General features: G+C 46.1%; 2 protein-coding genes and 1 pseudogene across 4 annotated transcripts; 1 reads left to right on the top strand and 2 right to left on the bottom strand.

The window, feature by feature from the left end:
• Positions 1–13,651: 13,651 nt before the first annotated feature.
• LOC126536442 (phosphatidylinositol 4-phosphate 3-kinase C2 domain-containing subunit alpha-like) lies at positions 13,652–40,399 on the bottom strand. Of its 3 annotated transcripts, none has more exons than XM_050183400.2 (3): positions 40,172–40,399; positions 39,520–39,671; positions 13,652–20,099 (listed from the first exon to the last, which is right to left on the bottom strand). In XM_050183400.2, exons 2-3 carry the CDS (start codon positions 39,620–39,622, stop codon positions 15,310–15,312), a joined length of 4,893 nt encoding a protein of 1,630 aa, XP_050039357.1. In that variant the 5' UTR covers positions 39,623–39,671; positions 40,172–40,399; the 3' UTR covers positions 13,652–15,309. The 3 variants fall into 3 exon arrangements, with proteins under 3 accessions (XP_050039357.1, XP_050039358.1, XP_054929988.1); XM_050183401.2 differs by having other exon boundaries at positions 40,179–40,399; XM_055074013.1 differs by lacking the exon at positions 40,172–40,399 and adding an exon at positions 33,541–33,670 and having other exon boundaries at positions 39,520–39,609.
• Positions 29,179–33,530, top strand: LOC129386266 (uncharacterized; annotated as a pseudogene).
• Positions 40,400–47,882: 7,483 nt separating the features above from the next.
• Positions 47,883–60,508, bottom strand: LOC129386320 (uncharacterized). Its single transcript, XM_055074172.1, has 4 exons — positions 60,315–60,508; positions 49,402–49,901; positions 48,052–48,437; positions 47,883–47,955 (listed from the first exon to the last, which is right to left on the bottom strand). Exons 2-4 carry the CDS (start codon positions 49,894–49,896, stop codon positions 47,883–47,885), a joined length of 954 nt encoding a protein of 317 aa, XP_054930147.1. The 5' UTR covers positions 49,897–49,901; positions 60,315–60,508.
• Between the last annotated feature and the right edge of the window lie 11,581 nt (positions 60,509–72,089).

Raw genomic sequence — 72,089 nt, 5'->3', positions numbered from 1 at the left:
GCCACTTCCTTGGCTTTGACGGACCTGCCTTCTGATCTACTGGGATTGTAAAATGGCAATAATAATAATAATAATAATAATAATAATAATAATAATAATAATAATAATAATAATAATAATAATAATAATAACAACAACAACAACAATAATATTATGCGCCGGATATATTTAACAAATGGCCAGATGAATTTTTTAATGCGACATCGAAAAGTACACTGAAAGAAATATTAAAGCAGAGATGGTGAAATTAACCTCCCGAACGTTTTAGCATCCTAATATTTACTTCAACTTCCTTCGTTTTAAGTAGTGTAAAGAAATGTTGTCTTGTTCTTCTCCATTTTTTTCATTAATTTTTGTTTTACATGTTTCGTCAATTCATGCATTTTTTTAGCCATGTGTATCATATTCATAGGCACGGTCCTACCAGCCAACTGAGGCTTAGACCGGCCTGTTTATGTTCCTTTGTGTTTTTGATGGCAATAAACATTATTATTATTATTATTATTATTATTATTATTATTATTATTATTATTATTATTATTATTATTATTATTATATTATTATTATTATTATTATTATTATTATTATTGTTATTATTAGACGCCGAGCATTGCGTCTGTGTATTAGTGAAGAACTTATCGCCAAATGCATTCGCAGCGCAAAACCATCGCTTTCATGTGACCCTGATGGGATTCCTGTGGCTATAATAAAATCATTTAGCGATGTACTTAGTATAATACTAACGTGCATATACAACGTTTGCCTCAAAACACGAACATTTATTTCCTATACCATAGGAAATGTCTCGCTTCATTCACATCCACAAACCTGGCTCGAAAACAGACGTGCCAAACTACAGAACGATACCCCTTCCCTGCTTTGCCTCGAAATATCTTTGAGTCTGCCCTGCGGACACCCACACAGAATGAAATAAACAAGACCAGGGAGCAGTGGGAGACCGCGTTGCTCAGCTGTGCACCGGAAGACCAATTCAAGGCAATCTAGCAGGCCGAAGATGCCGCCAGGGCACAAGGGCTCGAGGCCGTCATCTAGGTAGAGAGGCCTACGTCTCAATCCTGCTGTCCACAAATAAAGTTTATTCCTCCTCTGTCCTGCATGCACCAATCACACGAAGCGTGTGGAACATCCTAATATCTTATAAACATGAGTGTTATGGGAACACCGTCATGATGAACGCCATTGGAGCCAGCTGTGCGGAAGACGGCGACAACGGACGCGGGAGCGGTGGCACAAGACGCGGCGAGACGCTCTTGGGCGCGGCTGGCCAGGACTTGGGCCTGCTGGAGTCGACTGCAGGACCGCGCCGTTGTTACAGTTTATACCGTGTCGTTCAACAAGAAACCTCTTACGACCCGCGTCGGAAACGATTGAGAACAAGAGTCAAGTGGACGCCATTTACTGTGACATAAGCAAGGCGTTTGGTGGTCAGTCGTGTATACCCTATGTGGCTCCCAAAACTCTACGAAAGTGGCGCTTTCGCATCTGCAGTGCCTTGGCTGCAAGACTACCTGTCATGCAGACAATGCTGTCACCTGGAACGGACAGTCCTCAAGCACGTGGTCCACGTGCACCAATGGTGTGCCACGAGGCTTTGAACCACTTCTCATTCTGTCTGTTTGTAAATGATGCATCCAAAGTCATAAAGAAATCATCGTTCTTGCTTCATGCACTCGACATAAATATATTCAAAGAAATTCACAACCTTCGAGGCTGCATTCTACTTCGACAAAACATATCAGCCTTTGCCGATTGTTGCGGGCAAAACGCACTGGTGTCAGACGGCCCAAAGACGAAAGTGGTGTTATATACACTCAAGACAGATGAGCTCCGTTTCCCTTACCACCTGGGCGAAGCTGCACTCCCTCCCCAGTGCGAAGTTCCTGACATTGGAATAATCTTTAATTTCAAGCTAACCTTCTCGCCTCAGTTAACACGGCCTGCACACCCTGGACACAGCTAGTCAATTATAGAGGGAGTTTAGAAACCCAGGTGTATTTCTTAAGCTCTACACGTCCCTTTGCCGGCGTCTGCTGGAATATGCCGCTGTCGTTTGTAACAGCACTCACCCGTCTAACAAAGACACAGCAGACAGAATTCGTGGAAAATTTGTCTCTATACAGCGATATAGAAGCTCCAGGCACGTCGGCCTTGAACAACAGTCTCGTTCTCAGTCCTCGCTCAGTCTAGAAGACCTGGACTGCAGACGCACCAAAGCTGACTTATACTGTTTAGTCAATCTTGTAAATGGTATAGGTATAAAAATAACTATAGGATGTCTCGACCTCTTCGTGCCTACTTCTGGCGCCTCAAAGAATCCCTTGGCCCGGATTCTGCAGGCCTGCAACGAACTCGCACGAAATTGACCTATTTCACAAACATTTGCGCACTTTCCGAGCCGCACTCAAATCAATTTCATAACCTATTTCCAGAATTGTAAATGTTTGTTTTCGATGTTACATACGAGGACGCATCAGCAAGTATCTGCCCCCCCTTTTTATTAGCCAGAACAAGGTACATACAGGTAAATACAAATATACATACTATTCTACGTACCTTACACTTTTTACACATAATCCCCACACCGGTTCAGACTGTTGTCCCATCGCAGCACTAAATTAGAGATGCCCCTATAGTAGAATTCGTTCTAACGCGGCCTCTCCGAACGCTCATTGTCATGCATGTCTTCAAGGCCTTTTGCGAACTCAAAACACCACCACCTCACACTTCTCAAAGCGAAACACCTTTTCCTATACGTGGGCTGCATTTCCTTGTGAATTTCAATGGGCGTTAGTCCTTTGCTCCATAGAAAACGAATCACACTTCGTTGCTCGTACGCCGTGAACGTGTGAAGTACAACCACCATATTCAATAACGGACAGCAGCGCCGTGCCACGGAGGTACCGTCAGATAAGGCCGGGTTTGTCCAAGAAAGGTCCACCGCTGGGAATGGATATGTTGGCTTCACATTTACAGCCGTAATTTTGCTAAAAAGAAATAGGGGCAAATACTTTCCGATTGGCCTTAGATATACGAATTAGATATAAATGAGATATACGAATCACTAAACCGCCAACGCTACAGGATTCTGTGGATATGAATATACTAACGTTACGTTTACGTTACACGAACTCGCCATGCAGTAGGCAAGCTGAAATTCGTAAACTCTCGCCTGCCAAGAGATTACTTCACCGTTTCAGGAAGTTCTGACACAAAAGCCATTAAATAAGGCATTGCATATCTATTATACCACACATATTCATACAGTGAACAGGCAATATCTGCTTGTTATAACACTTCACCGACCAACAGCACGGCTCAAAAGGTACATCGGCTAGATACGCCTTGGAGAAGAGGCTGAAGCAACCGTTACCTTATAACGCGTGTACTCTTTCTTTCTGTTAGTTGATGTATATACCATATTTACGACGTAACTTGTGCCAAATTTCAAAATATACAGGTGCCATGTACGTAGCTGGACAGAACTAAGGTAATGTTGCTTGCCGTCGCTTGATGCAAGTCAGACTTCTTTTTGTATTTAGACTAATTACATGTTTTTTAATTGTTAATTAATCAACATCTCAAATATTAGTATATTGAGAGCGAAAGTGTCAATCAGAAAATCGTAGATCATCCTGAAATGTTATCGATCGAGCTTCCTGTTGCTCAATACGTGCCACACAAACGTTTTTCCGAGCCTGGAAGAAAACTCGCAAAACACGAGAAAGTAGTTGCGCGGCACGTATTTTGTAGAGATTAAGCTAATTTTTTAGGATGGCGATTAAGAAGATGTAAATTTGTATGTCACGGAACCCTCAGTCTATGTTGCAAGTTTGTACAACATACATTATTCCTAAAGCACATACAACATGTAAGAACGTGTAGATAAATAACGCAACATCAAAACTGTTGTTTGTGATGAAAACATGTTATTCTTGATTTAGTAATGACTAGTAAGAGGAGAACGGAAGAAAGCTGAGAACTCTGTCCATGCCAGAGTTCTTCTCTGGAAAATACACGAACTGCTGCAATTGCAGTAAATATTCGTAACGCTGAGTCGACCCTCCAACGAGTCGGCTATAAACTTTGATATAGAAAGTACATTCGTGGAAAGCGAAGCGAAGGCACGGAGTGTTACAGCGTATATTTGGACCCAGAAGCACGAAAAAATAAATAAAAAGCGATTGCTATATCTTCATAAAGAAGTCGGATTCGCGAAAAGAATTCAGATGTTTCACTTAAGAACGAAGTTTTTCGACGAAGGTTCATCCGGTTGAAAACAACGAAAGAAAAAATAAGTTAATAGCGCATATTAAAAGAGAATGAGAAAGAAATGAAGGTGCGGTCAGTGGCAGGATGAAAAATGGTGTTTCGGTCCTGAAACGTAATTTTTCTTCCCTGACTTGGTAAGTCACCTTTCTTTTACAGTTACGCCTCTGCCTCCTATACCCCGTGCAGTCCTGAGGGTGATTTAAGTGACAGCGCGCACACCTTCCTTCTGTGCCATATGTGAAGCTGAAGGGAAGTGGCCGGGGAAAATGATGAGTAAATATGTGTTGCAGAAGCGGCAAGGTGTGTTGCTAGCTTATATTTCCTTGTTTGTTTGTCATTCCACTTCTTCTTACTTCCGCGCGAGCCCGATGAATCAGCTACACGACTATAGGTGCAAGTGATACGACCTCCGGCACAGCTTGATTGCTGAACTTACCTCAACTACTGAAATACCCGGTTCCCCGACGTCCCATTCCATAACATCAGCCGGTGTGAAAAATTGAGGCACCAATGCCAACGAATTACAGTCGCTCAAGTGTATAACGAGACCCTGTGAGATGTTTCTTTCCTTTATTTATTATTATTATTATTATTATTATTATTATTATTATTATTATTACTATTATTATTATTATTATCCTCTCCGTCTGGCCTGTTTTCCGTGCGGCTGTTCGAATGCTTACACAGCTCGGTATCCCTGCTCGCCTCAACTAAAGCGCAGACACTTTCTGGATTTCGGATACTGTTGTTCAACCGTCATATGCAGCGGCATAAACCGTCGCACGAAATCTGAAAACAAGTGGTAGCAGTGCATCAACAGGCAGCAATCCCAAATCTTTTCTGGACGTCTTTGAATCTCGATGCGGCTTGAACGGTGCTTGACGATGTATACAACTGTCGGCAGTGACCATTTGCCAAATTTTCAGTTGCGGCTTCTCGCAAGAAATGAGATATAAGAATCACTAAACTGCCAACGCTACAGGATTCTGTGGATATGAATATACTAACGTTACGATTACGTTACACGAACTCGCCATGAAGTAGGCAAGCTGAAATTCGTGATGTCTCGCCTGCCAAGAGATTACTTCAACGTTTCAGGAAGTTCTGACACAAAAGCCATTAAATCAGGCATTGCATATCTATATACCACACATATTCATATAGTGAACAGGCAATGTCTGCTTGTCATAACACTTCACCGACCAACAGCACGGCTCAAAAGCTACATCGCCTAGATACGCCTTGGAGAACAGGTTGAAGAAAATTAGGGCACGCATCCACTGGACGTACAGACGCGGCCACTGCTAGCGGGAACACGAGAGCTCGTAGCAGCCCTTCGCGGATTGCCGCCAACTGCGCCTCTCGAAGTCTTGACAGACGACTCGCCATAGTAACTGACAACTCGCCGGGCTTTTCGCTTTGATTGCGCATGCACCTCAACTCTTCGTGTGGTGGGGCTCTCCGCAGAGCGATGCCACGGCTACCGTGTTCCCGCTAGCAGTGGCCGCTACTGTACATGGTCAGTCACCGTGGAGTAAAGGGTGGTACGTTGAGTGTCAGCTAGACTGGCACGGGAGAAAGTTCCAGAAACACTAAGTCGCTTAGATTGACGTACACCACTGCATCCTATTATATATACGACCATCTTGAGAATGTGGCAGGGGCGCGCATGAGACACCGTCTAGAACTCGCCGAAACACACACCGAAATCCACAACGATTCCAACGATGCTCTCCCGGGCAAGCAGCCGTTCGCCTCGGCCGTCTGCTCACGGGGGCTGTCACTACACCGACCTGGTATTATAGGGTTGGCATACGATCCCAGAGAACGGTAGCGAATATTCTCAAAGCAGAAAACGTCTGAGCTGGCCTAAGTTCACTGCTCTGGACCTGTCCTGGGCTGCAACAGAACCGGCACAGAGTCCTGAGTAGCCTTGCCAGCGAGACAAACCCACGGACATTCTCTCATGTCTACCTTCCATCTGGCTCTGACATCCAGGAAAAGTTGTATGCTCATGAGCGATCTTGTTCACGAACCCCCAACCTCCTTATTGCACCCCACCCCTTTCCTCTTTCATCCACGGATATAGCGCGAAAACCGAGGAATGATGGTACAAAGGTAAGAAATAATTATGTTAAGCTTGCGAGCAAGCAATCTTCCATAGTGCTGCACGGTATTCGCGGCGTAAGTTACGAACGATTATTTACCTCTGTGATGCCCAGACTTCGTGGATACCCTTGCGGGGGCGAACGGCGCCATCGTAGTACCAATCCGCCTGCGCGCCAGGGTAAGCCATTATCCTCTGAGAACACAAGAAGCAAACCAAGATTTCTCGGTTCCCGCTGCTGTCGTCCGGCTGACCGTTCTACATCGGTGACCGAGAAGACGGCGCCCAAGCAAAGGCCGCTCGATGAAACGTGTCACGTTTCCGAGGTCGCGCCGAAGGCGTGGCTGAGTGCGCGATTGCGGCCGATCAATATAAAAAGACCGTATAAACATTTACTGCGCATACTGGTTTGAAACGCAGCCCATGCCTTCATTGATCTGACCCTGCAGGCGGCCGCCGGAAGAAAAAGGCTAGTGCAGCTTTATGGATTTCCCGCCTTCTCTGCCTTCTCTGGTACCTTGTGGTTTCTGCTCTAGTCTCATTTCCTTGAAGTTCATCGCGTGTTGCGAGCGAACGCGCACCGAATCAAGCCCCATTAACGCAACTGTTATACCTCCCACTGCCGGCGTTGTGTATACCGCGCCCGGCGCGAAAAGTGCACTGTGTTCGATGCACTGCGCGCTTGTCTCCGTGCGGCGGCGGAAGTTGTTTCTGGCATAGGCAACGAAGTGAGCGATGGCGACAAAGATGTTTAAAACAATAGCTCATATTGACGTGAATTCGCGGCAATGTCAAATAGCTAAACTGTGCGCAACGCAGCGAACGCTACGGCTTCCGTGAGCCATGGCATGTTACGAACGAGAACGAGCAGCGCGACCAAGGGCTCGCCCACTGTTCAGCGCTAATTGTTCCACGGTACTTTGATTCATTCAAGTGGCGTCGCGCAAGGGAGGAGTGCCGGAAGATAGTCGGCGAGGCGAGAGATAAACACTTTACGGTCAAATGCTTTTACGACTAACGATCTGCTTGGGACCAAAAAATGCTCCGTTATACAAGACCATGTAAAGCCAACAAGCATTGAAGCCAATGAAAGCATAGCCTATGCTTTCCTGATGGGGTAATTAGCTGTGGTTTAAATTGAAATGTAGAAAATGATGAAGGGAAAAAGAAAAATGAAAGCAGATTAATTAAATTATGGGGTTTTGCATGCCAAGACCACGATCTGATTATGAGGCACGCCATAAAAAGCGACTCCGGAATAATTTGAAGCACCAGGGGTTACTTAACGTGCATTTAAATCTAAGCACGCGGGTGTTTTCGCATTTCGCCCCCATCGAAATGCGGCTGCCGTGGCGGGCATTTGACCCCGCGACCTCATGCATAGCAGCCGAACACCATAGCCACTAAGCAACCATGGCGGTTAATGAAAGTGGATGAAAAGACAGCTTGTCCTTTCTGACCTGCAGCGACGACTTCAGTGCTGTATATATTCTGGTACCGCCGTGTTGAGGCCGTTGACTGACCACACTGCGTTCTTCCCATTAACCAATGTTCAGGGCAGAAATAATGCTTTGTTTGATCACTTTGCCTCCACAGTCATACATTTCCGAGACACAAAATGGCACGCCAAGTGCAAAGTGCGCCTTCTTATAGAAGAAAAGCAGCCTGGCAGTCCCATGCGCCAACTTTCCAAATGGTGTCCTAAGCCGCCGAAACACCTGCAGTTGCCGAGCCGAGCACCAGGCAGGAAGCGCGCTTGCACTTATTTTGCCGGTAGGGAACTCGGCGGCACCACCGTGTGCCTCCCAAAGCAGCGGCATATATGCTCGACTATTGCACCAAAACTGTGGTGGGGGAGAGGAGGAAAACAGGCGCCCAGAGAGAGACACTCGCAAATATCTATAGGCCCCCTTTCGAGATGAGAGCCCACATAAATAACCGAGCGCCAGGCCATGGTACATCTCTACCCATTAGAAGAAACGAGCGGGTTTCCAGTGGCACAGGGATTCGAACCTACTCCCGCGTATTTCCAACTGCTCGTAGGTACAACGGGGCGTGGAACTTGCGGAGACGACGGACGTTTGCGCGCATGCGCGAGTGAGAGCGGGTGCGAGAGAGGAAATGTGGGGAGTTTTGATTCTTGAAAATACGACTCTGCCTAGGTACTACGGAGGAGTCCCTTGGGGCGCGGTGTATGCGCTTGTCCCTAGGCGCGCCGTGCCGGCAGAAGTCGCGGGGCGCGGTTGTGCTGAACTTAGCATCGCAAGTTGGCGGCTCGACGCAATCATATTTAATCGATCATGTTTTGACTAATGAAAACAACGTGTCATTATTTCGCATTATTGGCGGCGCCTCCAGGACACCAAAGCGGCAACGGGGATATCAAAGCTAGAAGCCGGACTGGTCCGTGGGTTGGGGCTCGCAGAGGCCTGCGCGTGCCAGGGGAGTATAAGATCGGCTGTCCGCTATCGCGGACAGCCAATGTTTTATGCGAACACCCCCAGGCACGCTTCGGCCTCTGCGGCCCCAACCCACGGGCCGCCCGGCTTCCAGCTTTGATCCCCCCGCTACCGCTTGGGTGCCCCGGAGATCCTGCGCCGCCTGCTTTAATATAACCTCAGGTGCTCTCCTGAGGCCTCCGTTTGCCGGTTACATGTGCCCTCCTGGAGCAGTGCTTGTAAAAAATCCGATCTATCGTCGCGACGAAAAATTCGACCCGTGACTTATAAAACACCAGTCAGAACATTGTCCCTTCAGACACAGCGATCACCAAGCGGCGTCCGCGCCCACTGCCTCACCGCGCGGGCAGCCAGCGGCGGAGCGTATAAACCAACTCGACCGAACTCCGCAATGCCGGCATGTCAGGGGACAAACGAATACAACGCAATCTAAGAAACCTCCTCCGTAGTGCCTAGGCTGAGTCATATTCAAGGAGCAAAAGCCCCCAGATTTTCTCTCTCGCGCCCGCTCTTACTCGCGCCTGCGCAGAAACGTCGAGCTCCGTCAAAAGTGGCACGCCCCGTTGTAGCTGCTAGCGGATGAAAATACGCCTCCCGGAAGAGTACGAGGCAGACGCTCTACCATTTCACCACTGCTGCGGTACATTACCCTTATGCTTTCCTTGACTTCATTGCCTATTGGCTCTATATGGTCGTGATTAACAAAAAGCGAGCACCTTTATTTCTCTTTTATTCATATAGAGGGTCCCGAATGTGGCAGCATTGATGCCATTAAGTAGCATACGAATGTTTATTAGTCACGTGCCTGCTCTCCTAGGTTAACGTTTTACGTGATGCCATCGGGCAAAAAAGAACGCCCGCCATGGCCCTGAGTGGCACTGGCTCACTCCTAGGTAGAATAGGTGAACATAAGGCAAAATAAGAAGGGCTTGGCGGCGCAACCCACAGAACCGTTTCAAAGGGGACGCTCATAGCATCCACCCACCCATCCAAGGCTAAATCTCGGACACATAAATATCCAAGGTAGTGGACGGTTCGACAGGCGCCGCCGCGCAGCACAACTGGCAAGTGCAACGCACGCGTAATGCAAGATTGCGGGTTCCTCTCCCACCGGCGACAAGTTATCTTTTCGTACACTTTCATTTTCCTTTCTTGTCATTATTTTCTACATTTCAATTTCAGCCATAGCTAATTACCTCTATGCTTTGCTTGGCTTCATTGCATGTTGGCTTTGTATGGTCGTGATTTACAAAATATCACCACCCAAACGCTCCGTACAGATGGTTAACCAGCGAACTGAAACGTGCGGTCCCAGTGTATCGCTGGGTTAATACCGACTGTTCATTAAACGACGGCTTGGTAGGCTGCCGGATCCTCGGTACGCAGTTGCTGCTTGCGCTCGGCTGCAGGAGCCTGTTCTTGTGCCCGAGCTGCAGCATCGGCCCAGCGTAGACGTGCTCGTTCCCGGTTTTGCTCGCGGCGATGCTGATCGAAAGCTGCCTGCTCCTCAGGAGTACGTATGACGCGTGACCTACCCATTTCAGAGCCGGAGAGAAACTGCTGCGCGTGCGCTCGGCTGCAACAGAGAGCAACGACGTCACTAGTGGCGCAGCCGATCGCGCGCCTTCTTTTTTTTTTTCGCGCATGCGCATTTGGTTACGCCGGAGGAGTTTTCGGCGTACAGGCGACAGATGGAAGGACGGACGAATCGACTAGTCATAGACAGCTTCGCTCTAAAACAGTGCAGCCGTTCACATCCCGCACACCGCGTTAGGCGCCTGCCGTAGTTCACTTCGTAATTCGTGTTTATAACACTGGACTTTTCGGCGCTTCCGGGAAGTGGCCGGCAGGCGCGCGGCCATTCCCGGTTGTCGTCGCTGCCGGCAACGACGGCCGGAGCGGCTGTATTTAGTGTATTAGAATACGGTTGATCGGGCCGAGCGGCGCGGTGCTCCCTAGCTGAGATGCAAAACAACGAAAAGTAGGCCGAGGGCGCTGCGAACGAGCTAGATATTATTGGGGGGGGGGGGGGGGGGGCTGCAGCGGGTTCAACGGGCAGGGGTCTCTGCAGTGGCGTAGCAACGGGGGGGGGGGGGGGGCGCCGTGGGACCCGAGTGCACGGGGCCAGTAGGGGGGGGGGGGTGTAATATACGTCTGAAGACACCCGAAAATTGTCGATAGCCTCGCCTTCCTCGACTAAACCCGGGGGGGGGGGGGGGGGTGACAGAAGAGCTAAGGGTCCCGGGTGCCAGACGACCTAGCTACGCCATTGGGTCTCTGTCCCCAAGGCCTGTATAATGCAAAACTCTTCCAATCTGCTTTAACGCGATAGCATTGAGGGTCCCGCGTCTCAGAAAATCCGGCGCCGGCGTTCCACGTCGACCGTCGTTTCTGCAAAAATAATTTCGAACCACGCATACCAAACCACGCAGGCCCTCCATATAGCGGAAGGAAATTACTGAATTGAATTTCTCAAGGTAAAATACGCCAGAAAAATCGTTAAGTACGACTTACACACAACCTACAGACATGATAGCGTCGGACTGTAATTTGAATATACGAGAAAACATAATTCTGTTACGCGGAAACTGAAAACACAAACCCCTTTTCCAGCGTTTTCTCAAAGGCTATAAATCGGCGCGCCGGGTTCCTTGTAACAAACACCTCCATAAAGCTCGCCCTCGTGCATAGCGTTCGCCGCCACCGTTTCCCGGCAAAATTTCGGTTACATAAGCTGCAGTTGCCGGCAAGCGTGAGGAGCAGTCGAGGATCTTTGAATGCTATCGCGTGCCACTCTTAAAGGCGAAGCTTAAGCGCCCTCCAAAATTTTTTATGCCCGCATTGGGCGAGGCCCGAGTCATTTTGACCTACCACGAAGGGATAATGGCAGATTTGGAATAAAAACAGATTGGAAAAGTTTTACATTATACCAGAAAGTTAAGCATTAGGTGCTTTGGATTCGCCCTGGCCTGTTATGTAAAAATGGCTTTCAAGAAAAGTCGCAGTTTCGTCTGAAAAGCGAAGCATCGATTGCGATAGCAATTTAGCGCACAGCTATACGAGTATAGTAGTCTTATCGGTCGTATGAACTTGTAATCACTCGCTTACTAACTAAATTAACAAGCATGGTGTCACGCGCGCACAACCAAACGAACACTTATCCCTCGTCACCCCGCGCACTCGCTTAAAAACGCTGAAATGAGAAAGCGCGGCAGCAGCAGCGGGAGAATCGATTTTCGCGCTGCCTCTCGCTTCAACGCGAACTAAGCGGCGAAAACACAGCGCACACGAAGCTATCAGCACTCGGCGCAGGCACTCTGTCCCCATCGCAGATCGCTTTCAATATAGGGGCCGCGCCATTCGCAGTAGCCGCCAAAGTAAAACGCACCCCCCCCCCCCCTCCACCTCGTTGCCTTGCGCGCAACGGAACACCGCGCGAGCGAGGTTGAGCCACCATCGTCGGCTCACCCTAGCACGCTTTCACTCGCACATGCAGTACATATACGGCGCGCGACGACGAAGTTATCACCCTTCGACTTCATACAGATCACGGCGACGCCGGCATAAATGCACCTGGAGGGCCCATATAATTGTTATCGCAATACTTAGCTACAGTATTTCAGAACTCTGACTTCTTCATACGGTCTGTTGGTGAAGCGCATTTCACCCACACTGTCGAGACATTGTCGAGACAGTTGCACCGTTGCAAGCACTGTATACGCTGCTCGTGCTGTTTGGACAAAGCGTATTGAGCTCCGAAAGTGCTTACATGTCCTTTGAAGTTGTGTGTCGTCCGCTTCGTGTGTCGTCCGTCCAATCACCATCTACGATATCTGCCAAAACAGAGGTTTGCAGAGCCGCACCGGCATCATGTACACCCATTGTAAACACAGAGGCAGCCGAGGCAAGCAATGGACGCGTCTCCACGTGATCAAAGATGGCAGCGCCCACGGGATCGCTGTGAAAAGGGTCAATAGGATATGTGCAATGTCTAAAACATTGTCCTATGGACATCTATGGAACATAAATGGTTATCTGGGTATTAGCTTCATGCATTGTCATCCTTTCAGGAGATCATACATATACGCATATAACGTTTTCGCACGCTGAAACCAACGCTACTGCGCCGATGGGTGGGATAGCGGTGGACGGGCAATCGGCTGCTGTCACGAGGCTTACGCTGCAAAACTTGCACACTTTCGCGTGCGCGTGCCGCGACATGGTCACCGACTTTCACTGCATTGCGCAACACCTATGGCGGTGAGCAGACGACACGGCACGGTTGAACACATCTCGAGGGGCATTTGGTCTTCCTGCTGGCGAAGGAGTCCTGCAGCTTTCAGTGCTACAGACGACTTGAGAGATGAGTTTAGGCACAGAATGCAACCACAAACACACATCAACTTGGCCACCAGGGTGACGCAGTTACAAAAACGGCTGTGGGTCCGTTACTTTAGCACCTGCATTTATTACACGCCGCACGCTGAATGACTCAGTACTTCGCCTCATTTTGAATGGTTACCTGTAACTATTGTAAAAGATGAGTTACAGGCAGAAGTCTCTTACATATGTTAACACACAATATGCATCCACTAAGTTGTCACTATATCATGATAATTTAAGATTCCCTTCTTCGTCAGTAACTCTGGTTTGATGTGTTTTTGACCGGCATAACATAATAAGGAATGACGACAAATTTGCTGCTTCATTTGCTGAAGAAATCAACAGTGCCAGAAATTCAGAAACAAGCTCGTGCAACAAAGGCACAAGTAGGTATACTGTTACACAAGCAGTGCCTGCGGCAAAAAAAGCTTTATTCACATAATTTGCCTAGGAAACACATAGGAACACAGATTCAAGTGCGTAACACAATGCTGAGTAACACAGGTTCACGACTTTATTGTTATATTTTTGGCTCCACACAGCAGATGAAGGCACTTTGTATGTATACATCAGGAAAAAAATACCGAATTGTTGAGCACGCACAATTTTGACTCTTCCGAGCAGCACAACACAGGCAGATCCCAAATTTTCTTATCTAAGAAAGAAACTGTGATGGCCAAGCTTTAAATTTAAGTGACATACTTAACATGAAAGTTGACGGCCTTGTAAGCAAATGCATAAAGCCCAAACAAAATGTCCAGCAATTTTAGCTGCAGGAAAAACATGCACCGCAATGCAGATATGCTACACCTAGCACACAAATGTGACAAGGTTGAATCCACTTGCTCTCGTACAAAACACTCACACCACAAATGCAATGAGTGTACACGTCCAGTTCAGAGAAATAACAGTGAAAAATCTGTCATAGGTACACACTGAACATGCACCAGCTAGTGCTGTAACACCTGCATTCACAGCTCTTCACTAATGTGCAAGACAGAGTATGAAACTTTGCATACATTAATACACAACCTCACTTAATATCATATTTTGCAGCGTTACAAAATGCTATTTTTCACTCAACCTCCAATGGGCATTATTTATGCAATCAAGTACGATGTTACAGAAACATGAATCCAAGAAAGTATGATGCACCATGGACAGGTAGAAGAAAAAGAAAATCTAGTAAGTGGTTGCATAGAAAGAAATATATAGCGTGCCTACACAGTTTTTGTACCCATATGTGAAAATAGACAGTATTAGCTGCCAAAAACAGCTTATTTGGGATTCAGCTTTAATACTAGGACATGATAAAGGGAGAAAGGAAATGTCCAAAAGAGTTGCCTCGGTGCCATAGCACTAAAAGGTTGTAGAACAGAAATGAGGTTACAACAATAGATGTTATAGATCAGAAAAATGCAAGGAGGTTGTCAGCAGAGCAGAAAGCAAACAAAGAAATGGAAGGGACACTTTCAGTGAAACAAGTTGCTTGTATATTAATAGCACATGTAAAGCTGCTTTCAGAAGACTAAACGTGTAAATGTCATATATATGACTCATAGAAAAATATACTATATAGTACATACACCCCCTGAATATTAGCAGTACAGCACTGCACGCACAGCATGCACAATGATAATGTAATCAAATAAGCAGCAGAGAGATGAGCAACAGTGTGAGCTTATGACACCAATGACTTGTGAGATAAGTAAATCTCTGCAACAGTAATGTAGGAAAAGGTACTGTACAGAAAGGAGTTTGCTGTAAAGTTTCTCCGAAAGGAGCTATTCAGAGACAATATAACAACAAATACAATACGAAAAAGAATTTGCTGTATATCATTACTTATATTAAGTCTCACTACCTATGCTGTACACGGAACCGTACATCTGTGTGCCTGACCCCCACAGAAGCAAGCGACATGTATGTAGTCCAGTGATGCTTCTCACTGCATTAAAAACACACGTGCTTATGCACACGTAACCATACCACTTCTTTGCATTTTTTGATCCCACATTTACACAAACACAAACACGTCAGAAATCTAACACCAGGCAACATGCTGATGAGTCAATGCCACTTGTATCGCACAGCGTTCAGGTGGTACCAGTGTGTGCTTTCCCTTGTCAAATCCATACATGACAAGTCTATGATGGCAGCTCCCAGAAACTCATTTTCCTGGACTCTGTCATGGTCCCATGCAGACACCTCTAACACTCGTTCAGCTATGAACGCATGTGGGTAGTTGTACTCAAGCAGCTCCATAAAGGTAGGGTGGTTGTTCTTGAACACCACTTTGGTCTTCCTTTTTGTTACCTTCTCTGGGTCCGGGTGCAGGTATGTCTTAATGTAGCAGTCTGGCAAAGACTTCCGTACACAAGCTAGGTTCTCTGCATGCATTACCATGATGGAGAGGGTGCTCGCCTTGTAAACAATGGAGAGCTTTATTCGGCCAACAATGCCCTTGGATAGGTTGACTCTCTGGCTAATTTGACGCAGGTTGTCACACTCATTCTCATCCTCTGCCATACCTTCTTGATCACGCAGAAGAGGGTGGAAAAAGGTGTACACCAGGCTGCAATGGGACACCTCCTCAGCCATTTTGATCAGGGACATAAGGAATGCATTCAGCTCCTGCATTCTTCTCTGTGCCACTTCTCGTGTGTTGCTGCGGCCCACCAGTGAGCCCTTGGGCAGAGGATAGAACTTGGCCAATGGGAACACTCGGACTAGCTTTTGGTAGAGCTCCAGGAATTCGGGGTAGGTTCGAACGACCTGCATAGGCTCTGCCTGGCATTCGCGGCCAACACGCACAACATAGGTGTAATGCTTTTCCGGCTCGTAGCACTTTCGGTAGCAAACCACATTTAGGGACACAATCCTGCCATCCGAATCCTTTGTGAAAGTCCGAGGGACAAAGGAGAGCAGCAGTCCATCATTGTGGTCCCCAGTGAATCGAAGTTGGGCTATGTTGTGAATAAAGAAGTTCAGCTGTGTAAACCGTGAACGCAGGCTCTCTTCAATAAGCCTGGTGAAATGTGCAGTTGCTTCGCCTTCCGAGCTGCCAAGCAATAATGATTTCTGGACAAAGTTCACAGCATCTGCAGTGACTCCAGGGACTCCAGATGTGACCATTAGCTCGAAGAGTGTGATGAAAATGTTGCTGTTACGGCGAACAATATTAAACGCTTCACAGCACAAGTCAATGAAAATCTGGAACTTCTTGGAAGGTTTCTCGCCGCCGTTGATGACATACACCATGTCAGAAGTAAGGACAAATGGTGCCCTATCACGTTTGAAGTTGCCAAACATCTGTGAGTCACCAAGAAACTTTCCAAAATCAATGTGAAACATGTGTCCAGATGTTTTCAGCATGATATTGTCATTGTGGCGATCACAGATGCCAAGGATGTATGTGGCTACACAATAGCCGGCACACGACAGCGTAAAGTTTTCGACAGCTTGCTGGTACTCTAGTTCAGATGTGTTGTGCCGTTGCAACCACTCAGCAATAGGCCTGTCCTTGAATGAACCTGTGAGCCCATGCTCTGTTTGGATTCTCCTCAGTGTTTCGGCTTCGGTAACCATTTCCACCATGCCCTTACGCTTGCCAGTAGCGACACAGTTGAAAGTTATAATTTTCAAGTCCAGGCCTTCCTTCAACCAGAATTTATCCATTATTCGTATCATCTGAAGTGTCAACATGTCCTGCCTGAGATCATCTCCTACCTTGTAGATTACATCAATAGGCTTTGCCCCTTGCTCTGAACTTTTATACACTATCCTGAGCGGAAGTGTATTGGATGTGAAGTAGGAGCAAGATTTGACATCCACACCACACACTTCCATTGCTGGGTTGAGTGGAAGGCAAGACGGGCTGTCCTCAATCATACTGTGTATCTGTGCCAAGTCTTGCAAAAGCTTGTCCAGACGAAGCGACTCACGCGTGTCTTTTATGCCTTCTGCGATGATGCAAAGCTGGTTTAGATGCTCTTCTTGCTTCTCTATAATGTCTCTGAAAGACCTGCCAACAATGACTAGCAATGTCTGAATCACAAGCTTCATTCGCTTAAGTGTGAGCGGATTGTCAAGGTTTTGTCTCAGCAACCAGAACATCTGGTGGGCAACACGCACACTAGTCAGAGAGCGTTCCAAGAGGAACCATGTGATGGGTGCATCTTCCCATGTCTCAAAGCGCAATGCTTGGATTAATTGTGGAAGGTGATCACAGAGCTCATCACTGCCAATGTTCTTGATCCACTTGACTGCCGTCTTACGCACTTCGTAGTCAGGAAACAGTGGCAGCAACAATGTTAGTGCATTAATGGGGGAAGCAGGACGCCATTCTGTCAGGAGAAAGTACAGGTCAGGCAGAAAAGGCCAACTCCAGCTGTGCGCAGACAGAAGCACTTTCGGAAGGAGGTGCGGAACTTCAAGGATGTAATGACGATGCTCCCAGAAAAACTTTTTCTCCTCGGGGTTAGGCACAGTGAGAGGGTCCTTTTCAAGTACATCTGTGAGCTCTTGGATCACCACACTATCAAGAGCATATGTTGTTGCCTTACAAGTAGTGATGCTATCCCTTGGTACTTCCGGAAACAATACAGTGCAGTCAAATTCAGGGAATTGCAGACGAAGAACCGGACAGGTAACTGCATCATTGCTCTGGGGTGGACCACTGTTCTCGTCCACTTCTGGTGACCAAAAACCAAGAAAGAGACTCCCCTGAAGCAGCTCACGCTGACTGTTAAACAGTGGTTGCCCAGTCCATGCTAAGAGTACTCGTTCAGGTGCTGGTGTCTCTGGTGGCCTGTTTTCAGTTGATGGTTTCACACCAAACAGCGCAAAGTATATGGCAGTCTCCCGTGGAAGGTTCCTCATGAATATGCTCATCTCAATCCACTCATCAAAAACGACGAGTTCAAAGAAGTTTCGACTTGCTTTTACACTCCGACTTTCTCCTTGGCACAAGATGTGTAAGCCATAACGAAGCTCACAAGATATAATGAACTGTTCATAGTCTGAAACCCAGTGTGGCCTCAGTTGATGAACGCTGCCAATGTTTACAAGAAAGGTGTCATGAAAAGTAGTGACTGGCCGTATTGCACTTTGTGGTCGGCTTTCATTAGCAGGAGTCAAAACAAAGTCGACACAAAAGCTGCGGCAATAGATTTTTACAAGTGTACGCAGTGCAGTTTGCAACTGTAGTAAGGAGTAGAACACGACTTCTGCCACACGGTCACAATTCATAGGTACTGGGCTTGGCGTGTCTTCTGCCTTGAGATAGTTGTCATGAAACCCGTTCACCTCAGGCATCTGACTGCAAATGTGCTTCAACCCTTCAACAGCATGCAGAATTTCCAGTATTTCAATCCTTGAAAGTGTGGAACAAATAGCTTTCACAGCCTGAATAGCTCCATTTGGTTGCAAGCAACCAGCAGATGCTCCTAACTGTACCTTCTTAGCTTCCTTGTGGAAAGTTTCAAGTAATATGGACACTGAATCAAAAGAAACTTGGCCAGATGGCTGAGGAAGCAGGCTTGATGCCTTGACTTCAAAAAACTCACTGTCATCCCTTAATGTTCGTGCCCACGGTTTACCAAGGTCTCGGACATCCATCAAGGTCAAGCAAACTGGCTTCATAAACTTGCAGCACTGGTGAACATATTCATACTCTTTCAATGTAGAGTCAGGGGTAAAATATTCTGCAAGCCCTTTGACTTTCAGTACATAACTTTCTAATACAGTGTCAGATAAATCGTCCTTTAGGGAGCAAACAGTGTTGCTAATTACGTGCTCTACACTGGTTCCTACATCACATGTGAAGCAGAATGGCCTCTCCGAAAAGCTCGTTGTGATTTCCACCTTTATGCTAAGGCTTTTCCCCCACTTGTTTTCCAATGTAGGACTGACAACAAGACCAGCATTGGTATGGTGATCATCAAACGTGAACTCTGACCTTAGCTGCTTGGCCTTAGCCCAGAATGCTTCAATCTCCTCCCCTTGAGAAACTTCATGACGAACCACTTTCAAAGTGCCAAGGTCCATGCTTGGCCCTTGGCACTGAGCATTCTCTACAGGAACAGGCTTTTCAATTGCAGAACTTCTACTTGCAGGCAAAGATGGTGGCTGTGTTTGTGCAAGTCCTCCATGTTTTGGAGGGATCTGGGGTGGTGTCTCCATTACTTCAGTCTTTCCCTCTGGAGGATCTCTAGGTGGGGACTCTTCAGGAGAAAAGATTTCTTCAGGCTCATTCTCTCGTAGTGGATCAAACAGATCGAGTAGGTCATCTAGCGAGTCCCCAGCCTTTCTGAGGGTTTCACGCTTTCTTGCCAGCTCTGCGTCTCCACTCAGGTCAATTAGGTTGTTGTCCTGCTTCTTTCGAAGCATGCTGAACATACTCTTCTCAATCTCTGTTCGCGAAAGCACCGATGAGCTTTGACTAGCTGTGTGGATAGGCGAGGGGCTACAGCTGGAAGACAGATGGTTGAAGTTGGGTGCAGAGTTGCTGTGTGTCATCTCCGTGCCAACAAGTGAGCCAATGCGGCCTGGCAGCTGACCAGCAGCTACGAACGGGAATGGCTGAGAGAGAACTTGAGTGGACACAACCGAACTTGTTGTGAGCGAATGATGCCGGAGTGTGGTGCTCCTAGAGCTCACATCCTCAAGAAAAAGGGCTTCTATTGACTTTATGCTAGTTTTTGTGTCTCCTTCTCCGCCTCGTTGGTGCATAAGCCTAAGAAAATCTGAGCTTGTCCAAGTTGATGTGGAAGATGGAGCTGGAGGAACAGACGACAGGTCACCAGGGCCGTTGCATTTGTCAAAGAAGACACTTCGGCGTGGTGGCAATGGAGGTGGTTCTGGAATAAAAAGAATAAGGAGTTTTCATTGAAAAAATGTCGTTGTGAAACTCACTGCATGTCACTGATGGCATCAGGCATAAGAGCAGATTGCAACATTAAAATTTATGCCCATATTCATGCATTTATATAACCAGAACTCAACCTGCAGAACTGCCCTTGTGGGCCAATGCAAAGATGACATATGTGGGCCACTAATACAGTGTTCTTGTGAATATCTCGGAAAGCAAATGTGTATTAAATATAATCTGGTTAAAAAATTATGCAACTTTCTACTTCAGCTATAAACAGCAGGTCAAAGTCACCAATGACAAATACATATGCTAGCTACAAAATACAATGCCGGTGTGAAGACAATGAATACCCCAGCCATGTTCAGCAATATTTATGTTGATTACTGCTTCACCCCTGCATAATACAATGCCATGCAGGAAATTGTGGCAATTATAGCAAAATTTTCAGCTGCGCCTAGTTTTGCAATTGCTCTGAATATCACCCCGACAACATGAGCTCATTAATGAGATGATAAAGACCAGGGCTGGAGAAAACAGGCACGACATAAACTATACACGCACACAAAAAGGCAAGCTGTTTTCTCTCACACACAGACGTATTGCTTTCCCACCTATTCAAAAAGCCAGCAACCTTCAGGAGAACTTTACTGTCATGTTCAGAGCTATCACATCGTTCTGGCAATTACGGTTTAGAAGCTTTCTAGATTCCCATCTCTTACTGCCTTTTTATGCCGATGACGTGTTTCAATATTACACGGACAAGTATGATGGTAAATGACAATCAACAAAGGGCAAGTAAATAATGAGCAATGTGCAAGTAAAAATTACTTTTTGACAGCATTAGCTTACTGCTAAAATAAGCTTCTGAGATGAGTGAGCACAGTGCAGCAGCGTGCCAAAGAAATTTCTTTTTCACCACTGGCTACGGCTAAAGTTGGATTGTTATACTTCCTGGCTTCTGTGCTTTACCATACATGTGCAAGGACTTTGAACTATATAGTGTTATTCAGGCAATCCTCTCCTTTTTTTTATGATATGAAGTGATTAGCACTTGAAAAAGCGTACTGCATCATTTAAATGCACAGCACACCAACCTGACCAGCGTTAACCCCTACTACTTCATTTATCAGACCTTTTCCCAGCCTATAAACGCTTACAAAATATTTACCTAATTTCCTATTGCTCAACTGAAAATTGTCACCAGCCACCAATTACCAAAGCAATTCAGCTGTAAAAGTTTTAAAGCTGGTAATTTTCTTGCTCCTGCCAGAAGAACAGTTTGTGTCATTTGTTCTTTGAACCTCAATATTGCTTCGAGACTTTGCATTATAAACACTGTTAAGGAGCACTTTAACAGAACTTTCAATGTTCCATTGCAGCGGTTCTCTTGAGCACTGGGGAAAACACCAGGTGGTGTTATCTGATAAGGAAAGCTAATACATGCCACAGTGTATGTATTGATGTGCAGTTGTGTTTGTAATGTTGAATGTCTTCTTGCCGTTGCTGAGGATGCATCAGTCAAGAATCCATGGCTGCGCTGGTAGCAGCATTAGGTGGTTACAAAATAAAATTAAGCAGATCCAACCAGTATGTCTGACTGCAAAGCAATACTTTTGTGAAGTAGTTAAATGCTTAAAACTAAATGCAATGCACGCTTTAATTGTATGCAAATTGTAATTTCATGCAACATTTATGCCCCACACTGGTCACAGCCTGCTGTGGTTATCTGGTTGACCAACATTCTTCCTATTTACTGTCCTGCACCAACTAGCCCAATATGCATTTCTTTTACAACTTTAATGCCATTCAAAATTTTCAAAATTTTAGGCTCATGCACTGCGCTGTTAAATTTCGCCGAATTCCAAACAGTAGATGCACGTTGCAAGATGTGGGCACGCAAAGTCACGAGGATGAAAGCAATGTGTGGTAATTGTTGTGGGAAGAGTGACGATCAGAGCTGTATGCAGAAAGAAGTACGATACATTTAGGGCATTGGGTACAGACAATGTGTCACATACCTAGTGGCCTAAAAACAGTGTAAGCCAAATACAGTTGACTTTCGTTAATTAGACCTTGGCGGGCAAGACAAAATTGATCAAATTAAACAAGATGCACAAGAAATGTCACAACACACCGCTGATTCATTGGCAGTACTTTTACGAATCTAACACGCCCTAGAACCAAACGCATGCCGACTTTCTAAGTGTCCGAATAGAAAAATTACGTAGAAATTACATTAAAGCTTTTAAGCAAAGTAGAAACATAACGTGCAGCCGATTTTTTATCAAGAAAAATGGTCTAAATACGTGTAGCACGACGGCGGCTGGTTTCCTAAAGTTGACTTTCCCGCAATACAGGTGTCGTGAGGTGAAGCACACAAACACCGTGAAGGCAATTTTGGTACTGTGTCTGATTGCACATGGCAGGCAATTCCATGCAGAATTTATTTTGAAAAAAGAAAATGCGCGTGTTAGAATCAGCTAAATACCGTAATCATACACTGTGAGGTACGCTTATTGCTTGAAAATCTTCCCAGGAGAGGCCGAAAATAGAGGTTTTCAATGGCAGATGATGTGTGTTCTACGCATTCACTGACCCCTAAGCTCTGGCGAGAGACGCTGCCACTTAAGGGGTCGCTATTGGGGTCTCCACAGGAGTCAGGCGCACGAGTACGGACTGGTCAAGTTCGAAATATTCGGCGAAGGTCAATTCTAGGATCGAAATAACAAAAGTTAGGGCCCATAGAAATGCATACGCATTGGCCACAACCTTCGGTAGGGATCGAATTAACCGGAACTTCGAATTAACAGGAGTCGAATTAAAGGAAGTCAACTGCACAAGAAGTTTAAAACCCCTGAAAATCATGCGGCATGTTATCAAAAAGTTCTATGCACCTTAGAGATACCCATGAGCTGAAATTATACATACAGGTTTTGTTTAGTAATTTATTCTTTGGGTACACCAATCAGAGATGCACACACTGGCACTCCAGTAAAACCTCAGTAATTTGAACTTAGTTGTTTGTGAATCGCGCATAACATTTAGAACTATTATGGTCTCTCATTTTTTCATGTAAATTCAACTGGATAATTCGAGCTGTGAACATGCAGATTCCCAATTCCCAAACTTGGCTGCAACTTCTGAGCAGTGAAACCGGTCTTCTAATGATGGAGGCTCTGCCTCCAACTGACTTCACAAGTGCCACGTGGCACTACTTGCTATCCTGCTTCAGTTACAAATACGAAAAATGACTGTGTACTGTTCCTGATCCAGATGACTGCTTACTGCATCATTCTCGTCGGGTGTTATATGCATGGAGGAAAATGCGGCTATGATGTGTTTGCACCTCTTGCAATCCCTTCCTGTGCATGCAGTACAGGAAAGCATGGCTTTCATTATATTTTTCTTCTGCTCTGATGGTATGTTGCTGGGAGTGCAATTTCAACAGCAGCAATGTAAGTAGAAAATTGAAACAGCCAAGACCACTCGCCGAAAACTGCCTACTTCGTGAAACGCCAACTACCATCCTGTTTTACCGTCGCTGAACTGCCTAATGGGAACAGCATGCGGAGAGCAATTTTTAGCTGCCGGAACTACTAGCAACAGTGACACAGCACAGCAGTTTGGAGCATAGTTCAGTGTGACCGAAGGGAGCTGACTGGGCTGGCGGCTACACAAGAAAATCCTTTTTGTGTAGAGTGGGAAGGTAGTTCCCTAGGCTCCAAGAATGAGGCCTTCCCAGAAATTGAGAAGGACTTGGCAATCTACAGACAGAGGCCGTGCTCTGAATCTTGCGGTGAACGTAGAGCAACAGCAGCAAAATGTGATGGAGATTGCTATTCAGAAACACTATATAAACAGCGTAGTGTAGGTGGACATGTATGATTTGGCTGTTTCAGTGAACACTTTCAAAAATCTTTAAAAGTTGCCTGTGGCAGATATCACACTTCTAGTTCATGAGCTGATCTGCTCGAAGCGGCGGACTATACTTGCACAAAAAATTGAAATGCAAACTCAACTAATTAATAAAAGATTACTATTTAGGGTTCTAATTAATTATATTATGGCCCATATTGCGATTTACAAATTCTAGCTATGGTGTTCGCAAGGCAGATCCACTTGGAACGAATTTCCAAAATGACACCAGTTTTGAGATATAGTTCCCTAACTTTACGGAGAAATGCATTGGCGTTCCAGTTAATTTGTTAACAAAACGTCATTTCATGCACTGAAGCACACTAGTAATTGTAACACCAATGCATTTCTCCGCAAAGTTCGGGAATTTATATCTCGAAACTGGTGTCGTCATGAGAATTCGTTCCAAGTGGATCCGCCAAGCAAAGTCCACTGCTAGAATGTGTAAATTGCAATTTGGGTCATAAGATAATTAGTTTAAATGTTATTTAGTGAATTCTTGTTAATTAGTTGATTTTGCATTTCATTTTTTTGTGCAAGTGTTTTGTGCATTTCATTTTTCGAGCAGACTGGCTCTTAAACTAGCATTGAGCTATCTGCCATAGGCAACCTTTAAAAAACTTTGAAAGTGTTCGCTGAAACACCCTGTATAACAATGATATATGCATTGTTACACAATTTCATCTGCATTGATTCCTGCTGGCAGCTGCTCGTGTGTTCCTTTTGTTCATTGCAAGTGAGCTACTTCCAGCACGTTTTCAGTACTAATGATATGGAATGTATGCAATGCACACATTTTACTGCAATCTTGGTGTGCTTGTTCTAATAGAACATTACAGCATTGCGATTCGTGCCTAAAGCTGGTAGGCACTGGATTATCTCTTTTATGAGCTGCAATGTCTTTCCATTACGTTGGCACACCTTTAAAGGGCCCCTTGCCAGTCCCTATAGCAAATTTTGGTTATATGATGGAAGTTGTTACGTGTCCTCTAAGAATTGTTCAGCTGCAAGAATTTTTCAAGTTAGTTTCTTAAAACCCGAGAGAGAAATATTTCAGTGCCGCTAACCCATGATTTCAGCAGGGGGGCTCCACTGAAAAGCAAGATGCTCTCTCCACTCGCCCCGTCTAGCCTACACAAGTGAAATTCCTTCCCTGCATTCTCCCATACTGGACTTCGAGGATCGTGTGACTCACACATCACAAGCCCTGCCTTCATTTTCTTTTTTCCTCGCTTTTTTTTTTTTTGCTGCACGGCACACTTCAGCTAACTGCGCTGTGCAGAACCTGTTCTGCTTGTCTTGTTACGTGCAGCGCACGATTGTGCACGCTGTGCTTGAGAACACCTGACTAGCAGTAGAAGTCAGTGCTACACAAACATTGAGGCAGACACAAGCGGATCACAGAGCAAGACTGCGCAATGGAACATGGTAGAAAATAGCATAGTTTCGGTGTCAGCGTGTGCGACTTCAAGACATGGGAACAAGCAGATGAAACGGTAGAACATCTCTCCTGCTGGGGTGCGTAGTAAAACAAAAAAACACGCAGACATTCCTTTTGTCTCTTTTATTATTTCTCTAAACCTTAATTTGTCTACCGATGCAACAAATTACACAAATAACAGATGTTGAATTGATTGATTATCGAAGTCACGAGTCACTAAGAGCGATGTCACAGCAAAAACACATGTACGTAGGCGCACTAGCACGTATACGTCATCCCTCCGGCTTGGAGCACGGTGCCCGCGAAGAGAAGGGCAAATGGCGTTCGGTCTGAAATTGCAGTTCTTTCCGTGGCGCGTAGTGATGTAAAACTTAGCAGACATGATCATTAGCGTACATTGTATGCACGGCGCTTGCCAGCTTAAAATGGCCAGACCTGGTGAGCAAATGGTGGAATACCTGGTGGAATAGCAAATGCTCTAGACAGCACAGATCAGTCACCCTGGTTGGTCCTCTCTCGCAACCACAGAGGATTCTCTAGCCTTCATTGTGTTGCCAGTTCTGGATGAAATGCAGTACAGCAAGCCTGTCATTTTCAGCACATGCATGCTACATAGTGAATTATTTAGCAAGAGTGCATTGGGTTACTTTTAAAAGCTGTCTCCTCTCAGGAATGTTTTCCAGTTTGAATCATTAGGCGTTTGACCAAGCAATGAGTTATTGAGTGAAAAACTATAGACAATTTTAAGACACAGGAGTGTGGCAATATGGGCTATCAAGCAAATGGGTGTACCTGCTATTCTAGTACAGGCAAACTCAATCAGCATGATTGATAACTTTTCAACATGTTGTTCCGATGTTCCTATGTCTACACTACTTTGACAATGCTTTACGCATCAGCACATGCTCAGAAGTCCACATCATTTTATTATCTTCAAAAAGTATCCGAGTTCAACTTTACTTTCTTTCGCACAGTGGGCTGCTTTGATCCATTAGTGTTTCGACAGCGTATGTGCTACTTATTATAAAACAATCTTTCTGATTAGGTGGAGTTTTCGCTCTCACAAGAGCATGTAGTAATTTTAGACCAATGTTCTACCGAAACCTCAGGGAAGAGTTAAGAGGAAGAATGGCACTAAGCAGGTCATACACAGTAACCTCCCATTCTCGAAGTTGTAAAAATAGGACAAAATTTTGAGTAAAGCGAAGTTTCGAAATCAGTGAAATTGCAAAGACAGAAGCCCTCAAGCCACACATAGACGACACGGAGCCTTTCCAAAATACCGCTAGTTATATTTTTTATCACTTTTGTGTGCATCGGCACCGGAGACGGTGTCTCTGCACTGTGCCAAGAGAGCATTCTTTGCAGTGAGTCAAGACGATTGATCTTAATGATGTATATGCAGTCGGTCATCCAAGCATATCCGTTTTAAGGCGTCCAAAAACCTGACGCTGCTACTTTGTGCATTGTAATAAATTCCAGACAATTTAATTTCGAAAACTGAAACTACGGAAGAGTCAAGCCTTTGGCAGACGCCCATGAGTGATGTGGTATTTAAGCCTCACCGTTGCAGGAGCCTTTACAGCTGTGGGAGCATGAAGCGGGCGTCCTTATCGAGCTGCCATCTACCTGGACAGCTTTGAGCTCGCATGCAGGCTTCTTTTGGCTGCAACGCGCGGGCTGATTGAGCCTGCTCGAAAGTGCCGATTATCTTGCCCAAGGTTATTAATACATGGTGACCACATTGATGCGTCACTGTCAGCATCCTAAATGAGATTTAAAAAAAAATAAATACAAGAGGTCACAGCAAACTGGCAGCGAGATGCCGAGGAAGTGCATGTGAGCAATGATAGATAGAAAGAAGAGGGAAAGACAAGCGGAGAGCGATATATCAAAGTATCAGTTAACTAGAATTTACAGTAATATGTTCTGAGCACAGATAACCAGTGGCTTATGAGCATATCAGAATAGGCACCATGGGAAGAGAAATGCCATTGAAGATGGCAGAGGTGTCGTGATGAGGTTAGGAAATTTGCAGGAACAGGATGGAGCCGGCTGACAACAAACTAGGATAGTGGGCATTTTCTGGGAGAGGACTTTGTTCACCGGTGGGCATAAACCAGGCTGATGACTGCAATGAAAATGTGGCAATTCCGTCCTGATTATGTGCCACTGAAGTCGGCAACAAAGTGAGGCAAGTATCAGACAATTACAATGGAAGCTGCTACATTGTGGGGTTGGCTGGAAATTTGGTGTTTTGAAGCAAACTGTAGAAAGCAAATTGAATACCATGGAGGCTGTAAAGAAATCTCCAGCATAGTAAAAAAACTTCAATCAGAACAGCCAGTAGAGCTTAAAGAGGCTCTCGGCATGTGGCTGAACACATTGGTGGAGCAGACGCTGGTACTAGTACCTGGTGGCCTTCTCAAACTAGCACTATGGATAAACGTAGGCACCACAGCCCACTGAAGAGTTGGAAAGAGTGGTAGTTTGCACTTATGGCAAAGTTGTACAAAAGCAGGCTATACTTGCTGCTACGTGAGTACTCTCTGGACAGCACAATTAATTGGGGGCTTGACAGGTCTGTTACAAAAATGCGGTATGACAAGATGATTCCTCTGTCTAGTGACACCTGCCAAGGCGAAAAGCACAGCAAGGTAGTGACTTGTACACAGTAGCATGCCGTATAGAGAGACTATGTTGCTCAATATTGAAGCAATGACGTCACCAGTTTTACTTGTACAAGACAAACAGCAATGTGCGGGTAACACAACAGCTGCTTAATAGCTATGTCCAAAAGCGTGATCAAACGCCCAAACTTCAGAAGTGTAAAGTACCAATGTTCACTGATAATCATGATGCACACGGCCTCGTCAATGTTTTTAAGGCTTAAACCAAAACTGCTGTTTAGTCTCCTACTAAACTACCCTTACTGACATCCTCTACAGCAGTAGTGTCATAGCGGGATCTGCCATGGGTTCAATTTTCGCCATGAAACACTGTGATCATCTATCAACCCATGGATCAGTATCTGGTCATGTACTTGCAGCTTCTGAACTAATTCTATCTCCCGGTCACCTAATAACAGCACATAAAATGGTGAGGGATGTAACAGAGAATACAAATACACAGCACTTTTCTATGTTACGTCCCTTGTTTTACGTGCTATATAATACCACCATAAATAACTTACTAGTCCAAATTTCCATTCTAGTGTTTCCTGGGCAACATGCAGCTGCATTGCATACTGACACTCACAAAAGCGTTGCTGTACATTTACTCTTGACCATCGGTGATCTAATGGATGCTGATGATAACAGCAGACATGACCCGCAGATGCTCTCACCACGCAGGCTAAATTCTACATGGCTAGCGGAGCCTAGTGGAGCAGAACCACATGCCGGATGCACTGCCTGCTGCAAGCATAAGACATCATCGGAGACTTGCAAACATAAATCCAATTATTTTTTATCACCAGATATGAACACAAGCCACAAGGAAATTGCCTGCTGTTGAAGCAGACTCTAGAAAACAAACCGCAACCAGAAAAATATGAATTAGGTTCAGCCTTTGACAGTACTTTGCAAAGCTTGCTTCATGCTATATTCAGGTGGACAAAAATTGTGCGTTTCATTAATCTTCTTCCACCTTAGAAATTTCTGCAAAACCAAATGCCACATTTAGTGTCTCTGTGCTTCGAATGCTCGATTATTTTAGCCTTGCTCTACAATCTACTAGGCCCCCGGGGGGAGCCTAGTAGATTGCAGTGTAGTGGGAGCCATGCTAGTATGATGTAGCTACTATGATGCTGCTAGTATGATGTAGTATGCTAGTAGTGGGAGCCATGCTAATATGTCTAACCAGTGCCTCCCCTATAAAAATCTGTGTCGGGCACACCACCTTCGGCGGCTGTCGAACGCCTGTTCTCGCCGCCGCCACTAGGGGCGCTGGGCAAACAGGGTCTGCGCTGCCGCTGCCGTCTCCGTGTAGCCGCATTGGTCGTGAGCCTCAGTCTTCTTTATTCTATACCTCAGTTGCGTTCAACCGTGCTCCACTTCGCTGTGTGGGATAGCTTCCTACAAGTACGCGCATAGCATGCCTTACAATGGCCTACTGTTGTGTGCCATTATGTAAATCGGACAAGGAAAAAAAAAAAAAAGGCTGTCCTTTCCTTTCATGAAATACCCGCTGACACGGACGCATGAGCACAATGGCTTGCCGCAATATGATGAGACAAGTGGTCGCCGAATACTACCTCATGCTACACCAAAGTGTGCAGTCGACATTTCAAAGAAGAGGACTTCATAGAAGGCAAGCGACGACATCTAAAGAAAGGGGCTGTGCCGTCTGTTTTTGAAGAATACCCGTCCCATCTCCAGCCGAAATAAACGCCGGCGCGAAATACAGGAAGCATCGACAAAAGAGTGAGTGCTACAATGGCGTGAAACGACTCTGCGAGCGGCACAGTGATGGAACAGTCGCTGCCAGCAGCAGCGCCTACTTCATCTGTAGAGGATATGTCTGATTGCTGCTCCATGGACACATCAACGGCAGCCAACTCGTGCGATCAAAGCATCCAGGTAAACATCAGGTCAACTTCAAGCGTGCTTGTTACTGAGAGAGCGAAGTGGATAAGGAAAGAAAAGGGCTTGAGGAGCCAGTTGCTTCGACTGCAACAGACCGTCGACAAGCACAAAATGGAATTGAAAATGCTACACGAAGATGCCCTAGCGGCGGATGTTTCTTACATCAAGGAAAGGGCGGAAGAAAAGGAACCTGCAGCTCGATTTTTTATTGATCAAATCCAGAACTTCAGAAAGAAGAGGCCAAGTTGGTGTGAGGAGACAACCCGACGTTGTGCAGTATTAAGGCATCTGTCGGCAAGGGCATATGAACACATTCGCGGTGAAATGCTTCTGAAGCTTCCTTGCAGGAAGGCTTTGAGCAACTATTTCGGAACCACTAGTGGAGAAACAGGCTTCAGCAAACTTGCCGAAGATCGCCTTAGAGTAGAAGCTGAGAGCTTGAGTGTACCACAGTCGAGAGTGTGCTCACTCATTGTCGATGAAATGAAGATCAAGGAAAAGCTGCAGTACAACAAAGAGCAGGACTGCTTTGTGGGGCACGCCAACGTCTCTTTGGAACAGCAGAGTGGTGACCTCACCTTAGCGAACTCTCTTCTCTGCTTCCTAATCACTGGACTCTCGACATCGTATCGCATTCCAGTGGCCTACTATTTTACCAAAAGGTTAGCAGGCCCATAATTTCACAAGTTGTTGATTTTTGTGCTTGAGAAAGCAGAGGCCCGTGGTTTCAGGGTAGTTCTTTTAGTGAGTGATAACCACAAAGTGAATGTCGATGCCATGAAACTTCTTGGAGATAGTCTTCTTACGTACAGGATAACACATCCCTGCGACTGTGACAGGCTCCTCTTTCTAAGTTTCGATCCATGCCATGTTTTAAAAATTGTTCGCTCGCAGATTTGGCACATGACTTCGGTCCGAAAGGAGAGGTCTCGTCCTGCTACATCAAGAAGCTCTACGAACTACAGAAGGACCTGGTTGTAAAGCCTGTCCGCTACCTCAGCCGCAAACATGTTTACCCGAATAATATAGAAAAAATGAATGTCGCACGGGCAATTCAGGTTCTGTCGCCTGATGTTACTGCGGCCCTGGAGCATCTCAGGAACCAAGCTGGGCACACATCAAGTTTCTCATTCGCGGATGCAGGCCAGACCATCATTTTCATGCAGAACATGTACCGCTGGTTTGTGCTGCATGACAGGAGTAATACGACCCCAGCACATCCACAAAAAATGGCCCGACACTCGGCAATTCGACGATGCCGAAGATTCTAGACTGGAGTGGCTTGAGGTAACACTGCCCATGTACTTGGGACAAACTGAAGAAAAGGTGGGGAGATAAAAAGGAATTTTTTACGAAAGAAACGTATGAAGCATTGCTTCTGACCATGTATTCCACAGTTGCCTGCATCAAGTACTTGCTCACAGAGGAGAAGTTCCTGTTTGTTCTCACTCGCAAGTTTAATAGTGACCCGATCGAGTCGCTGTTTGGCACATTGCGAATGTCCGCTGGTTGCAATGACACGCCTAATGTTCGCTCTGTTTTGTCAGGCCTGGAGAAGGTTCTGAAAACTGGAATTGCAGCATCCAGTGTGACATCAAATGTTGCTCACAGTGAATGTGCACAAATGTCGACAGGTACCCTGCACACTGAAGCTTCTCCTTCGCCAGCACAGCAGCTTCCTCAGCTACAGAGAGCTGCATGTGTTTTGCAACGGCTCAACACGACAGTCTTGCCGCAGCAGTTGCCTTTGCTTGAAATTTCGGCAACTGCTTACGTTGGGGGCTATATTACCCATGTAATAAACGAGCACATACGTTGTGAAAGTTGCACTTCAGTCTGCACGAAGCCTGCAAGCAATCAACCTATCTTGCAGTTCACAAGCAGCCAGGACTGCGGTGGGCTGCTTTACCCGTCATACCAGTTGCTGTTTGCTAAGTTGATGTGCTACCAGTTGATGTGCTAAGGACATTTGCTGATCGTGCCCTGAAGGACAACCCTACTCTGCAAGAGCCATTGTCAACACTGGTGAAGTATGCTGTGCCAGCCCTGTGTGCTCAAACCTGCTCAAGTGCAAAGAGAGTGATGCCATTCACAGAGTTAAGCTCATGGAGCTGATATCTGTTCGGTTTTTGTGGCCACTGCTAGTGAACTATGCATTCAACGTCAGTGACAAGCATGATGCATTCAAATACTTTGCAAAAAAGCTCCTGTCCAGGAAATATGTGAAGCTGTAAGTGCTTAGGGGCTACTGAAAGTACAGGTGCTTACAGATAAATGTTCTTTTTTTTTTTTCATTAAATATGTGTATTCAAATCGCATCAAATGTGTTAATTTTCTAGAGTATAGAGCCACCATGCATGACAAGTCAATGGTGGGACTGTATGCAGATCATGTCCACGCGTAGGTGTGTGTGTACGCGGCATCTAAAGGGCGCTATGTCGATGCTTCCTCGGGTAGAAGCTGGAGCTAAGCTTTACTTGTCGTATATTGAAGCTGGCCCAACGTCCTTGTAAATAACGACGAATAGGCGTTTTTGATGCAGTGAGGCACGCGTTCACATGCTTTTGTTAAGTCAACCTATCGGTTTGTCTGCTAATGAATGTAGGTCATTGAACGCTATGTTTTTAGTACTCATTTAGCGTGGTGTTCTTCGCTTACGGTTAGTGCGTGAAAGCTGGCAGCTAGCGCATTGAAACACTCAGTAACATCATTCAGTGATCGTACCAGCTATATTGACCCTGCGTGGGCACTGTGGGCGTAGCACGCGGACGCCGTTCGAGGTTTGAGCGCAGAACATTGAGGATTTAATCGGTTTTGTTTTGAGCACGGCGCCAGACCCACAGCGGCTGCGGCGCACAGCGAACTCCGTTACCCTATTTAGGTGGAGGCACCTGGCGGCAATGCGTTGTACTATTGCCGACGGCAGCGGGCTATTGTCCTCCGCTCTTTTTGCCGGGCACTGAAAGTATAGAGGAGGCACTGGTCTAACTTAATCTTCTACCTATATTTGGCAATTTCTTGTGATGGCGACATACTGCAGGCTAAATATTATATTAACGACTACAAACTGCATAAGTTTTGAATGGTAGAAAAGGGAAATGTGCAACATGCGTGTGCCCATTGCACTGTATAAAGTATAAACTGATGTTAGTCATGCGAGTGATGTTGCAGTGAAAGGTGATTTAAGGGTATGGAATGCTGGTCTATGATAATCAAGTACCCGAAGATTGCGCTATAAGGGCTCTTTTACACACAGCATGCGTAAATAGTATACACACAGTATGCACATACTAGTAAAATAGTAATAGGCATAGTATACGTACCACGCATGCTGCACACACACTCACATGCAGTGGCACAGATACCCACGAAGCCTTCTCTAGCAGCTGAAGTATGCAGCCTACTTACAGCTACCACTACTCATTGCTACAGACAGAAGGCACCGAGATAGAAAAGGTCACTGCACACACGAAAAGAAAACTTACTTTTCGAGCAAAGTTGTCACAACTGGTTATAGTGGATGCTGTAGCTTAACGCAATCTCCGATTGCTAGTCACAATGCTAGGCCTAGGATAGACGATCTGCGAAGTGCTGATTGCATCTGAAACAAGCCTCCTGCAATGAGATGTGGTTGTGGTCACTCGAGGCAGTGCCAGTGCAAGCTAGGTGTGAAAGGAACGTGCACTTTACAAGGGACACCAAAGAGAAACTCTTAAATCATTTTAGACTGATAAGCTACTCTGTTTATCTTCGTTCATTTTATGGTAAGAGGTTGATTTAAAAAAAAAAAAAAGATATGAAGGTCGAAGTTAAATTTTTCTAATTTCACCCGGAAACAGCAGCACCAGTAGCCTGTGAGTCATGAGTTTTAAGGTATTTTCCTATATTAAGGATGCTGAGACACAGTAAAGGTTCTTGAAACTTGCTAAGTTCAGTTTTCAGCTCATTCAGAATAAAATGCAGTCCATCTTTAATGGGACACAATCAACTAGGCCTGAGGCAGATGTCAAAATCCATGATGTTACAATGAGCTGATGTGAGAACTTGAAGGGGTTGTTCGCACCTCTCTTTCGTTTTTACGTCTCTTTCGGCCTTACGAGGCCTCCAGTCATGGTAAGAGTGCCTTTCTTGGTATTGTAGAAGCGTAATTTATTAATAATGCTGAACTTATTTTTCTCTTTAGTGCCCCTTTATGGGGGCAGGATGATGCATATTTGCTTGCAAATGGAATCATGCCTACCATTCAATATAGGCAATGATTCGAAATTATTTGGCTATGATATAAACAGGCTTGAATGTGCTACCTTAAAGGGGGTCTGCAATACGCCAGGGAAAGCTGGTTGAGTGGGACTGATGGCCTTGCCTTGATCCAGCAATTTGGTATACTTTGTAGACAGAACATGATGGAAGAGAGTGGTGCCATGATGATTGGTTAGATGTGCAATGTGTGATTTACGTTAGCACGATATTGTGGGTACTGCAAAAAAAGCTACAGCACTATGTTTTACAACCATTTTGAGTGTCGCAGAGCCATGGGTGAGGTGTTGCAACCGTGGGAATGATGCATCATGTGCTGAGCACTTTGGCGAGCCAATGGCCACCTAGCAGAAGCTGTTGTAACAATAAAAGTGATGCCATGAAATGCCATCAACAGACTGAGCAGGCTTGGCAACCGTGGTGTGTCTACTTTCACTAACGCCCTGCTTCTATTGGGTGGCACCATATGATGTCATGAGAATGAAATGTGCCCCTTAACGCCGCAAGAATTCGAGTGGAAGCAACTCTAATTTCGCTTGTATTTGAATTTTCTTGGACCGATGACTTTATTAAGCTATCAAGAAAACATGTCGAGGCAGCTTGTCAATCTAATGCCAAAATAGTATTGCAAATTTGGAACCAGCTTGTAAATGTGCAGTTCATGTATTTCACGAGATAGAAAACGCAGACATGGTTCTATGATGAAGCCTTGTGCATTAGACAAACACCAGTAGGCACAGTTTTTGCACTATGCATTCATAAGAACGACAACTAGTCCTCCCATTAACCAGGCAGATGCACAATGCTCTCCCCACTTTCCACCTCTCAGAGAATAGCACTTTCAGATATAGTAAACTGACTTGTTAACCAATTGTCGTAGAAGTGCCAAGGTCTGGGGACACTTTAGAGTACCCAATCCCTGGCCCAGAGCAAACTCTGATTGTGGACATTAACTCTGAAACTGCTGACAAAGGCAGTACATGTAATTGGCAACAAGCATTGACTGCAGCACATTTTGTGTGTACATTTGTATAAGACAGTCATTGTTGCTTGTAATAATAATAATAGTAAAGATGAGTAAAGGTGCCAGGTTTTATGGAAAGCAAAACTGCATGGGCAAACATATCACCAAAAACAAGAAAAGTACAACTTAATAAGGATGTTTTGAAATGTCCAGTGGTCATGACAGTGATTTGTTGGCACTTACATCCAAGTTTAGCAACATACACTGGATTTGCAAGCGTCTATGTTATTCCTGACCTTTTCCTTATTATGCCGTAATAAATGCATAAATCTGAACAATGGTTGTCAATCGTGGTGCATCAGCTAATGTGTAGCATGGACTCTGCACTTTCTGTTTTGGGTATCTCTGTTGTCTTGCAGAACTTGCGGAACCATAGGAATAACAATATTTTATCAGAAAGCAGCAAATTGTATCAACAAGCATAAACGCCAGTGTCTATTATGCCAGGGCAAGTTATATCCATTAGGTACCAAAACACATAGCACAAACCATGTGCACTTCAGTCACCTTTGCTATTTAACTTTTAATGTGAAAGCATTATATGCTCCATTACACGAAAATCCGTTGTAGTCAGAGGTGTAAGCGAATGATGGTACCAAAGATGGCTGATGGCGTAAACATTAAAAACACGTAAAAAGGTGCTTGACCTGATGTAAAATTTCTCATGGAAGCAAGTAAATTAATCTAATTAATACCATTGAAAAGAAAATTTGGTATATTTCGGTCTGCGTGAGAACTCGGGCCTTCGAGGTGTGAGACGAGCGCGCTTCCCCGACGATGTACTTAGTGCATGTGTCATTGTACAAGTTACGACGCAGCCATCTGGCTTTCTAAATGTGTGGCCTAGTGCATGCATCGTTGGGCACGTGACGGCACAGCCAATGGGGAGGAGGTGGTGCCATGTCATGAGTGTACAAAATAAGAAGCATTAATGTCCAATTAGAGTTATGAACTCCTTACAGGCAAGTGAGCGTGTTGAGATGCTTGGCGCATTTGGTTTGGCCTTACTGAGGCACAGTTAGAACGCAGTCTAGAGCTTGCGTGAACAGGGAGAAGAAAAAAAAGGAAAGAACAAACTTCGCCAAGGCGACTATAATGCTTTCACATTCCTACAAGTAAGCAATCTTATGCGACTACTTGGATTTTTTTTTTCTTTTCCCTTTGAGCTACAACTACTCTACCCCATTACCGAGGCCTGTAAAATCGGCATGTGCTTAGGGCAGGCATCCTTCTGGTTTTGTGTCACTGTGACATAAAATGCGCACCTCATCTTCATTCCCAGCTAATTCTCGGACAACGCATTTACAAGGTATTTCTGGATGCAGCCTTTCATTGAAGGTCTTTTGCATGGAATGGTTAGCCTGATCACTTCAGACTGCCCCTCGGCATTGATTCATATAAAATTTGCTCTTCTTTACTTTTCATTGCAACAACGATGTCGGTGTGAGAAGTTGCATTCTTTATTACAAGGATCCATCATCCAGCAGCTGCTCAGCTAGCTCAAAGTGCCCAACTACATTAGCCTGCTTCAAGACAGAAGCTTGTCCAGTGAATAGTTTAATTCTGCCCAACTCATGCCCTCCAGACACAGCATGAAGGAATGCAGAACAAAGCTGGACGGTGTGCTGAGAGAGAGAAATGGAGGAAAGACAGGGAGGTCAACCAGAAAAAGAAGTATGGTTAGCTACCCTGCACTAAGCAAAGGGTAATAGGGAGAGATGGAAGGGAGAAAAATAAGCAGGGAAATGAAAATTGGCACACGCCGCTATCACAGTCTATCTCACAGATACGTAGAGTGTTAGTGGTGAGAGATAGCGGCAGTAAAATTGGAGTGAATATTTTATGCATGATCAGTGAAGTATACCTGCTGTTCAGATTCACAGAGTGGCTTTTCAATACATGATGCAGTCACCCCAGTGATCAACTTAATTGCAGGACAACTGCAAGAAATCCTTAAGCTGTGTAAAAAGCAAGGTTTGAGAACGCGTAAATATACAGCAGCCCTTGCTAAAAAAAAATTTACATTCAAAATACAAGTTAATCTGCTACAAAAGCTTGCAGAAATAGACATTTCTGATAGAAAGAACAAAGGCATCGCCATTACTACTTTTTGGGAATGACGCACAACCCAGAATGTTGAGAACTAGTGCGACTCTTCGTCATGACTTTCCCGATCTGCAATACGATGACCAATCTCAGAGGCCGCGTTCTGGCATTTGTGTCATATCTGCTAGCCACCAAGCGCAAGCGCTGTCTGCTTGCATGCTATTTAGAGGCTGTTAAAAGGAAAGCTGGACAATGACCATCCTGCAGCCTTGCCAAGATTGCTTCGGTGGTATATACTACTTACTTGCAACCGATTTAGCCAAAGTAAAATGTGGCAGTTAGTCTTTAGTTGTCCAAAAATTAAAATAAACCTTACATGGGCAATACCTGGTAAAACAAAAATGAACATCTCAGTTCATGCTATGAATGCTTGCTCTAAACCTTTATCCCACAGACACAACTTTTTCACAGTTGGTGCAGTGCTTTCATTTCAACAAAACAACAAAGCTACACATGAGTAACTACGATACAACGAACTGAAAATATCAGCATTGAAAGAGGATGATGAAATAACAACTAGGTGGTTTATTGTTTGGAAAAATGCCAATATATACAACCCACATGCTATCATCGCATCTGTCACAAAATTCGTACTGTCTGCTGTATGTGTATTATTCATCGCACCTTTCTATTTGTGTGGTGTTTGCACTACGCCACTGATCGAATATATTGGTGCTTTAACAGGCAATGAGCTATTTGGTCGTCAGTGCGTCGTCCTGGTGTTCTCACTGCTGTCTCGTTTCAGTGCTGTTGTTTTGAGTACCAATGCATGATGAAATATGCACAATTTTAAAAGTAGTGCTTGCATTATGCGGTATAATTAATGCTCATAGAAAAACAAAATCAATGACCACTGATCGGTAAGTGTTTTCACTGTAGTAATGACGGAGTAGTTATCTGATGCAAAGACAATGTGGAGAGTATTGTGCCAATGAAAACACCAATTTTTTTCAGGGCATTAGCATATAGTTTAGAAGCAGCCATGCACAATAACATTAAGTGGTGCTTGGCTGTGTGCTATGGTTAAATTAAACTTGAATTAACTCAGCCACATCATATTAACCTTTATTGTGGCTTCAATGTAGGGCTGACTTAACATGAGCAGCAGTATATATATATATATATAGATTATAGTGCACATTCAGATGTAAGCATCTTGAAACACAACTGCATGAAGCTAGCTTTATAATGGCCATCCACACACAAAGGACAGCAGCTGTGTATATTTGTACAATAAGTGCATTGTGAATGCAAACATATGACCGATAAATGAGCTTGATTGGCCATAATAAATGAAATTGGTTCTGGACCAAGATAATTGTTCTGACTGTGAAGCTTTCCTTGTAAGGAAATCATCTTGGCTTTCGATGTAGCTAGCACAGCTTTTGGGTCGAAGACCAATCTTTCCTTTTATGATACTCCCTTCACCTTGCGAAATTTTTCATACAGGTGTCGCATGGCGCATTTCTGATTGCGATCAAGCCCGATCCGGATCGAATTTTTCTTGGTCGCGATTGGCTCCGTTACGCAAACTGCAGGAGGGAGCCAATTGCGGTCGAGAATTTCAATTCGGATCGGGCTCGATTGTGATCGAAAGTGGCTGTGTGACACTGACATAACATACGATTCGCTCTAACATTAGCTGATCCATGAACAACGAAGAAAAATTAAAATTTGGCTGTGCATTATCGACTAGATGAAGGTCAGCACACATTGTAAAATGAAATTATGTTTCCGCAACCGCTTTAATGCGCCAAGGCATTACTTCCGTATATGTCACTTTGGAAAAACGTTTTGGGCATCACTGTCACGCGATGTAAATGCTCAGACACACGATTGGTGCGTAAAATCTTGTTGACAGCAGTCATTGCTAACGTTTGTAGCCACAGCTCCACAGCAAATGCCACAGGCCGTAGGCACGTAACCGACAAGTGTTATCGTGTACGCTCGAGAGGCGCAACACGTCGGCGCGCAGTGCGAGAGCAACAATGCGGTCCCAACAATGCGAGCATACCGCTGCCACGTGAGCACAGCTGTCATGCTGCCACGGCGAAACGACACTGAACGGACGACTCACCCGTAAGCGAAAACATTGCCGATGTCCTCGACCCCCCGAGATTGACGGAGAACGCCTTCGGTGGGAGGTTCGGCACAGGAAAATCTCGACCCCCGTCAGCCATGGCATCGGTGTCGCGGACTCACATAACGAACGCCATGGCTCGTCCCTGCCTAGAGAAAAGCAAGATACAGCCGACTTCAACGCGAGTTTACACACAAGTTTACACGCAGCTAGTAGTCAATAAAGTTTAAACCGCAGCGAACGACTGCCTGAAACTTTATTAATTTGTTGTTTTACACATCTACAGGCGTTAAAACCGATAAAGAGCACATTTGACGACGCCGCGTCAGTAATTAATAAAACCACACAGGTGACATCTGAAGGTAACCCCTGGGATTCGCATCAGGGTGCCCACTAGTGTAAGGTTTCTCACGAGATTGCTAATTGAATGAAAGACGCATTAACAATAAACTGACACGGAATCGAGCGGTGTTTCGCTTGAAGCACAACAGGCTTCAATACCGTGACAGGCCATATAAACCCGCAGTGAGAAACTCTGCTGATGAGATACATTTAGGATCGACGCGTTGTAGTAAGTGTGATGAAATAAAGAATGCCCGCGAATCTCCGTGCGTAAGTATATTTTGAATACCGAAAAGCTTAGGCTTACACCATACCAGAAGCGGTCCTCCGCTAACAGAAGACGCGGTTTGCCTGCCGCGTAACTCTGGGGACACGTTAGTCAACAGCTCCGTTCATCGCGAGTAGATCACATGTCCATTCATATGTCGATGCGGCTCCAAGTGATCTTGATTCAAAAGCCTTGTAACACACCAACCAACCAACCCCACAACCAAAACACTCCCCACAAAGCGATGCTGCGGACTGAAAACTTGCAAACACGACAAAGAAAAAATAACCCGTGCACATTGTGGCCAGCGTAGCTTCTGATTTTCGCTAAAAGAGCCTGCAAACTTGATTGAACCCTTTGGGGAGAAAGTTGCACTGAAGGATTGAGCACGCTCTCGTACTCGTTCTTCTCGAAAATTTTCAGTTGTCAAAATGGGAGTGAACACATAACAGGGGACGTGGCGGAAGGAAAATTTCGGCCAGAAAGCCGCATTTTGATTGGAAACAGCGTTTGCGAAAGGGTATGGCACATTATTGTTTTCGTTTGCTTGTGTTTTGAAGTTGTAAGTTGAATAACGTTTCTCTTCGACTTTACGTTGCAACCTCTCAGCATAGTATTGAAACGTCTGCTGTTTTGTGTGTTGTATGGGTGATTTCAATGACTGTATGCACTGTTCGCTTCAATTTGCTGACCTCTTGCAGACTCAGCCTTGCGGCCGGGGCTATAACCCATCGAATTTTTTTTTGCTTGCTTACAGGGGCATGAGCCAATGCTTGCGAGGGTATGAGCCATTGAGAAAGTCAGTTTTTTTTTGTACCGCTCGCCTAGATGCCGCTTTTCTGTACGTTGTATGGATGATTACCATGAGTGTATGCACTGTACGCTTTACTTTGATGAGTACTTGTAGCCTCTGCATTACGAAAGGAATGAGCCATTTTTTGCTTGCTTAGGGGGTAGGAGCCATCGCTGCTGATGATAGTTTTTGTACCATTGGGCCGGACGACGCGTTTTTTTCAAGGCCATTGGGAGTATGAGCCACTTAAGACTTTCGCCTTAAAAATTTTGCTGATGATTACGATATTCTCTAACACGAAATTTGAGCGCAGCTCTATACGTGAAAAAAGTATGCGCGTCAATTTTTGTATTATGGTTATATAGGTTTACATTAGCAAGAGATCGCTGAGAGTAGCGTGGCTGACGCGGACAGTCTGTCTCGTGCGACACGGAGTGAAGTGTGGCGCGATGCCTCGCTAATAGGGAGACAGCGAGGCAGCGCGTGGGTGACGCGTGGGAGGATTCACAGCAGCCGCCGCATACAGATCTCCGCCCATGCAGCGCTTTGTTTCGATTTATGGTATCGGTGGCATCATCGGTGAACAGACGACGCGCGCTACTCTGGCGCCATCTCGTAGCCATCGTCACCGCAAAGCACGTTTTGCAAGGCACTACGCTTTTCTTCTCACGCTTTCACCATACCCTCCTCCTCCGCTTTCCTCCTCGCGGTCTCTTAGCTATCGCCGTCTTTCATCCCCTGCTGCGCTCCGCGTTTTCTCTTTCATCCTTCGCTGTGCTCGTTCGCTCGGTTACGCCGAGGACGCCGACGCTAAATGCAGGAACGGGTGTCTAAGGGCTGCGCTCTAAAAGCCAGGTCGCTTCGCGCCAGTGGGCTGCCACGTATGGCCAGAGAGCGTGCGGCGTGCACAATATTGTGTTCGCCTTGTTCAAGCAAACTGGTTTCTTATTCGATGGTTCAAGCCTGGAAGCAGCGTCGTTGCCCCGCGTGGTCTCTGCTTCGACGCTGCTGGTGTGACGCGGATGGCACGTCCGAGCTTTGGTGTCTTCAAAGAAAATCATGGGGTGGCTCCAATGTAGCTTGATATGAAGGCTGTGCAGGCTGCGCGAATCTCTTAGTGGGCCTCGTGAGCTGTTATAATGGCGCTGTTTCAAAGCAACAATGAAACAGAATAATGGAAATGAATTCTTTTTCTTGAAAATGGAAAGGAGTAATGGTGCCAGTGCGAATAACGTTCGCAAATGCCGTTCTGCGCTTAAAATCGAACATCTTGTCGGCGTTAGAAGTTGACCAAAGGTCGGTAGGGTAGTTGGCCTTGGGGGCCCGCGGTAAAACCACAATTGAGGTAGTGCAGGGGGACATGGGCTGGGCCTCTTTTGAAGCCACAGAAGCGCAGAGCAAAATTAGTTTTAAAGAAAGTTCCAGGAGCATGTATGAAAATAAATGGGTGGCTAAAGTTCGCAAATATTTTTACCTCAAAAGCGTGAGCACATATGGGAGGAAGAGGTCAAGAAGAATGACAGCAAAGTACAGGGTGATTGAAAATGTGCATATATACAACCAGGGGTGCTATTCAGGACATTGTGAAATTCCGCCATATTGTCAGATTTGGTAATGGTGATAGTATAGGTCAATCAAAGGGGCCGTAGCAGCCCTCTGGATCTCTCTAATTGGTTCAAAATGCCGCCATTACAGAATTCGACATGGTGGAATTTGACAATGTCCAGTATGGTACTTCAGGAGTCATCCAAAAGAAAGTGAAGGAAACAGAGACAGTAAATTTGGTGCGAAGGTTGGGAATAAAGGCCACAGAGATGCACAAAAATGGCGGTAGGTTGGATAAAAAAATCAGCACTACAACATAAATGACAGTGCCTTGATATATAAGGCCCGAGCTGGCTACCTAAGGATAGAAACCTACCGGCGCAAATATTCGCAACAAGATAAGACATGTGCTTGCTGCAGCAAAAATCTGGAGACAACTCAGAATATCCTTATGGAACGCGACGGTATTCATCCAGCGAGAGTAAGCGAGACCTGCAGTAAACATCCACCTTTCAAAAGCGCTTATCCGGTTATCAATCGTTACAAGCATATGTATAACGGTACAAGGCAGATATAGAGGTTTTAAGGAAGAGAGAAAAAGAATACTAGATACTAGACTGATATATATATATATATATATATATATATATATATATATATTACTAGTCATCTAGCCAGCACAAGCAGGCTACGTGACTATTTTTGTTCAGCCTTGTTTCGAAGGGGGATGCCAACAATAGATCATTATTGGGGGTGGTGGTGATGATGATAATTCATTGGCACACCGTCTGAAACGGGGCGGTGACAAATGTTCACCTAGCCTGCCTGAGCTAAGCAGGCATGCTATACATGCTTTTCAATCTAGCATTTTACCTACATCTCCTTGATCTTTTTTCTTTAATGAGGGAAGAGCGTGCCCGGTGTTAACGCAGATCGAACTCAGTGTAGAACAATTGAGCGCTACTAGATGTACTTTTCAAACGTATTTTACTTTGAACCTGCTCCACTACGCTTCTTTCACGTGCTTCGATCGCGCTAGATATCGTCAATGCAGATCGACCTCTGTGGATTGACTTCAACCAAGATCGAAGCTATCCGCGGGACAGGGTCGAAACGTACGGTTGCATTTTTTCTTAGTCTAAACATGGTAAAAGAAATCAGGACGTCAGTTCTTATGGTCTCTGAATGCCAGAAAGTATTCATGGAATTGACGTAAGTTGGTCAGGGTAGTTTCAGTCTGCTTCCACGAACAGTAGCAGGTCGTTATGTCACAGTATGTAAATCGAAACTACAGTATAAATTTAATGAAGATGAAATTGACCACTATTCAAAACGTTAAATATTTATGCCTCCTCGCAGAAAGGTTATCCGGAGCAAACCCTATTTAATCTTCTTTAATATTTCTAGTTTCAGCATGAAACTTCGAACTATGAACGTCGTTACTAAGCTATAGACTGTACTTAAGGTGTTCTCTGAAATTAAATTTAGTGAGGAATGTCGCGTCGTGAACTCAGATTTCAGCACCTTCCATGCTGAAATATTAAAATCTTTGAGGAGGGGAACTGGTACGTGTCAATGTCGCTTGTATTCTTTTTTTTTTTGGAAAGTACTGGTAACTCCCGTGTAGCGTATAAAGGGCCTTCCTGAGAGATCCTGTGACATAAATATTGTATACGTTCCTTTATTTTCCAGGCGATATCTTGGAGCGCATTCCAGCGATAATTGGGGCGCAGCTCTATTCGTGTTTTCTTTTCGCGATATATACTGGCTGGCGCGGACAATCTGTCTCGTGCGGACTGATGTCCCTGTATATGCTCCCATCTGCGGGACCATATACAGGAACACTAATGCGGACCTCCCAGACAACGCACGCTACTCTGGCGCCATCTCGTAGCCATCGTCGCCGCACTGCGCTTTTCTTCTCACGCTTTCGCCAAACCTTCCTCCTCCGCTTTCCGCCTCATGGTTCAGCTGTACCCTACTCATCCGCTTCCCTCCTCGCGTCTTTCATTCTCCGCTGCACTATGCGTTCGCTATTTCATCCTTCGCTGAGCCCGTTCGCTCGGTTACGCCGACGCCGACGCGCGCCGCAGGAAAGGGTGCCTAAGAGTTGGGCTCTAAAAACGACACGCAGTGCGTGTCAGGCAAGTAGAGCCGTGGAAATGAGGGAACATAATTATTGTGGGGGACAGGCGGACTTCGCGCTGCAGGGTGTTGCGGTGTCTCGATTTGCTTCTTTTTGTTTGCCTCATGCTTGTATGCGCAACTTGAATACTCAAGTTATAAACTTAACTTCATTAGTTTTGGGAGTATAACTTGCTAACTTATAATTATTTTATTTATATTATTTATAACTAATTATTTTATCTATATTATTTATAACTTTTTTGTCGGTAACATGCACTCATGAAGTGAATTTATTTGTGGGATTCACAGCAAGTGCGCGCGCGGTGTTTGCGGCCCGCCAGAGCCTTCTGTAGTATGCCATGTATCGTGAATAGGTTGTTGAGATACAAAAATTACATGCTGTGCCGGAGCTCAAATTAAAAGAAAAGGAGTAAAAAAAGTCTAAATAAAAATATGCGGATACCACGCACTGTGGGAATCGATGTAAGCGGAGCTTTGTATGCTGTTTGCTTTGATTGACGATCATTAGCGGTGATGTTTGCTGCGAATGTGTAATTTCTTCAACGTTTTGTCCAATACGATAGTGGTGAGTTGATGTTAAACGTTGCCTTGTATGTACCACAGCTGCTTGTCTGCGTAGTCCACAGAACACACAGGGAGACGTCCTTGCTTGAGGCGCTCTTGTGCGTCATTTGTCATAATCTCTGAGAGGGTTGAGCATTGCCTCACGTGGCACATTGCATCGTGGCAGAAGTGTTAAGCTTTAATTGAATTATGGGGCTGTACGTAATTTAAATAATTATTATAAAATTCTATGCATACATTGTATACATACATTGGTGGTCTGCACCCCGTTTCGCTGCCTAGCGAAGACGCTCCTGTTCCGCGCGACGCTTATTTCGGGTCTGGGTCTCCTCGACGCTGAGTGCACGCTTTGGAGCCATTCTGCTGGCGCGTGTTTACGCGCTCCTTCTCCATACGTGACCAGCACGTTGTCGAGACGCCATCTCCAAGCGCTCTCTTCAGGCTATGGGTGATTGCAATGTTTACACTATCGCATCCCAGCTCGCGACCTGCACAGCGCAGCGCCTGTATTTTCTGTCGCATAGGAAAGCAAGCACAACACGTGCCATACGCACAAACTACGCATCCCGGCCCGCGGCGGCGCCGGCCGGGATGGATGGATGGATGGATGTTGTGAGCGTCCCCTTTGTAACGGGGTGCTGGGTTGCGCCATCAAGATCTTGCTATTATACTGCCTAATGTCCTACCTAGGTTAATTAAACAATAAAAAAAAACCCCACTAACTCCCACAACCAAATTTTCTGATCCCCTATTGCGAACTTTGCTTTGGCACGTCTCCGTTTTTTTGTTTTTTCCCAACTTTTCTTCCACCAATCCTCCAATCGCCTCTTACTAATCCCTATTGCGGACATGTTTACTTTACCACTGCTCTCGCTGGACCTAAGGGCTTCAACGAGGCCAGTGGTGCCTAAATCGATAGCTGGGCAGACGCTTCACATTCTAATAAAACATGCTCCATAGTTTCCCTAGCTTTACCGCCGCAGGCACATGCTTCTTCTTCATTCTTATATATCACTTTATAGGTGCGTGTTCTAAGGCATCCCGATCTCGCTTCGAAAAGTAATGAGCTTCCCTTTGAGTTATCATAAATTGTTTCTTTCCTGATTTCGTTTTTTTTCCTCTTGAGTAGTTACTCGCAGATGCGCGGAGGCGAGCTCCATCTGGTGGTGCTTCAAGAAACCCAGCGGCACGTGCGGCTAGACCATAAAAGCTGCAGCAGCACCTGGAAAGTCGGGAGAAGAGGCAAAGAAAGCTTCGCTTTAAAATGTGTGCATTACAAAGGCTAAGTGTTGTGTAGGGCCGATACTTTCCGATTGTACCAACGCCGATCGGCTGCATGTGTTGACGCTTGAAATTTATAGGAACCTATGCTCGCAAATAAAATGTTAAATAATTGGTATACATCTCCGATCACCACTGCCTTCGGCTATGCATAATGCTATGCTCTTTCTTTTTTTTTGCCGTCCGATCTTACCTTTTTGATTCTTTGTGGTCGAAAAGAAGTAGTATGTGTGTGGTGTAAAGTGTCCCTTAGCAACTACCAGCATGGATTTCGCAGTGGCCTGCATCACCATTACGCAAACGTCTGAATGTGCTATGACATCTGTCATGCACTAGACCTAGGTCTTCAAATCGATGCCACATTTGTTGACTTTTCCAAAACCATTGATACAGTTGTACATTCGAAGCTTTTGCATAAACTATACATAATATTTTAAATAACCCTATAGGTTACCTGGATCATTAGTTTTCTCTCAGATAGGTCGCAATACGTCTGCTGCAATTCTGCCAAATCACATACGGCGGCCGTTATCTCTGGTGTTACGCAGGGTTCAGTTTTAGGCCTGCTTCTCTTCCTCCTGTATGTAAATGACCTTCCTGGCAACGTACTATCAACTAAAATCTGTCTTTACGCCGATGGCTGCGTTATCTATCACACAATTACCAGTCATGAAGATCATATTGTTCTGAACAGAGCATTTTTCAACTTTTGTACTTGGTGTAACAAATGGCAGATGAACATTAATTTTCGCAATACTGTCTCTAGGTCCTTCTCGACACGTACTGCACAATTGTGCCTTCCTTATTGTTTCAATGGCCTTCTTCTGGAAAAAGGTTTCTCAGTATAAGTACCTTGGCATTCCATTGACACGCGATTTATCACGGTCCAAACACATTGAAGCAACATAGACATGCCCTCAGTGTTGCTCAGTGGCTATGGTGTTGGGCTGCTGAGCACGAGGTCGCGGGATCGAATCACGGCCACGGCGGCCGCATTTGGATGGGGGCGAAATGCGAACACACCTGTGTGCTTAGATTTAGGTGCACGCTAAAGAAACCCAGGTGGTCGAAATTCCCGCAGTCCTCCACTACGGCGTGCCTCATAATCAGAAAGTGGTTTTGGCACGTTAAACACCATAATCTAATTAAAAATACGGCGACGACGATAGTCTGACGGCGGCGGCATGACGGCAGATTTTTCGTTCTCTGGCGAAGAAACATTACAGCCTGTTCTGTCGCCAGCTGGGGCGATGCCGAAGGCGGCACAGTGTGGAAGAGCGTCTACTTAGCGCCATAGCGGCTACGAGGAAACGACTGGGGAATGTGGGCCGATACAGTCTAGCACAGCGTCTCAAACCACTAGATGCCACAAGCGAAGAATGCGGGAAACTGGAAGGCACGCGAAAGGCAGTGCGATGGCTATTCGCTTTCATTCCTGTCTGTGTGGCCGAGTGGAAACTGGCGCGCAAGCACGTGCTTGCGCACCAGCCGTCTGAAAAAGTGTCTATATTTCAGCGAGAGAAGCATGCGTGCGATTGTAGCCTAATTTAGTGCTTGCTCGCACAAGAAAAAAAAAAAACGAAGTCGCCTAATGGTCATGCTCACGACGTCGTGCAAGAGCTGCATCGAGACGAGTGCTGAGAGCAGGAAGTAGTGCACTTCCTCGGCGTCCTCCGCGACGTACATCCACTCAAGTCTGAGCGTGCCGCCGGCGTATACGTTGACCAATTGCGATGCCAAGGAGGCGGCGATCCAGAAGATGCCGGCGGCGTAGACGGCGTGCAACCGGCCCGTGATGCGCTTCTTGGCGACGTTCCAGACGTCGGTAGGGGTCAGCTGCAGGAAGACCTTCTCGACGAGCGACTGAAACTGCTCGTTCTCGTGCGAACGCATGTGAATCAAGGCGATGACGTACGCCATGACCTGCATCACAGCAGGCAGGAGGTAAACGGCAAACCAGCTGCTGCCACACTTCTGCAACACAGAAACAGGTATAGTCATGGTGAAACAGTTATGCCGAACACAAAATAATTGTGGAAGCAGCGATGTTCACCCATCTATACGTTTTGAATCCTACTCTGCCAGCATGTAGCGAGTTGTCATTACCTAACTCCGATTTAGATCTACCATCCACACCACAGTTCATTTCTAGAGATCTTAAACACATGCTGCGTGAATGATATGATGGTACACGGGTGTATTTGAGTTATCGTAATGCACTTTTCTTGGCTTGGTGTCGCAGGGGTGGACATTCGAATGAAGCAGAGTATAGGCAGGCGTAAATACTCTCTCGCAGTAGTAAAACTACGAAACCTTTGTCCTAACGTCGGCCATTGGTTTGCCTTTTCAGCCATTTGGATAGGTTGATTTTCATTCATGAAAGTCTGCGTTTTCGGCAGACGTTGCTTTCCTGATATCTCATCTTTCTTTGACAGCTAGACACACAGATACTGTTAATCCTACCACAGTAAGAACATACTTTATACCCGGATGCCTTTAGTCACCTCATAAAATACCTGCCATGCCATGTCGAACACATTAAAATTAAATACGAGAGAGTGGTTCGCAGGAAGACGAAGGCTTGAAGTTAATTGCAGTGATAGAACAAGGAATGTTGTTGAAGCCAACGTTTCGGCAAAGGCTCTTGTGTTGGTCAGGCTCTGGCGAAGACAAGATCCCTTGACGAAACGCGGGCTTAGGCAGCATTTCTTGTTCTACCCCTGTCAATCGCGCTCCACTTAAGACTTCTGATAACGAGCGAACTACACGACGTCTGACAACAACGAATAAGATGCGCACAATACGACTACAAGCGGTTGTGGAGTCAACTGTGCTTTTCCTCCTGTGACGTCATCTTTTATGTGATGCGCTCGTTATGTCACGTCTAACAAACTACTTTGTTGCCTTTTGCTGAGGAACAGGAAGCTGCCATAATCACCATGTTTTTTCCGTGGACCAATCCGTTGTGCTTGACGGCTGCGGGCGAGTGGATTGCTTGCGACCCGTAGCTTACGATGCCGTCCCTTCGGAAACAGGACGTGTATTGAAGCACGTGCCCGAGTACGAGGATGACGAAGACGACGACGTTGTGCATGACGTTGAGCGTCTGCAGCGCGGGCTGGCAGCGCACGTGCTCGCTGGTGTCCACAAGGGGCAGCCAGCCGACAATGGCGAGAAGCCGGAAGTAGTGGCGGAGCACGTTTTCCTCGCAGAACCTGAGCACCACCGACGTGGACACCTCCATGGGAGCGTGCAGGTCCAGGAAGACGCTCGTACGCGTGCGCGCGTAGTCCGTGTTGCTGCACACAGCCGGTGGCGGTGGCGACGGCGGCGGCGAAGCGCGGCTGGAGTCCGAGGAGTGTCGCGTCTCGTCCTTTAGCTCCTGTCCCTCTTTCGTGGGCGTGTCCTCGGCAGGCGTCACGACAATCTCCATGGGTTCTAACACGTCAGAAGAAACCAATGAATGAAATAATAAGCTGCTTGAATTCGGGAAACGACACCTAAATTTAAAGCGAGAGAGGGATCAAGAAATGGAGAAGAGGAGCGACACTGCTGGGGGGGCGGAATTGTGCTCATGATGACAAATGTACACGACGCAGCTTAAATGGCGGGTTGTGAGGTGGATTATGGAATGAGGATGAAGGATGACGCTATAAATTTCTGGTGGCACGGATCTTCTTAGATGTGGCAAAGCATTGCAAAACAGCTCTTCTGGAGGAAATTGTACCAGCGCAGTGTGGCTTTGGTCATGCAGATTGTATCGCCTTATTGCTAAGGTTCTGTGTTTGCGAAGTCTACTCTAGAGAAAAAAAAAAGATGTATCGGAGGCTGCTTTTCGGAGTCCTTTTCAAACGGAAAATTTATAGTTCTATTCGACATTTTTTATGTAGTGTTTTTCCGTTAATAACTATCACTATATCTGTGAGTGGAATTTAGAGAATAAATCTTCATTCGATTCCACATATTGATAGGCGAAATAGAGACAGCGACATCTTTAGCGTCCAACCTGCATACCCAAAGCGACAATAATTTTGGGATCAGACACGGTGACCGAGAAGGCGCAGGTCGCCCGTATGAAGACGTTCAGGTAAATGAGAAAGGCTGCGATATGCAGTACAATTTCAGACGAAAACGAAATGCAACGAGGCGGTTTACATGATTTGACATGAGAATCCATAAACCGGAGTTTTTCGGATAAAGTCGAGTCCGCTAAATTGCTGTTCAAGATGAATTAAACACACAGCATTGTTGGCTTAGAATATAGCAGTCAACGTAGCCGTGGTGCCTTTGAAGTGGTGGGCGAGTAGTTCGCACCGAACTCTCTGTGTCTATATATAGCAAAGCTCATCGCAGGGCGAGTTGGCGCTTAGATGCCGTGGTATAGCCGGCACGAAGAAATAGGACAAGGACAATAACAGTAACTGAAGCGAACAAATGGAGTTTGTTCATGTCAGTTATCGTTAGTGTCCTTGTGCCCTTTCTTCGCGCCGGCTATACCATGGCATCTGTTACATACGCTTACAGATATTACTCAACTATCCTGACGTCATGAGAGATTGCATTTAGACGCGCTCCGTCTTCTGCTGTTCTCTTGCTTCTTGCTTCTATCTTTCGGTCCACTAGCCCCATTTCCCCTTGAAGGGTAGCCAACCTGGCGTCCGTCTGGTTAATCCCACTGCCTTTCTTTCTTTCTTTCTTTCTTTCTTTCTTTCTTTCTTTCTTTCTTTCTTTCTTTCTTTCTTTCTTTCTTTCTTTGTTTCTTTCTTTCTTTCTTTTCTTTCTTTCTTGCCTAGGGAAATACTAAAGTGTGGAGCGAGAAACTAGGAATTTGCATCATATTTGTGTCCCGCAGTTGCAGTATTTACAAGACAATTCCTTGAGGCGCGGATTGTAGGCGTAGATACTGCAGATAGGCTTTCTTCCTTTCTACTGTTACTGCTGCCCGCAGAGAAGCGGAGTAGCTGCAGGACTGTCATTCTACCTAGGGGTAGAATACACAGGCGATTGGCAACGTATTTTCTTGCATATCACCGTATTTTATCATTATGTGATGATTGGACAAGTTATTGTTCGTTGAGTAGCCGGCGACACAGTATTTGCAAACATTTCCAATCTCAATAAATCACTCACGCAGGCGGTCCGCAACAGCCTCTTGAAACTTTGTGCGTCCGGCCACAGCATCTCTCTTTGTTTGAGCTCGATGTGCATCGTATCTACCCATCTCCAAATGCAACTTTATTCGACTTTGACAACCCTTCTGCCGCTTCCCGTGTGCTTGAAGTTTGCCTTTACAATTCCTATAACCGTCCGATTCGACACTGCCTGACACGTGCTCTCTTCGACTGTCGTATCTTTAGCACAACTCTTTAAATCGCACCCACTGCCTCAGTACACTGCGCTCTGTCACTTTGATCAGTGTTCAGCATGTGGCATGAAGCATCCTTATGGGAGATACTTTAATCTCGCGCAGGTTGCGGGACTCCTGTACTGCTTAAACTGAACGCTGCACTGATAACAAGCCGCATTCTCTATCAGCTCCCTCTGATACCACCGTCATCGAGTCAATTCGAGCGCTTGGAGGCAGGGCACAGAAAGGGACTTCGCTTGGCGATGGGAGTTCCAACGGCGGCTTGAAACAAGAAAGTCACTAATGAGGCAGAGTCTCTTCCACTCCGCCTCTTGGCATCTCAGGCCTTGCTGATGCAGCTATTAAGGCTGGGCGAGTCACGCGCAGGCACGGCGCTTCTCCGGCGGCTAAGAGCAAGAACTCGCTCACATTTACATGTGGCGCTGAACACCTTCCGATTTTTAGGATTGGAATGGCCTAAACGAAGTCGCCTTGACCCGCCATGGTCTTTTTCGGACGTTACCTGCAACCTCAATGTACCCCACCTACCGACGAAACGCACCATTTCAACTGCCGAAGCAAAGTTTATTGTGCTGGACAACTTGAGCACTGTGTTTTAAAGCCATTTACAAGTGTACACAGACGGTTCGTTGTGCGCACAAACAGATAGCTGTGCAGCGGCATTCTGCATACCATCCCTTGATGTGTCATGGTCTGGCCGACTGGATCGCGTAGTTTCCACTACAACAGTAGAAAGCGCCGCAATCACCGCGGCTTTGCGGAAACTACGGGCCTTTTCTGCACGAGATGTCGTGGTGCTGACGGATTCCAAGTCAGCATTACAGAGATTACATCGGGGCCTACCTCTATAGAGAAATTCACAAGGCAGTCTCTGGCACTGATTGACGACCTAACGAGCAAAGCATTTAACATAAGGTTTCAGTGGATTCCATCACACGTAGGAATTGATGGAAACGAGGAAGCTGACGCCCTTGCACGTCTAGCGCTGACATGTGTCCCAAAAGTGAAAGCTCCAAAAGCTTTTCAATACCTTAAGGATGCAATCCGCCTTCACTTTAGAGAGATGCACAAGAATCCACACGAATCCTGTGTGACTCATGGATTCACACGCGAACAAGCGACGCTTCTATACCGCATCAGGACCGACTCCGCGTACACCCCAGCTTGGTTATTCAAGACTGGGCTTCGCGCTTCCCCACTCTGTGTTTTCTGTGGTGACATTGGCGACATCGAACATTTCATTTGGCTATGCCCGCAGTTTGACACAGAAAGAAAAGCGATGGTCGACAACCTACAAAAGAGCGGTCTTACGCACAGGAGCTTTGAAGACGTTGTTTTTCCCGGAGGGCCCGCGGCATTCAGGAAGAGAGCGCAACGACTACTGATAGCCTTCCTGCGAGACACGGGGCTCATCGACACCTGGTGACACACCCCTGATCTCAATTCGAAGGAGGATCAGGTGGAACAATTGCCGGCTAATCCCGCCTGCTTCAACATCACCACCACCACTACCACCACCACCGCTCCTAGTCCACTGACTATCACTTGTATAGAGCAAACGATGTTACCGCAGCGGGCTTCTCTCAAAGATATTGGGATCATATTGGGAAGAAGCCCGCTTTCAAGGTGAAGCTGCGGTCGTACAGACACATGCGAAATATTCTTTTTGACAGTTCGAAGTACAGGCTGTCGTCTATTAAAGAGAGAGAGAGAGACTGCGCATTTAGATTAGACGTGCGTGGTATTCCATTGAGCTGTGAGCGGGCGTGCTGCACAGCTCGGGCCGTCGGTACCAGCAGCATACGGTGCGGCGGGCGCGGGGGGCAACGATAGCCACAGGAGCCCCGGCCTGAGAGCCCCTCCCAGACGCAAGCAGGAAGACCAGCCGCCTTGCGTCTCTTTTCCTAATTTTCAATAAATTTATAGTTGTGAAAGCCCAATCATCGCTGCTGAGATGAAATGAACGGAAGTGAAAGCCTACAACACATTTAGCCTTCCGTGAAGGAAGCAAATGAGGTAGAAATCGCGACGATTTTGGCCTGAAGAAGGCAGGCTAGGCGCCACGTGTTGGGAAACGACGTTGTTTCCTTTTCATCTTGATGCCGAAACACTCTGGGAGACCTCCATCAAACGTTTATGCGGCAAAATAAATTTATCTGAAATTTGTGGCTGCTGCGAGACCTTTCAGCACCTTATATTTGAGCGTCCCGTTTTCAGTGCGCAGAGCATGTCGCTAGTGAGAGACTACCATCTCCTTGGCCTGCGCTGTAAGACTCTCGACGAATGTTTGTACCCCAGTGGTTGTGCGTCTAAATGTGATCAGGTTCATCACGTTCTACTTACTTTTCTAGAGTTAACTAACTTAGGTTCACGTTTGTAGCGTCGAAACTATTCTATTCAACATTCTGTAGTATCGTGACTTTCAGTGACCGAACCTGCTGTGTGTGATCTGTACTGTGTGTTCTACTTTATTCTTTTGATTTATCCTGTTGCCTTTCCTTTTCCCTCCCTCCCTGCCTTTCTATGCATCCTTCTCTCTCTCTCTCTTTTTTCTTCCCTTCTTCCTACCTTCCATTTCTGTGTTGCTGTCTGACAGTACTGTCTGCCCTTCTGAAGAGTAGGCAGGCGTTGTGCCCTTTCCGGTGGCAGTTGCCAGCCTTCTCCTCGCTTTCCTTTTCCTGTTAATTGTATATATGTGTTCAAAACAAATAATAATAATGATAATGAAATTTTCTTCCTAGTTTTACGTGAACGCATGAAAAGTTTGAAGGTACCGGTGGCTTTTAACGGACGATGCTTCCAAATGTTTTTAAAAGGCAGTGGCCGCTCCCACGGCACGTCCGTACATCCGCTTGAATATTGAAATTTATTCTGAGATGCAACATATCATAGGAAAAAGAAGGGGACGACATTTACGCTCGGTTTCCGTCGTTTTCCATCGTTAACGCATTGTGTCTTGCGATAATGGAACAGTTTAATTCGCGAATATCTTTTAAGCCCCCCGTTACGCATGAAAGTCAGAGAAGCGGCGCTTAGGTGCGTGGCAAGCGATGAGAAGCGTCGCCAATTAGACGATACGGAAAACCACACTGCATTGCCCTTCTGCACGGTGCAGCGTATTGGTTTTCGTAAAAGAAAGAAAGAAAGAAAGAAAGAAAGAAAGAAAGAAAGAAAGAAAGAAAGAAAGAAAGAAAGAGAAACAACCGTAGCCTGAGTAAACACACTCAAATACGCGCACGTACAAGCGTGCCCATACGCGCACACATGAAGGCAAGAAGCACAGCAGCGATGACTCATTTGTCGGAACATCGGAAACTTTAACTCTTCGCAATTTGTTATTGGCAGCAAGCCAGCACTTCACGAAATAAAAACAGTGTCTAAACTTGTTCTCTCAATTACGCGGTTTCCCCGACCTCGCAGGGGCTGCCATTTCCGTGTTTGCACGAAACTGATACGGTCTTATCTGCTCGCTTTCCTTTCTTGAGCTGCAAGGCCTTCGGTATGCAGTTGAAGAGGCAGATATACGCAATGCCAATATCAACGAGGCTCCTGCTCGTCAATTATCGTTCTCCAGCCATATCAACGGAAGTCTTTGGCGCGTGTGGGTTGCCCGCGCTACCATGGCGGCGAGTTTTTGTTACGCCACCCCGGCCAATGACTGAACGACAATCCAAGCTGTTCGTGTGTTACCATGCGTGCCTGCACTCGAAACACCGCCTCAAGTCTACAGATTAAGTCACAGAGGAGGAAACAAACATGGAAGTCGACTTTCTTTGCTCCAAGAAGTGAGCATTACTGAATAGTTGTGTGCACTGCCGTCGTATAGGGTGCCTCGATGTTTCTCTTGCCCGCGTGAGGGTGACATTGAGGCACACAGACGGTTATGATGATGATGGTTTGCAACCACTGGCATGTATTGATTTGATGCTATAGTTGCACACATCCGACCAAATAGGACGCTATCGTCAGTGATGACTAAGCCGGGCAAGTTCTAATGTTGCCTACTCGCTTCACCGACGTACGTAAATCTGACTCAACTTCAGCAGCTCTACCTGTGCTGAATAAAGTATATGAAACAGTTGCGCTTGTGTCTGACTCTTCATGTGTTTTCATTCTCTATATGAGTTCTTGTCTTAATCCTCTATTCACGGGAACACCGACTGGACGCCGCAGTTGTTCGTAACAAATTTGCTGGCCCTGTTCAGGGGGTGAACCCTAGTCCATGTCTGTGGCCTGCAGACATACGCAGTAATAATAATATCCTGCAGACATATGCAGTAACTACCGAATGTCGTCATAGGCTTTCCCCACATCGAGGAAGCAGGTTAGCAAATGGTGCGACTCGCTCCTCGCGATTTATATACATCCACTGGCACAGGACAAGTAGGTTATCAACTAGCCGTCGGTCATGGCGAAATCAATTCTACAATTAAATTATGGGGTTTTACCTGCCAAAATCACTTTCTGATTATGAGGCACGCCGTAGTGGAGGACTCCGGAATTTTCGACCACTTGGGGTTCTTTATCGTGCACCTTTAACACGGGTGTTTTCGCATTTCGCCTCCATCGAAATGCGACCGCCGTGGCCGCGGGATTCGATCCCACGACCTCGTGCTCAGCAGCCCAACACCATAGTCACTGAGTAACCACGGCGGGTGGTAGAATCAGTTCTAAAGTTCTGCGAGATTTTAGAGAGGACACAGCACAGGAAAAACACCGATAAGCGAGGTGTTTGTTCGCTTCCGTCTACGCTCCCACCCGGGCTTTCAGAATCTCTGGAAATAATCAGTACGACACTACCTCGAACGCGTCGAGTGGAGGGCAGCTCCGTCACTATAGACTAAAGAATGGTCGCTGCGGTTCAGTAATAGTGACCTCCAAGAATGTGCGATTTTTGGTTGATCGCGGAGGCCACGCTATAACAGTCCATAGCGATTGCTGCAACGGCGTGTTGCTTGAGAAACATCTCTACAAGGCGCATATAATGTCTACTTTGAAGATGCACCGCAGAACGTGCCTTGGAACTGCGAGAGGTACTTGGACCATGGAGCAGCGCTTCCTGTGGGTCCCACACTGAGAAGGCGCTTCTGACTTTCCTACGGGACAATGGCCTCAACCACGTACTGCGATTAGCTCTGCGAGTGCGTGATTTATTGTGCACGAAATGCGGGTGTTGCGTGTTCAGTCCCGATAATTTCGTACTTTATCGCTTGAATGTACCTAGACTAGCGTGCTAGGCGAGCCACCAGACAATCTTCTAGCGCCGTTTTCTTCTTGCACGCACTGAAAGTACTTGGTCACAAATTTGAAACACAGTAATTGATTCCGCCGAGGGGCAGTAGGGTCCCTCATGCACTCGGCGAAGACCACGAGGAACTTATCTATTGAACTCCGTAGAAATCGCAATGGTTCACATCACGTCCTTCACTGGTGTCTTGCTGTCGCTTGTCATGGCGTCCTTCGCACTGTTCCTGTTCGTGGCGTCCCATAACGAATTTACCTCCTGCTCCGTAAAACTTGTTCGCGAGGCCGCATATTTTGCAAAGGACATAGCGACGGCGTGAAACTCTGACAACTCACGTAAAAAAAAGCAAGCAAGAAAAAGAAGAGAAGAAGAGAACAGACTGTTCGCACTGTGGCAAGAATTCTTTAATACCTTTATGTCCTGAAGTTATAGGGAGCATATAAGTTCGGTGGGTTCTTACCTTCGTAAATTTACAGTACGTGTTGTGACGAAAGGTTTGGCCACTGCAGTAAAAATTAAAATCAGATCTCAAAACGAACGTATCAGGTGCGGTAAACATGTGACATCGGCTGCGAGGCTGCGAACTAAGTTGTTGAGGCTGTATACGGAAGGGTCACAGACTGCAATCGAGGTGAACTTCCGTAGGTGCCGAATCATGATGGTCGCACCGCAGCACTCATGTGAACTTTGATCGTGGTTCATATTGTCAGACCGATAGCTTGTAGGCATTCGACACTGTCTTCCTTGTTTGCGTGGTTAGAAAACGAACTAAACAGAAACCGCGTCTGTTCTTCTTGCTCTCTCTCTCTCTTTCCGCCCTCGCTGCGGGCTTTCTGACTCTAAAATAGCTTTCCGAAGACAGACAACACAAGGATGCGTGTTAGCGACACTGAAGTTTTCTTGAGGCAGATTTGATAGACGCAACCAACAGTGAGTGAGTGAGTGAATAAACTTTGTTATGGATGCCTGCAGAATGGTTAGCCTTCCCCTGTTAGGGAGGCGTCACCGTGACGCGGCCATGACGTCTTCGCGGCGTGTGGCGCCTCTACTTCGGCAGCGGCCGCACTACTTCCTTTGGTCGACCGCGCCTGGCCTTCTTTTGGGGTGGCAGCCTCCCTCCGGTTTCGCTCGGTCGTTGCCTTTCGAGGGCCGCCGAGATCTGCTGGGTGGCCTGGGCTTGGAAATCCTGATCATAGCACCTTCTTGCGGCCTCGAGCCGCGGCGGCATCGTTGCTGTCGTTGCAGCTTCGTGCGGATTTTTAGCACAGTCCCAGAGGATGTGAGCTGCAGTGGCTCTTTCCTTTTGGTACACACAACACTGGTCACTTATATAAACACTTGGACACACTTGCCTCATCAGCACCGGGGTGAATAACGACCCCGTTTGAAGTTGTGGATATAATGTCGATATAATGTAGTAGGCAGTGGTTCATGGTGCAAGCAAGCTTCTATTTACTTGAGGCGCTTTATGTGCGAGCGAAGTGAAATGTTTATTGAAGCGCTATAAATTGGAACAGCAAAGAGCGTTTTGAATCCACATGCAACATCAGCCTTACTACTCCCAGCGAAGTAGCAAGTGAGACAAAGCTTGACCTCTCTGGCTACGCTTAGCGTCTTGCTAGCCTTTTTCATGTTTTCATGTTTCGAAAGGTTAGTACATACGAATAATCCCTTAGCTCGTATATAGTCTCTTCGGATACCAATGTTCGGATACCAATATCGATGATGATAACGGCTTGGTCGCTTGGCTGACAGTGCCTTATTTTATGGCGATAGCAATTCTTTGGACACTTCAGGTACATTTCCGTCGACGTCCGCCGTGAGGTTCTGTATAAAATTTAAAGTACGATGCGATCGCGGCCGCGCGCTGCATGCTGTAGGTGCGAGGGAAAGCTTGCTAAGGTAAGACGAGAACGATGGTGGTTTGATCTCGTGCGCGCTATGGTGGAGGGCGGGAAGGATGCGCGCTGTCGTCTCGCGTGCGCAAATGTGGGAGCAGGGAAATGTGCGCGCTCTAGGAAGTGGGGAGGGGAGACAAGTTAGCGGGCTTCTCCTCTTCTACTCCGGCCGCGGCTGCGTACGGCGCAGCTGAGCTAGGCCGCGCACGCCCTATCCTGGAGGTAATCTGCGGTGGGTGCAAAGAGCGGGTGACCCGAGATAGCTGATGCCTTCGTGTACGCTGGGCTCTCGCACGCCTAAATCGCGTTGAAGCGAGAGACAGCACGAAGGGCAATGCGCTCGCCGCCGCTCAATCACGCCAGCATTCTGACAGCGGGTGGTCATCGAGTTAGATGTGTCCATGTTTGCCATGTGCGCGCGTGACGCTATGCTTGTCAGTGTAGTTAGTAAGCAAATGCTTACAGCTGGTTATACGGCTGATAAAACTACCCACCTTACTTCGTATAGCTCTCTAATAATTTGCTATCGCAATGAAGGGTTGGCCTTTCAGGCGAATTCTTTTTTTGCACTATTCTCACGTTTATTTCCCCTCAAAATTCGGATGCGAAGCAAGAATGTGGTTCGAAAACTCTTGATTTTCACAGTGAGTTCTGGCTAGGGATATTTTTCCTATATTTAATGGCAGTTTCAACAGCACAATCGTCCTACAGATTCGTTAAAAAGGACGTAACGTACATCTGTGTTGATGCAAGGTTAAGCGTACATGACTTCGAAGTGAAAGTAGCAAAGGTACATATAACCTCGATCTGCTGAACGCGTTTGCTGTCGATCGCTGGCTTGGATTAACAAACAAAATGCTCGATCTTCTTGAGCCTGCATGTCTTCCTAGATCGGACGGTGTGCATTTGTTGAACGTAGAAAGGGATGCTCGGGACGTGCCTGTGCTACATATGCTACTAGAACAAGGTATGCCAATAAAAAATAGTGGATTGAGCTATTAACCATGGCGAACGCGATCCCGGAGGCCACCCACACTGTCGCAGTGCGTGTAATTGTGTAGGCGAGGAAACTGTACGCTGTGAGCTGTCGAAAAAGGACTGTTTGTGGACAAAAAGAAATATTTACCTTTACATTCTGATGTTCACAACAGGGAAACATGAAGTAATGACGTATCCGAAGTTCATACCGGTGTTCTTGGCGTGCGTAAGATTGAATGGAAAGCTGCATAACCGCATTACCATGTTACTTGCATGAGAAACGCGACGATAGTGCCGGCGTTTGAGTACATAACGGCAGCGAAAAAGCACTCGACAGACTTTACGTAATGAACTGTACTTACAGAATGACAGAGTTGTCACGAAAAACAGTTTCAAACGTCGGACGATTGCTGATTCCGTGCTTGGTAGAGCGATCGGTGGTACAAATAAGAAGCAGACGAAGCCGTACTGTAGTATGAAACATGTGGACTGGAATCTGAAAACTGTAGCCCTACAGCTCACTAAGTTCTTGTTGGTCCATCCTTGATAGATCGACTAAAAAATCTGATCACGATATGCACAGGATCATAGCGGCTAAAATTGTCGCAACGTATGAAATCGCCGATAGAGGGATTTTTTTTTCGGAAAAAGGCATAGCCGTAAGAATCAAACAAAAGAGTGGCAATATTGGACGGCTTTGTACGTTTCCGTATACAAGGACGCAGCATTGTCGCTAGTGGTGTAGCCTTGAAATGCAATGCAAAGGCACCCTGTCTCGTAGTTGTTTGAGGAAAGCCCCCGGAAATGAGCGTTTTCCATCAACCACAGTGTTGCGTACCCGCATTGCTTTCCCATTTCGCTAAAACACTGAGCAGGAAGGTGTGTTTGTAAGAACGTCGAGGCTGACTTTTTGCGTCAGTTACAAAGGCTGCCTCTCGAGTATAGTGAACTAGTTCCGAGATTTCGCGTAGCCTGACGAAATATGCCTCGGTGATCAAGGGCTACGGTGCTGCCACGGAAACACTTGCCTCTTTCGTAACATCTTTGCCGAGGGAACGAATGACAGTGTTGGCTGCACGCAGGAACGAACACTTTTACGAGGACAATTATACACAGGGCGACGCTATTTAGTTGACTGCCAACAGTGCATGCTCAGTGAATATATGGCGTACTGTTGCCGCTTTCTACATTCCCGGCCGTGACTGCTGCACTCCAATAGAAATGCAGCGCAATAGTTCTCGTGCGCTTCGATTAAGGTGTTTTTTAAGGAAAAATTCAGAGCCATTCCACTCTGTTAAGGTGGATGACCAGCGGAGCTGTATTTATGGTGATGAATATATTGGTAATAAATATGTTGATTGAAAACAAAAGACATACCTCAATGAATTTTGCTTTTTTATAATTTTTTTGTTGTTTTATTGAATTTCATGCTCAATGCTTTTTTTGTATTTTTAACCTTTTGTTTGCTTTTTTGGATTTATTATTTGGTCGCTAAGGTGACTATCGCTTTATGATTGCTATGATATACGGCAAGTGGCTCTGTGGCGACACTGGAAAGGTTCTTGGCCAATGTGAGGTCGACACACGACCGATGACGCGTCGTGGGCACACTGATCTTTGCGTAAAATTGAATGCCGAACGTTTCCAAGAGAAACGCCACGAACCACTTTCCGTCTGGCCAAGACACGTGCATGTTGAAATCGCGCACAATTACGACGGAGTCGGTAGGCGTGACCCAAACAAAGCTGCGTACGGTTGGCGTTTGCGGCACGATCTTCGTCCGCATTACGTGCCGCCCGCCGTCGCCGCGCACATTGCCGCTTGTGTTCACAACCGTGTTCTTCGTACGCGCGCTGTTCCTCCGCAGTCCTCACCGCACGCGGCCAACCCATTGCACGGGTGGAAGGCAACTGAGATAAGATTACGTTCTTCGCTTGTACAGCCCGTGACGTCAAACCGCAATCCATACTATACAGTGTCTATTTATTGTCTTTTTTTTATTGCGATATTTTTTATCACAATACGTTATGAAATTTCTCGCGGGTAAACGCAGCTGGGGAATACGCGGCGATACGCTTTTGCATTATGCTTTAGCTCTTTTAGCTCTGGGGTTTCCGCCATGTTTTTTGCCTAGACCGCCAGAACCTAGCGTATAACAGTTCCGCTGTAAAACCAAATAGACAAAGGTGGTCAAGATGAACCAGAAGCCTTGCACTGCGACGTCCATCATAGCCCGCACTGCAGCTTCTAGAGGCGCGGATAGACTAGTGAAGTTTGCTTAGATCTTGAGCAGGTAAGCGATGTTTCACTTTGGCAGTGACTGTCGGGTGTGTTGAACGTAAGTTGATGTGGCTGACGTACGCGTGTGTGCGTGCGCTAATAACACAGCATGTGCATGATTTGCAATGTGCATGGTATATGCACCCAGCATGCGCATGTCATCGCAGTGCGATATGACGGCAGGTATAGTTCGCAATCGTGAGTGCACTTCACGTGCCGCTCGGGAATAAGAGAAAGAAAACTGGCAATTTCCCGCCCTATGGCGGAAGCACGGACTGCGATAGCAAGGCTTAGCGTTGCGCTCGCTAACCACACGCGGATCCGCCTAACGCGGACGCGACATACGTGGGTGCGCCAATATATTCTGGTAACCTTACAAGCTTTACTATACGCTGCGTAGAACCTGTAAGGACATCGCACAGCTGCCACTCCAGTGCCCGTAAAAAGCCGCGCCAGTTAAATTACGCCACTTTCATGTTTGAGCACTGGTATTGTTTCTTACTGTTGATATATAATTATCTGAGAAAAGTTAAGACACAAGGCACGCGCTGGGAATGTTACGTTTCATGACATTTGTTTGCGGGCTGCCATTCTCAAACTTCTGAGGAATAATTTAGTCAAGAACATAAGGCATGGTATGAGCAACTGTAGCGATAGAATAGTATAGCAGTATATCCTGCATATATATCGTGGATAAGCGTATAGTATTAACGGCGAGGACTTGGAGTGGCGCCCTCTCACGAGTGACGTCACGGCCAGAACGCCGCTCACTCGTGCCCTTCGTGTATGCCTGGGGTACGAGTGGCTCGAGCCGTACTTATCGAAGGGTATGTCGGCTTCTTTCTGCTGCCATGCCTGAACCGCTGCTTTTTCAAAAGCGCGTGAGTCGAGAAAATTTGCGGCTTGGCTATCGCAAGCTATGTAGCGTTGAAGGGGTCTACTGATATTGCAATGCATATATGCACCGTGTCTGTTCATAAATCTTGCGTAAAAAGAATGTCTGCAAATTCAACACGCGAAGTTGTGCGTGATGCTTCACTGAGCACTTACCTTTCCTTTAGCACTTAGCTATGGGACACATTGCATTTTACATAGAAGAAAAATCTTGGTATTTGGTGCAAACATGTTATCCGTGTTAGAAAGACACTTCCCAGCGAAGCTGTCATCATGATTCTTATTACTCTGGTGAGTTGTTCTAGTCTAATTAGGCTACTTTATTAATGCGTAAAAGAAAGAGTTACCCGCCGTGGTTGCTCAGTGGCTATGGTGTTGGGCTGCTGAGCAGGAGGTCGCGGGATCGAATCCCGGCCACGGCGGCCGCATTTCGATAGGGGAGAAATGCGAAAACACCCGTGGGTACTTTGATTTAGGTGCACGTTAAAGAACCCCAGGTGGTCCAGAGTCCTCCACTACGGCGTGCCTCATAATCAGGAAGTGGTTTTGGCACGTAAAACCCCAGAATTTATTTTTTTTTCACTTGAAAAGCATTTGTGTCAGAGCATATTTTTTTTTACACTAGTCCCATTACCTCAGCAACCGCAGATACCAGAACAAAGTGATTGTTTTTACCGCATTTAGCGTGCGAACAGGGACATCTACTGTAGTAGAATTATTGCTTTTGAGTGAATTGTTATTGTTCTACAGGATATTTACTGCCTCATAACGCCTAAAAATTAGGTACAATGAGTAAAATGTTGACAGAAAGAGAGCATGATAATATCAAGTTAACATTTTGCCGCAACAGTAAGAAGACAACACTTTCACTGCAACGATAACGTTATAAGTATGCTAACGCCTGCGGTTACATAGAAAAAGGGTCAACGATGTGGTCTAAAATAGACGGCAGGTATACGGCCTACCATGTTCCCTTCAATGAAGACATAATCTATTATCCCTCTCAAGGTTTGTCTCAACCATTGAACACTAGTCACAACACACTTTGGGAATCGAAGTCGCCGCACTCGCCTCCGGCTAATATTCCGAATGCTTGCGACAAACGCTGGAGAGAGAGAGAGAGAAAACTATTTGGTCCATTAAGGGTTTAGCGTTCGGTATTCGTATTCATTGCTGCAGACGCTTGACCTTCTTAGGAGGGTTAGGCCCCTAGTCCAGGGCTCCACTGAGCCGCGCTGCTTCGCTTGCGTGCTGCACCATTGCCCTTTGGGCGGCGAGCTCGCAGCTGGTGAGCCGGCTCTCCCACTGCTCCGCACTCGGGGTTTTGTGTTGGTGGAATGTGTAGTTGCGTTTACACTCTCAGGTTATATGGTAAAGCGTGGGGGTTGCCCCGCACCACGGGCAAGTGTTCCTAAATTGTATTGGATACATCTTGCTTAGTATATGTAAGTTAGAGAAGGTTCCCGTTTGCAGCCTCCGCCAACTAGCTGCTTCTTGCTGTGTTAAGGCTTTGTGTGGTGGGGAGTATCTAATTCTATTGCCTCTGTGGTAATTCAGCAACTCTGAATAGCCGATCTCCACGGTGAAGTGCTGTCCCAGGGCGTGTGGCCGCTCGACTCGGTACGTGATCTCGCGAGCCAAGCTGTCTGCCCTTTCATTTCCTTTTCATTTCAAACGTTGGAACATTATTGAGATCATCTTATCTTCGTATGTTACTTGGAAGCTCCATGTCTAGGAGTCACTACGTCAACACCTCCCGTCAGGTGTACTGACAATGGTATTCTGCAAAACCGCGGCAACGGCGTTCAATAGAAACTCCATGAAGGAACTAACGATGACTGGGATATAAGAACATGTCGCTATTCACGGCAAGATGCTTTGAGAGCTTGCTGCTCAGAATAGACACAGTGAAAGAAGTGGGGCTTGCAGTGTCCAAGAGGCTGCGATACGGACGCTGAGCGACAGCGTTTAGCTCCCGCTGGTGCTGTACGGCCAGGCTGCGGAAGCTCCGTATACCTACACTGCGGAACGTCGAAATTACGTGCTGTCGCGTACCAGCGCGCCGCGCTAACTCCGCTTTTGTGATTAAAAAGGAACCTGGTGGTCACATGCCGCCAACTTCCCAATAGGTAGGTGTCCTTCCAAGCGTCTGGAACTCCCGCAGTTGCCGAGCACTTGACTGGGAGTGCGCTTGTACTTATTTTCGCCAGCACTTTTCTGCCTCCAGCAGCAGCCCTCGACTATTTCACAAAAGCTGTGGTGGAAGAAGGGTGCTCACAGATCCTCGCAAATTTCTGTAGGGTCACCTTTCATGTTGGGAACCCATATAAACAGCCAAACGCCAGGTCGTAGCACTTCTCTACCCATTAGAAAGCCTGGAAAATCTCAATTGGAATTGTCGTCTCACCGTCCAATAGCACTGGCCAGCTGTGTCGGCAAGGTAAGGGAGAAAATGATCCTTACATGTTTAGAATGGTACTATAAGCTTTACAACGTCTATCCAGAGGTAATGGCAGTTTTCGACGCGGACGTTCGTCAATAGATAGCGTTATTGACCTTGTAACATATGTGCAGCACCAGAAACATTCGAAACGAATCACTGCGGCCTTATTCCTTGATGGTAAAGGTGCGTACGACAGTGTAGACCATCATGCAATTCTGGGCGCCTTAGAAGCTGTAGGGATCGGTGGACACACCTTTCGTTGAATACGTAGCTATTTGAATGGAAGGTCTTTCTTTATTTTGAATGAAGACGAATCAACGCCGTCTAGCTATACCAGTCGCGATGTACCGCAAGGCAGAGTACTCAGACCTAGCCTGTTGGCCGTACTCAGCGGTCGTCTGAGTACGGCCAACAGGCTAGGTCTGAGAACATACCTAGCAAGGCAAGGCCTGGAGCTTTCGCCTGAGGAAAGCGCACTCGTTGCTTTTACTCGCAAAGCGATGGCCCCGTATGCTTTGCGGATTAATGACCACACTGTACGATACAGATGAACGCACGCTGATTTCTTGGCGTCATCATTGATAGAGACTTGTCTTGGAGCCCTCATGTCTCGTACATGACAAAGCGTTTGGCTGCCATTGTGGACCTTCGTGGGTTTCTTGGCGGGAAGTCCTGGGGTGCTACAGTTGGGGTGCTACATCAATGTTGCAACTATATAAAGCACTGTTTTGGGGCTTCCTGCGGTACAGCTTACCTGTACTAGGAAATACTTGCACTACAAATATCCGCTAACTCCAGAGTGTGTAAGTACAAGCACTCAGAACTTGTCTCGGGCTCCCAAAAACTACGTCATCGATTGCGATAGTGGCCATAGCCAGAGACACTCCTTTGACAGTCTACATTGATGCAGATGTCCTGAGAGCACACATACGACACTTGACTCGGATTCCCTTACACCATCTTGCTTGCTTGCCAGCAAGGAGGCCACATTAAGCTTTTGCCGAAAGTATTGTAAGACATCAGTCCTACTTGCCATCACAATTTACGCCTGCTACACAATTATCAGACCCATTGTGGTGTCTGTACCGGCCGCAAGTGCAATGGACAATTCCAGGCATCAGAAACAAAGCTAGAGCGACATTGCAAGCTTTGAAACAAGCAACGTTGGAACACATTCACAACGTGCACAGATTCCGGCATCATGTCTACACAGATGGTTCGGTAAAACTCAACGGTTCTGCTGCTGCAGTCATCATCCCGGCAAAATCGGAAGAAATCAAATTAAAAACTTCATGTGTGACTACATCTACGGGTGCAGAACTTGCAGCACTGCGTGCTTCACTTGATTTCATTAACCAGGAACCACAGCAACAGTGGATAGTCTTTAGTTACTCAGCCCTTCAGTGCATACAATGCCCAATGCGCCACGGACCCAATGAACAACTGCAGCCTCAGAAATTCGACACATATATCATCGCAGCCATGACAAGGGACACAACATAATCTTTCAATGACTTCCAGGACAGTGTAACATCAGCGGGGATTACCACGCCGACGAACCCGTCCGATCTGCACATGAAAGGGATCAACGTGTCTTGATTCAGTTTTCGCGAACAGACTGCGATTGATGTCCCGCGAATGTATTCTGCCCCTGTGGGACTCGAACGTTTTCACCATGTGTCGTTTGAGTTCGTTGTCTCCGGACATACGGATGCACCTACCGTCTGGGTTACCACGACGTGAACAGACCATGCTGTACTGTCTGCGGCTAGGCATTGTATTTACGAACTCATATACTTTCCTTATTGGAATGGTCAACAGCCTATTATTTAATAATGTCACAGCTGCATGTGCGACACATGCAGCTGTGAATAGACGCTCGCGCATATTATCTGTGTCTGCCCGCGATATAGCGTACAGAGACAAGTGATGTGCAGAATACTGGACCAGTTGGACAAGCGTCCACTATCAGAACTCAAAACTTTAGGTCAGTGCTCCCAAAGAACATCCGCGCTGAAGGCCTTACTCGCGTTATTAAGGTTCCTGTGGTCTACGGGGCTTCAAGATAGATCTTAAGAACGCCGCCTCCTACCGCTCTGTAGTGTACGCGGTTTGTTCGTGCTCGTCTCTCTTTCTCTCTATCTTGCCCTTCCACTCTTTTTCTCTTTTTATCCCGGCCCCTTAACCCTTGCCCCCCTGCAGGGTAGCCAACCAGAAACTACTTCTAGTTAACCTCCCTGCCTTTCTATGCATCTTTTTCTCTCTCCCTAGAAAACAAAAATGGTGGGTTTCCGGCGGCACAATGATTAGAAACCATGGTACCTTCCGTATACGAGGCGGACGCTCTACCATTTCATTACGCATGCATCTGCCGAGACATGCTACATGATGACACGTCTCAGCAGTTGCTTACCAACCAAAGCTTTTCGTATCAGTGTCTGCCACGACATGCAGCAATTCAAACTTCGTCGCACTTTTCGTCCCGGGGAGTTTCCGTCTGACGCAACAGTGGGTGTTCCATCCTGGTGCTCCCGGCGCGCTTGGTTTGATATTGTCTGCCTTCCTGGTGCTCCTGGTGTTCTTGGTTTGATATTGCATGGATGAAGTGTTTAAATTCAGTATTGAACATTTCAAATTTGGCGTATTTATCCAGATTTACAAAATGGAGGTGCATTTTTAATGTTTGCCCTAGTTTGCACTCCTAGTTTGCCATGTAAACAACGGCCAGCAAGGTTCTAATAAGAAGTTAATGAACAATTTTTGTTAATTAGTTTGCTCAATCTTACGTTATTAGAGGCAACGTATGTCCAACTCGGATAGCGATTTCTCCGCAAAACCGCCACGTTCACTTCTTCCCATAGCCTTTTATGAAAAGCATGCGTTCTATACGGGGCTTCGCGATATATTTTAAAGGGACACTAAAGCGAAACAATAAATTGGTTTAGACTAATAAAACATTGTTTGAGAACTCTGCAGCTAGTCATTTCAAAATAATAGTTTGATGATTAGATGAGAAAATGAAGGTCCAAGTATCAGTATTTGAATTTCGCACCGAAACCCCAGCGCCGGGACGTCAGTGTGACGTTAGGGATTCCAAAGTATGTTTTCGCATTTGGGCCAGGTTGGCTGAGTAAAGGTTCCCGAAACTTGCCATGTTTAATATCTGGTTCCTTTAGAACACAATGTAGTCAATCTGTACCGCTATATATAATTAGTAGGCCCTAGAAGATGCCATCGAAATCCAAGACGTCACGGCCACCAGGTGAGGGGACGTAAGTAGGCGTCGCCACCCGTATTTCGTTCTTGCGTTTTTTCCGGCTTACCAAGCGTCTTATCGTAGTAAGAGGGGTGTTTTTGGTGTTGTAGAAATGTAATTTACTGACGCAGAAAAAATCATTTTTCCCTTTAGTGTCCCTTTAAGAACGCCGCCCCGTACCGCTCTGTAGTGTACGAGGTTTGTTCGCGCACGTTTCTCTTCCTCTCTATCATCCCTTCCACTCTCTCTTTTTGTCCCAATAACCCTTCCCCCTGTTCAGGGCAGCCAACCGGAACTACCTCTGGTTAACCTCCCTGCCTTTCTATGCACCCTTCTTTCTCTCTGTGTGTGGTATTGAAAGAAAAAAAAAAGAAAACAGGCTCTATAAAAATTGATGTGCATTGCGTTTTGCATTCTTGCAATGTACGCGCAATGCACAGCGCATTTTCTGTTCCGGTGATATTTCCCGACTTACTCGCGTGTGGATCACATAGTTAGTCGAGCACGCTTGCGTTGCTTATCCGCTTATTTCTTTACACGCTGCCGTAACTGCTGCCAGGTACGACACTATCTCGCCCTTCTCACGTAATTCAATATTACTGTGTCTAACCATGCGAAAAGTTACAAAGTTGCTTTCTAGAAATTGTTATATGCCTTATTATGAATATGAAGCTTTAAACAATACCTTCGGAAGCCGTTGTCACAGCTATATAATGAAACTGCGCACTTGACATCTAAGATGCATTAGCAAGCATATAACTAATTGACGTAATAGTTCTTCGGAAACTCGCAAGGGGGAGAGAAGTAAATAATTAAGAAAAAAATGAGATATCCGCCTAATGGTAGAAATTGCTACAAAGGAAACCCACACGGGTTCCTCGAAAGAAGCTCTTGTCTTTGCTTCGAGTTGTTGACAAATTCGACTTCGCCCTGCCATCTGCTAGCCGCCAGGTTAGCTCAGATGGTAGAGCGGCTGCCCCGGAAAGGCGGTGGTTCCGGGTTGGAGTCCCGGACCAGGACGAATTTTCCTTCAACTGCCAAGCTTTTCTTTCGAGGAAGCCGTATGGGCTTCCTTTGTAGAAACTGCTACGATTGGGCGGATGCCTAATTTTCCCTTAATTAACACATAACTGATCGTTACAACGTGATCTGGGAAGGTTTGAATGCTGTTGGATTCAGGAAGAAAGAGCTCAATGGTCAGATGAAGAGTCACGTGTGGTTACGTTTAATGGTGTCTCTTCGACGTGTTCTATCTGAACAAAAGAAACTCAAGCGCTGCCAGATCACCGACCACGCGCCGTCAAGGGAAACTGTCTTGCCCCGTTTTCACTAGATACCACTACCAGGTCTACAAATAAGTAACTCGTGCCCTAGATGGCAGCATCTACGACAAAATCGGCAAGTGTAAGAACCAAGAATATGCAAGTAAATGCAGGTTCTTGTTCTTTTTCTTCGTTCTTTGTCTTTTCTTGGAAGAGATCGAGGCAAGTCTACTACATAACGTGAACAAATTTTGTATGGGCAAATAGCACCCAATGGAGGGTGATACAAGGTCTGCTTGGTGTCAGGCAATTAGAGCTGCTCTCACAGATTCGGTCTGCGGTTACAGCACACGAGACTTCCTCGCCTCGTCTACGGCAGGAAAGAGCCCCTCGCATAATGTGATTGCTGCTTAAATACAAAGCTCAAAGTTTGATCTGGCAACTTGCGAGTGACAGCCCTTCTTTGGTTCTTCGTTAATGTTTTCTGACATCATCCTATCGACTTCACGCCGTCCATCAGCCTTGCCATTTGCCAGGTCTATCGTTGAATTTCTGCTGCATTCCTGTGGTGCAATACTGTAAGGGAGACAGAAACTTCGTGAGGGATGCGCATTTGATCGGTATAACGCCGGACAAAAAGTAAGCAATGGCCATTGGCGCCAAACCTTACAATACCATGCTCGCATCACAGCTTAATTTTCCAGTAAGTTCGATGAAATATGTATTGCGCCGGTACAGTCTTATGTCCCGTGCAACTTTCGTGATTGCGACAAGACCGTGCTCCATATTCTCACCTACAGCCCATCTTTCGATGAAAAAAGGGCAACTATAAAATGCGCGCAAACGTGGCGAAAAGCGACGTGTAGCTGACTTACGCTAGGACACTCGCTCAGACCTGCCGTAGATAGTGATAACATCTTTGCAATACACCGCGATAGATAGAGCGTTGTCGAGGTGCTGCAAAGCTGACGTTTGGGCGAGTTAGTACCACTTCGTTAAGAATTACAGGCAGCGCGATAGACGAGGACGAAGCAGTTTTTGCAATGTCTGCCTTGTTTGTCCTCATCTGTCGAAACGCTTTTTATTCATGACGCGATAACAGTTATTACAGCGGAGCTGTTATACGCTAGGTTCTGGCGGTTTGTGTGCGTAGGCAAAAAGGATCGCGGCCACCCGAGAGCTAAAAGAGCTAAAGCAGAATGCAAAAGCGTATCGCCGGGTATGCCCCAGCTGCGTTTACTCGCGAGATGTATCAAAACGTATTGTGATAAAAAAATACTCTAATAAAAAAGTAAAAGCGGAATAGACACTGGATTGCGGTTTGACGTCATGGGCTGTACAGGCAAATCACGTAATCTTATCTCAGTTGCCTTCCACCCGTGCAATGGGTAGGCCGCGTGCGGTGAGGAATGCGGAAGAACAGCGCTCCTACGACGAACACCGTCGTGAACAGAAGCGGGAATGTGCGCTGCGACGGTGGGTGGCACGTAAAGCGGACGAAGATCGTGCCGCAAACGCCAAGCGTATGCAGATTTGGTTGGGTCACGCCTACCGACGCCACTCCCATCGTAATTGTGCGCGATTTCAACATAGACGTGTCTCGGCAGGACGGAGTGTGGTTCGTGGCGTTTCTCTTGGAAAGGTTCGGCATTCAATGTTACAAATACATCAGTGTGCACACGACGCGTCATCGGTCGTGTATACTCGTAGACCTCACATTGGCCAAAAATCTTTCAGTGTCGCCACAGAGCCACTGGTTGTACATCATAGCGATCATAAAGCGATAGTCACCTTGTTGACCAAAAAATAAATAAATAAACAGTCAAACAAAAAGAACGTTAAAAATCAAAAGGGCATTGATTATGCAATTTAATAAAACAAGAATACTGAGGAAACGAAATTCATTGTGGTATCCGTCTTTTATTTTCAATCAAGATATTTACTATCAACATATCATCACATATACAGCTCCGCCGGTCATCAACCTTCACATAGCGGAATG

Source organism: Dermacentor andersoni, chromosome 4, assembly GCF_023375885.2.
Source record: "Dermacentor andersoni chromosome 4, qqDerAnde1_hic_scaffold, whole genome shotgun sequence".
Lineage (NCBI taxonomy): Eukaryota > Metazoa > Arthropoda > Arachnida > Ixodida > Ixodidae > Dermacentor > Dermacentor andersoni.
This window is presented reverse-complemented; position numbering and strand designations above follow the sequence as displayed.

Coding starts and splice junctions, on each gene's coding strand:
- LOC129386320 (XM_055074172.1), bottom strand. CDS start 49,896: ATGGAGATTGTCGTGACGCCTGCCGAGGACACGCCCACGAAAGAGGGA. Junction 48,438..49,401: donor TGGTCCACGGAAAAAACATG/GTGATTATGGCA, acceptor TCTGTGTTGCAG/AAGTGTGGCAGCAGCTGGTT. Junction 47,956..48,051: donor GTCGTGAGCATGACCATTAG/GCGACTTCGTTT, acceptor ACACTTTTTCAG/ACGGCTGGTGCGCAAGCACG.
- LOC126536442 (XM_050183400.2), bottom strand. CDS start 39,622: ATGGCTGACGGGGGTCGAGATTTTCCTGTGCCGAACCTCCCACCGAAG. Junction 20,100..39,519: donor GGCAATGTTTTCGCTTACGG/GTGAGTCGTCCG, acceptor TTTTTATTCCAG/AACCACCTCCATTGCCACCA.